This window comes from Amblyomma americanum, chromosome 4 (assembly GCF_052857255.1).
Source record: "Amblyomma americanum isolate KBUSLIRL-KWMA chromosome 4, ASM5285725v1, whole genome shotgun sequence".
Taxonomy (NCBI): domain Eukaryota; kingdom Metazoa; phylum Arthropoda; class Arachnida; order Ixodida; family Ixodidae; genus Amblyomma; species Amblyomma americanum.
Window position 1 is genome coordinate 83,222,491 of NC_135500.1, and position 60,948 is coordinate 83,283,438.

The following is a 60,948-nucleotide window of genomic DNA, read 5'->3' on the forward strand; positions in this document are numbered from 1 at the left end:
ATGTGTTCATTGGCGGTACTTCAACTCGATGCACACATCCTAGGCTTACGGCGGAGCGCCTACGCGCCCACCGCCGCGCCGCGACGGGCGTCGAAAAAAGGCATCCACCTCCATGCTCCCGTGCTGGCGCGTTCCCCCTCTCGAGCCGACCGAAGGAATCTCAAGCGTGAAGAAAGGGAATTTGGGGGGCGCTGAAAGGACAACTTAAACCGCGAAGAAAAGTCTCGGGAACCTCAGAGAGCTTCGAGCCATGAAGAAAAGAGTCCCCGAGAGCCCCGCGGTCCTGCTATTGTTGTAAACCGAACCCCGCTTCCGACGCGCAGGCGCGGATATTTGACGTGTACAAATATCTGCGCACTGCTCGCGCCTGCGCGCGCGTAGCGCTTTGCGCATGCGCAGACAGAATCCAGCGTACGCCCGTGCGCGTAGGCGCTCCGCCGGTACGCGTAGGATGTGTCCATCTAGTTGGGGCTGTAGCGTTGACAGCGTACTGGACTCCGATTGTTTTGAGGAAAGGAAGGCGCATAACTGGATCCCTGGGGCAGTGGACGCCTCAATCGCGCTTTGAGGTACGTAGCGGTGGGAAGAGAGAGCTGTGGGCTGCACGCATTAGCGCTGACAACGTTGTGTCAGACACGCGCCACTGCTGAAATAGGCCACAGCGTTCATTGGGTGACCACCCTCTCGCGATCAACCATTAATTTAACCGAGACCTGGCAGGGTGGGCGCGTTGCCTATCCAGTGTGCGGAACGCACTCAACATTACAGGGTCCACGCCACGTCTACTTGTCCGATACACCACAGCTTTCGCTATCTGACCAGGTTCAGCAGTAGTTGAACCGCAGCTAATTCTTCATTGCATCCTTCTCCAGCTCATACCCCTGTCACACGGGCACTTGTAAGGCCTTAGAAATTAAGGTCCTTTGCCCCAAAGGCGCGTGACGCGCATCTACACGGCAAAGCGTCGAGACCTTTGCGATAAAGGTCCGTAGCAATAAAGGCGGCCGTCAGCGGCCTTAAAGTTGCTTAAAGGAGCAACGCAGACGGCAGCGCCAGTTAGCGAGCTTAAAGAATAAAAAATTGACACAATTTTTAGTTTTGAAACCGTAAAAAAATATCTAATTTATCTTATTTAATGGTTAATGTTGCGTTACAGTGCACTTAACCGTAGAGGAGGCTATGACTACAGACATCCACACTGCTAAGAAAGGACTTGAACGCTTTTCAGCAGCCGCATCGACACACACGTGCTTGCGCATCTCGCTTTGCTGTTTTTTCTTCGTTTGCTCTTTGTTGTGTGCGTGTTTTGAGTTTGCTGCTTGCTGAGTTTGTAGTTTTCCTTGTGTGCACAAAGACACAAGCAACAAAGCACGCCTCTCGAACACAACGAGGAGCCGAACGGAAAAGTGCGTCTACCGTGGTCGGACCGAGAACGATGAAAATAAAAAAAAGAAACTTTGTTTCAAAATATCCGTTTCTCACCGTCAGAACGCTCGTTTATTATCGTGATAGCTACTTTTTCCAACATAAACGAAAGCACTCTTAGCTGAAGTGCTACCGTCTGCTTCAATTTCATAATGTTACTAGCGCCGCTTCACACACAGCGGTGACTTTTGGCATTCACGGAGGCCGCGTTCTAGCTCCTTTGGATTTGCCGTGTAGCAGCATCGCTACTCCTTTTGGCCACATTAACTACGCTGAGCAGGGACCCCGGAACGTTTTTGAGGGGGGGGGGGGGCAAGTATTGTTGTCCTTGAATGCTGTGTTCGTTATTTATTTTTAATATTTGTCAATTCTTATTTGTTTATATTATTCTTATTATTTTTGTTAGCGTAATTGTAATGACAGTAATTATAATGTTTTAACTCATTTTAGACGTATTAAATTTCACTGCTTTGCGACTTCACTTATTCTGCACTGGTGCACGTACACTTTAAAAATGGGTGGAAATTTCAGAAGCTCTGAGAACCTGCGCACATCGCTCAAATAACAAAACAGGTTCGAAAGCTGCGAAAAATCATTTTTTAATATTTCTGCATTCACTCCCGCAGTGAAGCAAGTGTGAGGTGATATTGTGACGAAGAAGACGACGAACTGTGCAGTGGCGCGGGCAGGAGCGATGGAAAATTGGGACTGGAATAGGCTGCGATTTTTTTTTTTCCGTCAATAGTGCCTCTGAGATACGTCTTGTCTACCCCGTTTTGTATTCCGCGTGGCAGAGTCGAAGTAAGGCTCATTTTGCCGGCATGCAAGATGTAATAAGCTTGCACCGAGACTCGCTTCATTTTTGCGACGCTCGCTGCAGCTCGGCAGTTCCCTCGTTGGCGTTGCCCCGCCACCCCTCCCTCCACGCGGATACGCATCTTGCTGTGACTTTTTAAGATGGCGTCTGCACCGGCTGTCGACATTCGGTGAATGCTCTGAACGCTGTACTTTCGACTCCAACGCGACTATCTTCCCGCCGGCGGTCGCCGGTAGCGCACGCCGCCTCGGGAGTCGATAGCCGTGTAATCGGCTGGCACAGGTATGTTCCAAGCTTAAAAGTCGCATCAAGAGACTATATCAACGCGTATTCGCGTATCAGATCGTGCAACGCCAAGCATGCCGAGCCACGCGCGCTACCGGCGACCGTAGCTTGCGCATAGTTGCGTTGGAGCTGGAAGCAGAGTGGACAGGGCGCTTTCCAGGCTCATTTGCATGCCAGAGGTCTCGAACAGTTCTTCCAAACATGCGGTGCCATCACCAGGAGAGACCAGCCGTGCGTTGACCTGGTATTGGAGATGTTTCTTTTTAATGCACCAAAAAGAATTTACATGCATGCATCTGCAGTGGCATGTCACTGCTGTACAGCGGGAAGTACCAATTTTTTAAACAAGTGATGCAGTACGTGTCCTGCCATTGAGATCAGCTTTTTTTTTTTGCGAACTGCATTGTGCCTTTTTATTTTGCAGGTGCCTCAGGTTTGGAGAGCTAGACTACACCAATGTGCCAGAGCTTACAATCTTGCAATCCACCTCTACATGCAGTCAAAGTTTCGGTGATGTTCCAGTATGCGTTGCTGCTCTCATTGTGTATTAAATTGTGTATACATGAAACTGCTGCCTATTCTCTCCATTCCTAATGGAACTTCTGAGCTCTGGAGAGAGAAGGAGTTAAGATTGCTCTCCGTACCCTCCAGAAATATGAACCAGTAGACACAATGAGACCCATACACGGATAAGGCCTACAAAACAATTAGGAAACCAGTAGCCTCTCAAATAATTGAAACCTAGCTATTCGTGTGCCAGAGTACTGGTCTTATAGGCCTGTTGGTATATACCAATACACTATTTGGCCTGTAAAACTAATATTCCAGCAAGCCTGTAAGACAGGTACTACACTGACACACCCATAGCTGTCAATAATCTGATCAATAATCTGATAGGCTATTGGTTTCCTGTTTTTTTTTTTGTTAGGGCAATGTCGTATTTGGCCAAGAGTCCAACAGATGGCGGCACCGCCCCATTGCTGTGCTTAACTACACAGTTCGCGGAGCGCGCGAACATGAATAAAGTCAGTCGTTCACCGGACTCTGTGTTGGCTGTTCGTTCTCTGGCGCTCGCCCGCAACGCGCGGGGCTCGGACATCACAATGGCGACGAGGAACACGTGTTGAACTGTTTGAAGCGTTCCTGTACTTCGGAAATGCCAGCCGTCGGCAAGCTAGAGCCGTTCGACACGCAGACGAACTGGGACGAGTACCGAGAGAGAGCTGTTCAGTACTTTATTGCCAACGATGTGCCGGATGACAAGAAACGAGCTGTCTTGCTCACGTGTTGTGGCCCGGCCACATACACCTTGCTGCGGAATCTGCTGGCGCCCGTGAAGCCGTGCGAGGCAAGTTTGACTACCATTTTTGATGTCCTCGGGAGGCATTTCTCGCCACAGCCGTCGGAAGTTGTTGCCTCATTCAAGTTCAACTCCAGAACACGACAGGCGGGTGAAGCGGCTGCTGACTACTTCGCAGCCCTGAACAAGCTGGCCGATGAATGCGGGTTTGGCACCTTTCGTGAGAGAATGCTGCGCGACCGTATAGTGGCGGGAATTAACGATGAATCGATGCAGAGACGACTGTTGGAGCTGCCGGACTTGACGCTTGACATGGCGAAGAAAACGGTTATCGCGATGGAAGCGGCAAACAAGGATTCGCAAGTGCTTTCAACGGCGCCCGCGCCCTTTGTCGCGCCGACCAACGCTGTGTCACGTGACTCTACGAAGCCGAGGCGAGAAGAAACGGCCATTTTGTGCTTTCGCTGTGGTGGCGGGCATCTGGCGACGCAGTGCCGACATCTAAACAGTGTCTGCCACAACTGTGGGATTAAGGGCCATCTCTCTCGTGTGTGCAAGGGGAGAAAAAGTGCGACAAACACCAGGAGAGCGAAAGATGTAGCAAATACCAGGAAAGCGGCGCCGCCGTCTGTGAACAAATCTGTGCATGTCGTGAACGATGCCAGGTGTGATGAAGCCAATGAGCGACCGGATGCGCTTCAGGTATACGAATTGTGGAGTCTGCAAGGCACTGCAGGAGTTACTCAGCCATACCGCGTGGAAGTCGCGGTGAACGGAACTTCGCTGCTAATGGAAGTTGATACGGGAGCAAGTGTATCCGTCGTATCTGGGGACACATTTCACCGAAAGTTTCCGTCGGCACGTCTGAAGCCTTCAACTGTTGTGTTGAAGAGCTACTCAGGTGAACTGTCTCCTGTACTAGGAAGTTTGCCTGTGACTGTTCAGCTGGGGAACGGAAGTGCGAGGAGGTGTTGTACGTTGTTTCTGGTGATTGCCCGTCCCTCATGGGGCGCGGTTGGATGAAGGGTCTTGGTTTGGAATTATGCAATGCGAGAGAGCTCAATGCTGTGTCGTCGCTTGAGGATGTACTGGCTGCGTACTCCACTGTTTTTGATGGCAAACTTGGAACTCTCAAGGGCGTGGCTGCCAAGATCACCATTCAAGACAATGCCAAGCCAAGGTTTTTCAAGCCTCGATCTGTACCGTTCGCGATGATCGATCGTGTTAACGAGGAGCTGCTCCGTATGGAACGCGCTGGAGTGCTGCAACCGGTAAGATCATCAGAATGGGCTGCACCCATTGTGCCTATTCTCGAGCGCAACGGACAGATTCGAATCTGTGGTGACTTCAAGGTCACGGTGAATCCTGTGACTGTGCCGGAGAACTATCCGATACCGCGTGTTGAGGATCTATTCGCCAGACTGAGTGGGGGTGAGAAGTTCTCCAAGCTCGACCTCAAGGATGCCTACTTGCAAGTGGAGCTGGACGAGGCGTCCTCGAAACTGCTGACCGTCAACACGCCAAGGGGGCTGTACCAATACAGACGCCTGCCTTTCGGCGTAACCTCAGCACCGTCGATTTTCCAGAGGGAGATGGACAACTTGATGCGCGGTCTACCACACGTGGTCGTGTACTTCGATGACATCCTGGTGACTGGGCGCAATGATAAGGATCACCTTCAGAACTTGTGCCGAGTACTGCATCGCTTGAAGGAAGCCGGTCTGAAGCTGAAGCTTGACAAGTGCACATTCATGGGTCCAAAAGTGGAATACCTGGGCCACGTTGTCACGTCGGCTGGTTTCCATCCTAACCCTGAAAAGACTGAGGCTGTGCTGAAGGCCCCCAAGCCTAGCGATGTGAAGTCACTGCAAAGTTATTTGGGACTGGTAAATTTCTACCGGCGATTCCTGCCAAATCTGTCTGCTGTTCTTCATCCACTGAATCAATTACTTGGAGCCAAGACACCGTGGATGTGGGGTGCTGACCAGGAACGCGCGTTTAGGGAAAGCAAGGAGTTGCTGGTGTCTGCTGCGGTTTTGGCACACTACGACCCTAGGAAAACATTGGTGTTGATTTGCGATGCATCACCGTATGGAGTGGGGGCTGTGCTGGCTCACCGTGAGGACACGGGCGCTGAGCGTCCGATCGCTTTTGCATCAAGAAGACTCACATCAGCTGAGCGCAACTATAGTCACTTGGATAAAGAGGCACTTGCCCTGGTGTTTGGAGTGACCAAGTTTCGGCAATATGTCTGGGGCAGAGAGTTTGAGGCGGTCACCGACCACAAGCCTTTGCTAGGCCTGCTCTCCGCTGACAAACCCGTGCCAGAGACGTGCTCTCCTCGAGTGCTGCGCTGGTCACTGATGCTGGCCGCTTATAACTACAAGCTTAAGTACAGACCCGGAGCCAGCATCGCCAGCGCTGACTGCTTGAGTCGGCTGCCGCTGCCTACTTCGGAACACACTGTTGAGCGGCTAGCTGAAGTATTCATGCTTGAGGCTGTTTACCCCAGGGTTTTGGTGGCGTCTGTTGTGGCGGAAGCCACTTCCAAAGACCCTGTGTTAGCAAAGGTTCGCGAGGCACTGTGGGCTGGAACAGAGCTGCGGGATCCTGTGCTAAAGCCATATGCCAATCGCACAACGCAAATGAGCGTCCAAGAAAATTGCATCCTGCTGGGTTCGCGAGTGGTTATTCCTAGTACACTGCAACCTCAAGTGCTGCGTCTACTCCATGAAGGCCACCCTGGAATTTCAAAAATGAAGGCAGTTGCTCGAAGCCATGTGTGGTGGTCGACCCTGGATGAAGACATTACGAATACGGTGCGTGGATGCCGTGTGTGTCAGGAGAACCAGAGAACTGCGCGGCCAGTAGCTATGACGCCATGGCCGTATCCCGAGAAGCCGTGGTCACGAATTCACATCGACTTTGCTGGACCTCTCAAGAATCGCTACTTGCTGATCGTGACGGATGCTTTTTCAAAATGGATAGAAGTTGTTCCTATGACCACACCATCAGCAGATGCCACGATTCCATGCCTACGGACTATGTTTGCTGCCCATGGTTTGCCAGACGTGATTGTGTCGGATAATGGGCCAGCATTCGTGAGTGCCTCGTTCAGGGAATTCCTTCAGCGCAATGGCATAAAGCATGTGCTGACGCCACCGTATCACCCGGCATCAAATGGTGCTGCGGAGCGTGCAGTGCAAACTATCAAGGCAAAGCTGAAGAAAGCAGTGGGTGGAAGCTTCGACTGTCAGCTAGCCCGCGTCCTGCTGAACTACAGGTCAACGCCGCACGAGACTACTGGGTGCTCCCCGGCTGAGTTGATGATGGGGCGCAAGCTGAAGACAGCTTTGACCCTACTGCGGCCTGACATGAGGTCCACAGTTCTTACAAGGCAGCTAAAGCAGAAAGTTGCGCACGAGCAGCATGCCCATCGGACGCCGCTTGTGCAGCCAGGGGATTCTGTATATGCACGAAACTTTCGAGATGGTCCACCCTGGTTTCCTGCAATGGTGACTGCTACATCGGGCGACCACATCGCCGATGTCACATTGCCTGATGGTCGGTCCTGGAGGCGACATCAAGAACATCTGCGACACGATTTCTCCGCAACCGAAGTGTCTCCGCCGGCTGCAGCAAAACATCAAGTCGGTACACGTGATGTGAGTGCAGATGACCAACAGACCTCTGCCATGCAATCACACCTGAATGCCGGCAGCGAGGACGGATCTGTACAGCACGAGGCTCCACCAAGGGATAATTCAGCACTGGGTGTGCCGGTTGATCCAGAGCTTCCCAAGTGTGAGCCGCAAACACCACCGTTGCGAAGAAGCTCAAGAGCAAGACGGCCCAATGTACGCTATTCGCCGTGAGGCCTGTTCACGTTACCTTCTTTGTGTGGGTGGGGAGGGGTGTCGTATTTGGCCAAGAGTCCAACAGATGGCGGCACCGCCCCATTGCTGTGCTTAACTGCACAGTTCGCGGAGCGCGCGAACATGAATAAAGTCAGTCGTTCACCGGACTCTGTGTTGGCTGTTCGTTCTCTGGCGCTCGCCCGCAACGCGCGGGGCTCGGACATCACAGGCAATGGTTGAGTGAGTTGATGTACTCTCTTCGGAAGGTGTTTCAGAGCCCCTTTAAGTTGTATCTAGACACGCAGATGAGGATATGCTTCTTTAAAGTCATATCTTGAATAATCCATCAGCAACGTCATTGAAGTGTCAGATACAGCAGTCTCAAACAGAATGGCTTTCAAGAATGGAACAAAGGCGTTACCAAAATTTTAAGTTCTCTTCGAAAGGTTGTATATAGCTTTCGCTAAATATGCCTTCGGTATGTCGTTATTTCTTCGTTTCCCTATTTGGCATTAAAGAAATGAAAATCTACGTTAACGTCACAGCCGAACATTCCGCGTGTTTAACTGCCACGCTCGCGCTGTGCTTTGGATGCCGTCGTTTTCGTCAACCTCCATTCGTGCGAACACGCCGCTATCGCATATTGTCCTCTTAAACCGAACCTAAACATAAGCGAAAACCGGAGTGCGAGCGCAGCTAATTCGCATTTGGCCTAACCACGCTTAATCGTCCGTCATTTTTTTCATTTTTCAAGTTCAGTGCACTAGGCTTCTATCAACCTTTCTTACGCACCTCTACCATGCCCGTGAGCACCTGCAGCTGATCGCATGTATACATGACGCTGTCCCTATTTTGAAGTGTTCGCACAGCGGGCGTACCGAGTCACAAAGCGTTCAGGCGCCGAGAAGAAAAGCGCCAAGGCAGGCCAAGGTGAGGCTGAGGAAAAAAGAGCAGAAGACAATGCTGAAAAACAAAAATGGAACCAAAACACTGTCACGTTCGTGGGTAGAGTTCTTGGATCATACTAGTTGAGGAGGAGGATAAACTTTATTTTCCTCGACAAAAAACCACTAGTCAAACCCCGACCAAGGGTGTGACATTCCCGTAGAGCCAATGGGGACGATTTTGAAATGCGACGGTGGCGGTGCCTGGGAGTTGGCGGTAAAAACATAAATTGCTCAAAACTTTGCTCGCTATGCTTGCGCCGGTCGCTGTCGTCTGCTGCCACTGCGCTGCAGCGTTGCCCGCGGCGGCACTGGCGGCGCAGACGCGTTGTGTCATTGACTCCAGCCGCGTTTGCTGCCAGATACCAGGATCGCTGCAATCGTTCCGACCGTGGCGACACTTATGGCGCGGACGCGCAACTTGCAACATGCCACAGCACTGCCCCGACTAATCCCAACGACCATTTCGAAATGAGTAACAGATGGTCGCGCCATCTAAAATCGAAAAAAAGAAGCTTTTGCTGCAGCTCGTGCGTTTATCGATCACCGCGGAGGCTTCGAAGCAGAGTCTCGAATTTTGTACTCACCAAAAGCGTCGCGACCATCTGCTAACATTCGAAATTTCGCCTATTCGGAGATTTAAATAAACGGCCTTTCTGAAAAGTATCGCAACTGGCGTAGCTTCGGCTTTCGTGCAGTTGGCTTGTTCAGCGAGAGGAGGCGCTAGCTTGTTGTAGTGACGTCAAGGTACAATTGTCACGTGACTGGTCCAGTCTACCTGCACAAGAAAGCTTCATTGCTTCATCGCAGTGGCGTGCATTTGTTTACGTTCCGTGCGGAGCCCGCTGTCATCAGCGTTACTGGGAAATCCATCTCAACTGTACATAAAATCAAAGAAGTTCACTTTTGGTAAGTAAAGAAGAGCCGTTGAGCGCAGCTACGGATCTGGTGGATGCATGTGAGAACTATGCAGGTTGATTTACGATCGAGCAGATATGTTCGATCAAACGGCCGTCACTTGTGCTGGGCGCGATTGACACTGAGCAGTTATTTTAAGCGATCTGTATTAGGCACTTTCGGAGTAGTGTCGGAAAAGGCGACATATCGCAGAGGCGTGACGTCTTGCGCGTCGAGCGGCCGGTCTTCCCTATCCCTGCGGAGTGCTAAATTTCCTATGAAATTGCTGGTCCATTGGCGTCCCGAAACTCGAGAACCTCTAGAATTTTGCCATTTTTCTTGCTCAGCGCATCGTTTACCGATATGATGGTACTCTTCGTTCGAGTAATGACGAAGAGAATTGTGACAAATGCATATTACACAAAACGAAACCTCGAGTAGGCTTCTCAACATAGCAATATCGACCGCAACATGGCGGCTCCAGCAAATATTACAGCAAGAATTCAATATTGGTAGAGTGAGCTCTTGTGATGGGGTATCGTGTACGCTCTTGCCTAATGTAATCACGAAAACAACAGCATGCTTACCAAAAAAGTAAAGCACGAATTCCGCACGTAACTGCCGTTTTAGAGTTATGCGATAGGCAATGGGAAGAAGCTGTGTGGGGTAGCAACCTTAACGTGCGCATGCGTCCACCTGTTGAGCAGCCGTCTAATTAATATAGCCGAACATGGTGCTAACCTCAACTATTGCACTTCACGCACAGATGTATAGATTTAATTTTTTACTTGATTTGAGCGTAACCTCAGCGGTCCGAACGAGCCACAGCCGTGGTGGAAATAAGGTTGGAAAGAAGGGAAGCGCCACTGTCAGCAAGCTTCCCTGCATCGGAGGCAACCCTAAACGATGCAATATATAGGGAGGGCTCTAGAACGCACGTGACTTCCAAGCGCACGCGTAGCGCCTGTTCAACGCGCCTTCTTCGTGTGAGTGGTGTCCAGTGTCACCAATAGTTCAAAATATAAACAACTTGGAGAGTACAGAGATATTTATTTAAAAGAAAGTATTTTGGGAAATTACCCACGACCAAAAAAGCTTATTTGGCATCATCCACTGGTAGCGTATGTAGCACAGATTCAGGAGGATATTAAAATGACACTGTACAATATTGTAAAACTATATCCATTTACCTACCATACAGCACTGTTTTGCATATACATTTGAAACCTGATCAAATGAAACGCGATTTCACGGAGTTCCCGATCTAACGAACAAATTTTGATTCCCCGGCAAGCACCCATAGGGTACATGTAATGATCTCATCAACCCGAAACAACGAAACAATCCTGACCACCGGGCCCGATCTTAGAAAATTTTTTCAGGGAGAATTGAGTGAAAGAGTAATGAAAATGGTGATTTCTTACTTATTTTGAACACAGCATGTTGCAGCTTGTTGGTAGCATGCCAGCAATAACATCTATGCGTCCTAAGTCACGGCCCTAGATTTGTTTTGAAGGGACTGGACGCTGCTCCGCTGCATGGAACAATTAATAGACTCGGCAGTCGGCGGCTCTTCCAACCTTGGCTTTGAATCCATTTTGCCAGATAGTGCTTTCACGTACAAGCGATACAAGCAACTGGGGCCGCCTTCGTGGAGTTTTCATGCACGCATGCACGGGTTAGCGGCAAATACGATGCAGCGGTAGCTTTAGGGTGCCGCTAAGCTACAATTTTAGATTTCGAAGGATCGAAAAATACTATTCTTGATTTTACAAATTTCCCGATTTAATAAAATTGTTCACGGCTGACATTCACTTCATTAAACTGGGTTTTTTACTGTATGTTGAGAAGTTTGTCTTAATTGCAACACACTGACGTTTGTTTCATACAAAACCGATAAGTGCTACATGTTGAGTGCAGACAGGCTGGTATACATTGTCAGAAATCATGCTAGTCTTTTCAAATGACACAGCACTCAGTATATACATGCTGAAAACGTGATACAATAAGATCAGTAAGATAAAATAACGAAAAGGGATTACCAGCAGTTACTTACTCCAAACCTTCGTTGTCACAAATTTGCTTCATCTGAAGGTCCCAATTGCGAAGTGTGCATTGCATATTGGATCGCTTGAAGAAGCGCTGGAGCAGCAAACATTGCCTGGCAAACTGAGAAAACTGGTGAAGCCACAAACGCCTGTATGGAATGGAACATTGATATTTTTCATATCCTCTTTTGGTCTTTCCCACTTTCACTTGAGAAAGTGTGATAGAGAAAAAAGTGCCCAAAATGTCATGCTGCTGTGCCATGCCAGCTTCGTTAGACTTTACTGCTTTTATTGCATGGTGTCAAAAGGGAGCACTGGAAGTGGCAAGAAACATTTGAACTCTGAAACCACCTGCTCATATATGTCAGCATGGCAGAGGCATCACTGAGGTCACCGGCCAGCTCCCGGTGTAGTGGCCAGTGGTGTCACCTCTCTCTATTCCCACCTCACGCCCCCTGCTTCAATGTAAAGCTTGCACTGTACCACGTGACAGCAAATTAAATAAAGCATAGTGTAATAAACCTTACTCATATATATATATATATATACACACATGCACATATGTTTTTGCAAGAAGAAGCAGAAATACCAGCCTGTAATATTTTTTTTATTAAAGAAGCACTAAGCAGGAAATAAACACGGCAAACGTTTTGTGACATGGATGATTGTTGGGATTGTCCTTTAGGTGCAAGAGTAATAGGGGTGGGAGGGAAAAGGTGGTGAGAAATACAGATGTCTGAGGCTGGAAAATTGTGTTTTGAACGAAAACATCTTCGACTGACGTCCGTCTGGTTGGGTTCTTGAGATAGTTGAGAGAAAACTGATGCCAACCAATATTTTTAACTTTACCCAATGTTTCAGTACCAACTCGGTCCCTTCTTCAAGGGTGACTAAACTGTGCTAGCAGCAGCGGGTTCCTGCCTTCGCTCTACCTTTGTTAGCACGTGGCGCAGTCCACTAACTTATGCGGAGGGGAGCGTTCCTGGAGTCCTATTCATCGCCTTCTTTGTGAGCCGGATGTGCCATGACTCCACATGTCGCCTCTTGAACAGGCTTGGTTCCACGGCCAAGATGCTCACCTCCTGGAAGGCTATCCGGTGGTCAGCGCGTTCGCAGTGTTCGGCTAGGGGGTTGGATTCTGAATTCATTTGCCGGATGTCATTTTTGTGTTGCCTTATTCTTTGGTGGAGGTTTTTTGTTTCGCTGATGTATAAAGCTGGGCACTTTGAGTATGGGATTTTTGTAGATGACACCCGGTTGTTTTTCTCTGGGGACGCAGTCTTTCGGTCGTGGTAAGATGCGGCTTATGGTCGAAACAGGTTTGTGAGCCATGTGGATTTCATGTTTTCCGAGAATGCGCGCAAGTGCCTCGCTGGTGATAGCAAATGAAATAAAGCATAGCGTAATAAACCTGTACTCATATATATATATGCAGACATGCACATATATTTTTGCAAGAAGAAGCAGAAATACCAACCTGTAATATTTTTTTTATTAAAGAAGCACTAAACAGGAAATTAACACGGCAAACGTTTTGTGACATGGATGATTGTTTGCATTTTCCCTTAGGTGCAACATTAATAGAAGTGGGAGGGAAAAGGTGGAACCAGCGAGGCACTCGCACGCATTCTCAGAAAACATGGAATTCACGTGGCTCACAAACCTGTTTCGACAATCAGCCACTTCTTACCACGACCGAAAGACCGCGTCTTCAGAGAAAAACAACTGGGTGTCGTCTACAAAATCCCGTGCTCAAAGTGCCCAGCTTTATACATCGGCGAAACAAAAACCTCCACCAAAAAATAAGGCAACACAAAAATGACATCCGGCTAATGAATTCAGAATCCAACCCCCTCGCCGAACACTGCGAGCGCGCTGACCACCGGATAGCCTTCGAGGAGGTGAGCGTCTTGGCCGTGGAACCAAACCTGTTCAAGAGGCGACATGTGGAGTCATGGCACATCCGGCTCACAAAGAAGGCGATGAATAGGACTCAAGGAACGCTCCCCTCCGCAAACGTTAGTGGACTGCGCCACATGCTAACAAAGGGAGAGCGAAGGCAGCAACCCGATGCTGCTGCTGGCACACTTTAGTCACCCCTGAAAAAGGGACTGAGTTGGTCCTGAAACGTTGGGTAAAGTTAAAAATATTGGTTGGCGTAAGTTTTCTCTCAACTATGGAAAAATGTGTATATCAAGAAGTATGTGTTAGAGTGCCCTGCTTGCAAATTGTGTGAAAGAGAGGGGCAAGTATCTTCCCGTGGCCCCCTAACATTTCAAACATAAGAACTCGAGGGACAGGCATCACCACAGTCTTCCGCTTCCTGCCACATTGCAGCTGCACCCCTTCTCAGCATTGCACCCAGTGTGGCGTGCACACGCTGGAATTTCCTCTGCCACATCATTTTTTTTTAGTGTCGCACTAAGACGAACGTGATGGCTGAAGCTCACTGAGCAGGATGACGAAGTGAAAAATGGTGGAAATGGGTAACGCACCCTGCATGAAAGAGGTGGGCTCAAGCGCCCTTTTGCGACATCAGGAAAGGCACTGTACCACTAGATGTTTGGTACAAACACCTGTCAGATGGTGTCACAACTCTCCCTGAACCCTCGTAAATATGCCATTGCATTAAGTTAAAGACAATGCAGCGAGCCATGAAAAGAAAAATGATAGGTGTAACGTAAAGAGATAGGAAGAGAGCAGCGTGGATCAGGGAACAAACATGGGTTAACGACATCCTACTCAAATGGGCTTGGGCACAGCTGCGAAGGCAAGATAACTGATGGCCATTAAGGGCAATGGACTAGATTATAAGAGAAGGCAAGCGTAGCAGGGGCCTGGTAGGAAAGTTAAGTGGGTGGGTGAGGTTAAGAACTTTGCAAATTTCTTGCCTCCAACTGTGTGTAACCTCTTGGTATAGCCTTGAATACTAATATCAAGTTTTCATATCATGCTGCCTATGGCAAACAGAAAGGATATATCTTTTGGCACAGCACCGTGTATCAGATCATAGATAACTTTTTTTTTTGTAAATGCACTACTATCATTGTATTTTGCTTGCTTGCATATTGGTGACATAGAGAATGCTCTTAAAATGTTTGTTGCGTAGTGTCTTCATTGTGTTTAATACACTTAAGACCAAGTCACACAGTGCTGATTGCTGTTTTCACTCTGACTGCTTACCATTGCACCACGATATTGCCCCTAGCTGTTTCATGAATTATGTATAAAATGATTCCCCTGTAAATCTATTGCTCCCCAGCTACAATTCCTCGAGACTTGCTATGAATATTATTACTTTTGTCTGCGTGTGTCACTCTGATTGAATGAAAATGATGGTCTTATTTGCTGCTATGAAGTTGAACACTTCACTCAACCAATAAGACAACCGTCCTTGAATTCATTTAGATATGCAGTTCCATCTAAATTGCTTGAGCCTCCATTCATTTCCCATATGCAGCAGGCTCTTTTTGTTATGAAGTCATCTGAAACAAGAGGACTTCACTACACATGATATACTGATAAAAGTGGACAGGCTCTAAAGCATCCTTGCCATTACGCCGAATGCACCACAATATGTGCTCTGTACAAGCGCATAAAATACATAGTGACAAGGACCCCAGAGCAGCGGGGCAATCGCCATCAACATTTCTGCAGAGAGGGTGGCTCTCTCCCTCCACCCTCCCCCCATCTCCAACTGTTTGTGCTCAGATCAGAATACTAGGCGTGAGCTACTAGGCTCCGTCACCAGTTGTCAAGCATTCTGCTTCAGTAGCCTAAACCAATCATGTCCTGACAGAAGTTGCTGATTGTCTGACTCCTGTTCTGAGCATGAATGGCAGAATTTAAACAGACTACTTGTAAAATTTTCAGTCAGCCAATCATTCCTTGTTTGTACATCTTTATAAAGCTGCCCATTTTAATTTGTTTTATATGCATTAATAAATGCACTTTTAATATAAATAAGCAAGAACTATATAAGCTACTATGCCAATGAAACACAGAATAAAGAAATAAATAAATTGCATGTCTCCCCCCCCTACACAAAAAACAGTCCCAGAGCCTTTACACTGTGAAGCGAATACATGCTTGTCATCAACGCTGTGAAGGCACTATAGTCCTACATATTTAGAGAAGCTCCCCAAGGTGGGGGAGACTTTGGTCAGGGGAGCAATTACCCTTTAGCCTTCACCTGCGCACAGACGTGACCACAAAAGAAAAGTAGGCAGCTTTCTCAGAATCTTTGCAGTTGAAGAAAAATTCATCCTTGTCCGGGGCTATGCTCAGGTAGACGTGAAGCATGAATGCTCCCTTAAGCGGAACCCTTTTTGTTAGCCTCCATGTTTCTGCCCCATAGGTCGATGCAGCTGTTATATACTTTTGCTCTTGAGGGATATTGGTAAACTGCCATTCATGAGCAGAGAGGACCAGCCATATGCACTCCACCCGATTCTTATTCTTAAAGTTATTTCACTCGCGTGGTCCGGATCAGCGTTCACTACCTTCCCTAAGTAGATGTGTTCCCTTGTTACTTCTAGCGCTTCACTACCAATACTAAACTGCTGTTCCCTTTCGAGACTGTTGAACATTACTTTGGTTTCCTGCATATTATTTTTAGACCTACCGTTCTGCTCTGCCTGTCTAACTCATTGATCATTCTTTGCAGTTCATCCCCTGTGTGACTTAGCAAGGCAATGTTCATCAGCAAATCACAGATTACTTAGATGTTCTCCTTAACTCTTATTCCCAACTGCTTCCCATCCAGGTCTCTGAATACCTCCTGTAAATAGGAAGTGAATAGCATTGGAGAGGTCGTACCTCCCTGCCTGACACATATAATGCAGTGCTGTAAACACCAGTGCAAGGGCCTTTCTTTTCTTTATCACATGAAAATGCACTTTTTAGATTAGATTTTGTGACCACACGTGTATAGAAAGATCACCATATTTGTGCCATACCAAAAAATGCAATAGTTGAGAACTAGGCGCGTCGCTCATCAGCAGCCTGGCTGCATGGAAATAGTGCCTTAAAAACTAGCACATGGCTCATGTTAACTCAGTGAATCAATAAATCGCTGAATTTATTTTTTGTAGTTCACTGCTGTAAGTAACTGGGTTCACAGATCATTGAAAAAGACGTCACTGACATTTGTGGTATGTGGGACACATTGCTCAGACAAAACAACTCGGGGCTGGTGATGGCATGACACTGCTGTAATCTCAACTTAAGTGCCTGCTTTTTGTCTGAGGTTGAGGAAAATTTGGTCAAAAATTAGAGCTAAATATTTAAGCTTTAAGGCTTATCAAGAACAGTGTCTGATTGCACTACTGTTTGCTTTCCAGCATATCATGGCGCCAGGACAAAACGTGCTGCGGTCGCACGCTGCCAACTTGAAGAATCTGTGTCCCCAGTTGCCAAGGGCATCTAAACTTGTGCATATGCTTTGTCCAACTATTGCCAGCACCAGTGACTGCAGTGCGGTGTTCTCTACATTTTGCTCAGGCACTGACAGTGGTTGTTCAGATGCGTGCCAGATATTCAAGCACCTACCTCTCTGCAACAGGCTTCTCCGCTTCATCAACCTGGAGCTCGTGGAAGCCAGCCCATGCAGTCTAGCCATCGTCTGTCATGAGTTCCCCGTTGTTTTGGCGAGCAAGAGCAAGAATTTCATTCGTGCAGCCATATTGTTCCACTGGCTCCTCTCGAAGCACCAGTGCATTGAATCAGTAACCATAGAATGCAATACATTTGAGCAATACCCTCAGCTCTTCTCTGATGCCATGCGACGGAGCACGTCCCTCAAAACAGTCCGGTTGGCCACTAACAACGAAGATCTCTGCACGAAAAGTGACCTTGTTGCGGCCATTTGTGAAACCAGTCAGCTGGAGGAACTGGAATGTGATGTTAAACTGGTGGACAATAGCAGGAAGCTTGAGGCTAGCTTTGCAAACTTTGTGAGGAACTCAATTTCACTCAGCAAGCTGGCGCTGGCTCACAGTGACCTGTTCGGCAGCGCCAAAATGGTGATCCAGTCCTTGGAGGATAATCTCAGCATCGCAAAGCTGGACATCACGACTGCCTACCTGCAGCCAGACAGCGGGTCCACTTTCTCCAAGTTTCTCGCGAACAACTCTGTGCTGAGAGAGCTGACAGTGTCAGGTAGACCCAGCGAAGAGTCACATGACATGAGGATACTGTGCAAGGGCCTGGCCAGAAACCGTACGCTTCGCAAGCTTGTTTTGAAGCAGTACACATTCAACCTGGCTGATGCAACCACGTTCTCTGACCTGCTTGCTGTGAACACAGCGCTCCAGGAGATTGATTTGCTGACTTGTAAATGGACATTCCTTTCACATGTCTGCAATGACGAGCAGCCTGCGAGCGAGACAGCAAACAGTACCGAGGCCAAGAAGTGGGGTCAGTGGTGGCGTGTGGAACCGTTTGCTAGAGCTCTTAGAAAAAGTTCTTCCATTAGGAGGCTTCAGCTCGGGCAGAACCACTTCAATGATGATGAACTGAGCAGACTCTTCACAGCAGCGAAGGAAAACCACTCACTTCGTGAGCTCTGTTTCTGCCACATTGAAATGGACCTTTGCAGTTTTCTAAGATGTTGTTTTGATGCTGGCATCATGGATAAAATTACTGTGTTCAACAGCCTTTCCAAGCCGATATGCTTTGCTCAAACTTTGAAATTATTCAAATATTTGCTGCCTATCAGGCAGCATTGGTTTCACACGTGTAGCTCTGTGCACCTGCGAGATGTCTGTGAAACACTGATATCATACGACACTATCACTGCAGTTGGCTTCGACCTCGATTTGACCAAGCAGGAGGACATAGACATAGAGTGCACTAAAGCTCTCGCAGGGTACTTGGCGACAACAGACAGTCTCAAAGACCTCAAGCTGTCCATTAAAGGCCAGAACGCATGCACTCGCGGCATTATTGAAGGCCTCTCAAGGAATAAATCTCTCGAGCAGCTCGCCATGGAAAGTTGGAGCCCTCATAACAATGACATGAGCATCTTCTGCAAATGGCTTCAGCAGAGCCGCACACTGCATGGCCTTTTCTGCACCTTTATCTTCACTGAAACAGCTGGTTTGTTCTTGTTGGAGCTAGCAAAGCGTCTACATGAAAACTACACGCTGACTGTGCTTGATGGTGATCAATTTGATGAGGACCAAGACCGGTGGCAGGCCATCAAGAGTCTGCTCCGGCGAAACACTTCGCTCATAAACCGTGCTGCACATTTCGTTCTTGGCTCAACGATGAAGCGTTGTGCCGTTGCATTTGAGCTTGTCTCATGGCACCCACTTGTTTTGACCAGGGTGCGGGAGCTGGCACCGGTGAGTGGAGAGTTGGCGAGGTTGAAGCTTGAGAAGAGCAAGAGACGTTTGCTGACGGACTTCTGGCAGTTGGCGGGCATTGTGAAAGAGCACCTCTGCTGCCATGAGAGTGCTGACGGCAGTATCCAAATAGACGAACTGGGAATCGATGCCTGGATGGCCATCCGGAAGTTCCTAAGTGTGGGTGATGTTCTCGACAGTGAACCAGAAACACAAAGAAAGGCACGCAAGAGAACTGTTTGTGAGTAGTGCGCTTTGTGAGGTCTTGTTTTACCATGTAGCTGCGATGACTGAACTGCCTTTCTTTCTCTCCAGAAAATGTTTGTGTCATACGATCATGACAGAGCAATGCAGTGACAGCAAACTGTGCGAGTTAAAAGTGACGTGTTGCATACATGTACTGGTTGGCTTGAGGCATGAGAAGAAAGCTTTGAAATCCCAGTTTACTGGTCTCGAGCTGAGCCCGTGGGGTTTTGCTGTGCTGTTCTGTTGGTGCCAGCAGTGAGTTTCAAACGTATATCTTTGAAGAGATTGGTGCCTGTGTGGATTCATTCATTGCCAAATAGAAGACAGCTTGTAGTGTGACTTAAGTATTTTTTGATGGGAACAGCTTTAGCCGTATCAATGATGACAGTGTGGCTGCCATGTCAAAGGCCCACATGATGTCCTGTTTTATATGTGAAGTATTGTCTTTTCATGCCATATGTACATTATCTAGTCTCTTGTTCTTAATTGTGTTTGTTTTTTTTTTCAAACGTGCAATTGCTACCAGAGCTCTTTAATTTTGCCACTTGCGAAACTTCCCATAGGGTTCATGTATCACAAAAAGTGTGTTTCAAGATGGCGAAGAGTGTGTTTTTACGAATTGCACCATTTACCCACCACGGTGGCTGAGTGTTTAAGGCGCTCGGCTACTGATCCGGAGTTCCCGGGTTTGAACCAGATCACGGTGGCCGCGTTTCAATGGAGGCGAAACGCAAAAAGGTGCCTGTGTGCTGTGCGATGTCAGTGCACATTAAAGGTTCCCAGGTGGTTGAAGTTATTCCGGAGACCTCCACTAGGCCACCTCTTTCTTCTTTCACTCCCTCCTTTATCCCTTCCCTTAGGCGCGGTTCAGGTGTCCACCAAGATATGTGAGACAGTTGCTGTGTCATTTCCTGTCCTCAAAACCATTTTTCTTTTTTTTTCAACACCTGTGGTCAATAACATAACTGTGTTCATGCTGCAAACTTCCAAATTGTTGATAAATGCTCAGCGGCTTGGCAACTAAATCAAGGAAGCAGATATATCAACAAAAATCTATAGACATAATAGTCCGACAGATAAGTAAAGAGGTAAAAGAATAAAAAAAAGGAATGCTTTTCAGAAGATAATGGTGACTTTTGGTGGTAGCTTTTATTTGTCACTGCCAGATAGTGCCACCATCCATAAGCACCTAAAATGTGGCGACTGCGACTAGTCCCTTTTTGAAGTGGCGTTATCAAAGAGCTCCGATTTCTGTGGCCATTGAAGTGCATGCTGACTGTTGCCGCTTAGACATCAGAATGCAAACAGAGGCAAGTAATGTGGTGAACAGTATGAATGGACCTGCAGTGTGACCAGAGCAAGACATCACTGGATAACCCCTCATACTAGTTCTTTTATCTTTTTGCCAGTTTTTTTTTATGAATCGTCGCAAACGTTTACAAGCCTTTCAGCCGGTGCAACCAAGTGTGTAATGTGACCTTGAAAGTAACAGAACCAGCCTCCTCGACTTAGATACATACTGCCAGCAGAAAACAATGGGAGAGATAGTTCTACAAGTCTTAAGTGATTGAGCTCTGCTGCCACAGTGTTGAACCAGCCCAGTGTTGCAACTCAGCTTTCAATTTCCTCTTTTAAAATGTGCATGTTGTTGTACATAGCTCTGTACATGCATAATTCCCAGTAAGTCAACTGAGACCTTATGGCAGATATCGGGCATTTTTCCTCCTTGCTTGAACCAAATTTGCATTAAAAAGAAACTATGCTGAGCTAACAATGACTGAAATTTTCACAGTATATAATGCATCTTTAGAAAGAGTCATTTGTGATTATCTGTGAGCTCAATGCGAGTATAGCCAGGTGTCGAACGACACTCTGACCAAAATGACTCACAATGGCTTGAAATGTCTCTTGCACCTGTCCTGCTCATTTTAAAAAACATGAGCAGGCAATACTGTCTTGCCTTCTTGCCTTCAGGTTTGCTAGCTCACAAGCTGATGTCCTTGTTCTTCAGTCAGGTTTTGCTCATCCACTTATATTCTTATTACGCACAAAGCATGTGAATCTATTCAAAGCCTATAACTTTGCAATGTTAACTCTGTCCATAAGCTTCTGCACATCCCATAAAGGATTTCAGGCACAGTGCAAGCTCTGATGAAATGTTGTTGACAACATATTCAAGACAGTTTGGCATAGGAAGCGCAACTTTGAAAGCACTTGAAATGTAGCAGTGAAAGATGTCAATTTGGACCAAGCTTAGATGGTTTTTACCTTGTTGCATCGGAGCCATCACTGTATTCAGCAGAGACTGTGTCCTAAACGAATTTCAGCGATATATCGGCAACACAAAGGGCCGTGCTGTTGTAGGTAGTGAACAAATTCTCCAGGCCTGTTCTAAGTTAAAATTTAGTTTTTCTGAGATCAAGCAGTTTCTTTTCAAAATATTTGAAATAGGCGTTCACGTCTTAGACACTCAGTGGCTTGACCCAATCATAAGAAAGTAAAGATGCTAAAAATATGATGGGAGGAACTCAGACAGCTGCATGCTTGGCCAAGCCTAATTGCCTGCATGAAGAATGGCATGGTATGACAAGGGCAGTGTTCTATCGTATTTGCCAATGGTCTTACAAGAAGTATAGTGGCTAAATCTATGCTAGGGGGCTGTGAGGTAGGCTAGTTGGTTGAAGTGCATAGCTTTAACAGCACTAAGGCAACAGACGAACTGAAAAGAACAACTAAGACAATAGAGAGAGACAAAGAGATAAAAAGTAAGAGCGAAGGCAGGGATGTTAACCAGAAGGTTGTTCCGGTTGGCTACCCTGCACTGGGGGAGGGATGAGGGGATTGAACAGAGAGAGGGAGAAGCAGCGAGAAGCACAGTCACAATTTGTCACTCGAGCCGGTTGCTCTCAGGTAGGCGAACAGAAAAAGACAATGTACTGACTTCCAGCTTGGCTTTATTTTGGACATCATGCGCATAAGCTTCGTGAAGATGTACAAACAACAGCAAACAGACCCTGACAGGCACATGAAAAAATGAAAACGCAAAGCCAGTGCATGACACAGGGCTTCAACTTCACGTTGCCAATGTCTTCAAATATGCTTGCTCTTTCCCTTAATAGCATTATCTCATGAAAGTAAAGGAGCATACCATGAAAAAAGCAGTGAAAGCCAGCACAAGCCAGGAACTAAGTGATACCTGTGTCAGTGCACCTTTAATAATGCTATCTAAGAAAGATCAAGCATACTTGAAAGCATAGAAAATGTGCAGTTGAAACTCTGCAGTGATTTTGTGTTTTTGTTTTTCACGAGTGCACTAGAGCCTGTTAGTAGGGGTTAGCAAATAAGCACTTTTTCAAAACTTAATAGAATGCAAATAGGCTAGATTTGCTTCCAAATCAAATGTGAATAGTGTAGTTAAAAACTAAATCAAATATGGACCGAATAGTGAAATGGTCGAATCAAATATGAATCGAACATTTGCGTGATTATTTGCAGCTTCTGCAAATAATCATACAAAATCAATATTCATGCGAAACAGCAAAGCGCTAGTGGCAGCGCTAAAGCTGTAGCTGTCGAAAGACGTCACACCGATTTACACTAGTGGACGAACGACATGAAGTCAAACTATTGACTATAACTGTCATGTCGTACACTGAGGAAAACTACCTTTTGCTACTGATGACAGCGAACAAACTAGCACAGAACCTGTTGATCAGAAGGGCAATAGTTCGAGCCATGGCCTCCATAATCGGGCATAAAGGCAGGGTTTGCTAAGTGGCTCAGCAATCTCATGCCCCCCAATCTCCAAGGCCATATGCATGAGTGTCATGAACGCCGCCACATGATTGGACCCCGTTGCAGTGCAGAACCCTCCATCTAGTGCAGACCGATTGCAACAGCATGCTGTGCAATTTCAGAGTACGCCATATTTTTGAAACAGTCGTCGAAGAAAGCCTTGGAGTGTCCTATTCGAACTTTGTGTCACTTATTAGAAAACCAGAGAATCAATTCGATTTGTTTCGGGTAATTTTGAGCACAACTATTTGATCTGTTCAGTGAATGGAATAGAAGGGTATTCAATTTGCAGTTAAAAGATTTCAAATGTTTGCACACCCCTACTTGCTAGCTATTCCTTGCATATCTTCATGAAGTTTGTATGGGTGATGTTTAAATTAGAGTACAGTTGGCAGTCAGTGGCTTTTTTTTTCTGTTTGTCAATTTCACTGGCTCTAGTGCTGTGAACACTACGTAAGGCAATGCTCTGTGCTTTGTGTGCTAGCATCTTGGCATTTTTGCCTAACCTTTAGTGTAGTATTCACCTGTAGAAATACCTTAGTATTTGCTCTGTAAGAACCATTGAGAATGCATTAAATTGTATGGCACAAATCTGGTTTTCATGACAGTTCACAGTGTTACAGAAAAGACATTTGCCAAGTTTTTTCTCGCATAGCAGCAGTATACAGCAGGCTGTATTGTAATGAATGTTCACTTTTGTCAGTTATGGCATGCTTGGAAGAGAATGGAATATCTACAATATGGAATTACTACAGGACACAAAAATAATATGCACAGGGTATCCCCCAGAGCAGAGAATATATATATATATATATATATATATATATATATATATATATATATATATATATATATATATATATATATATATATATATATATATATATATATATATATATATATATATATATATATATATATATATATATATGTGTGTGTGTGTGTGTGTGTGTGTGTGTGTGTGTGTGTGTGTGTGTGTGTGCACCGGACGCGATATTCGGAGGTCGTGGGTTCGGATCCCATCGGCGGCATGGTTGTTTTTTCTGCTGCTTTATAAGTAATTTTCTTTAAACACCGATTAATTGCCACTACAAATTATAAAAAAAAACAGATTAGAAACATTCCCCTAATGTGCCTTGGTTTCGTTGACTGTTGGCTTCCTTAATATATATATATATATATATATATATTAAAGAAGCCAACAGTGACCAAAACCAAGGTACATAGGGGAATGTTTCTAATTTTTTTTTTTTGTAGTGCCAATCAGCTGGTTTTAAAGAAAATTACCAGCAGAAAAAAAAACCATGCGGCCGGTGGGATCCGAACCCATGACTCCGAACATTGCGTCCGGTGCTCTACCAACTGAGCTACGGCGACTGCTGTCCAATCTGCTGCTTTCGTGGGTATTTATGTTTTGAGTGTAAGTGAACCTTGAGATTGTTCACAATCAATATCTGTGTGTGCGTGTGCGTGCGTGCGTGTGTGTGTGTGTGTGTGTGTGTCAATTGCTCTGCCCTGTGCAATTTGGGCAGCTCAACAAGCATTCCTTGTTTGGGTGTGGCCCTGAACATCTTGGCACCCTACTAGGTGGAAAGAAGCTTGAATGTTGTTGCTAATGTTTGTGTGTGTGTTGTGAAAGAAAAGCGAGCTGTTCTCTGCACTTTAGGGTTCAGTGTCTGCAGCAAGTTCCATGAAACTAATGAAGCGTCCATTTGAAGTGGAGAGTGATTTCCAGTTTTCCGCACCTGATATATGTCACGCTTGTGGAAGCAAAGGATAAGAATACGCTTAGTGATTTCTAACTGTGGTGAAATAGACCCACATTGACTAATTTCTACCCACTTAATTGCGGGATATGAAGTAAACACCAGTAAAATAAAAAGAAAAATGCATTACACATTTTCATTTCGTATTTCCATAATTCAGCGCGAGAGATTTGTTTAACCCTGGCTTGCATTGACAAAGATGCATTAACAAAGCTTGTGAATCAGATGGGCACCAAAAGCGGGAGAATTACACAATAGAAAGTGCAGCGTGTTGAAAGATGTCACGTTAGTCAATGCAAATTATATATCCAGCCATGGACATCCAGCACTTCCATGTTTGGTTTCACTTTTAGTGCGAAAGAACTTCTAGCCATGCTCCCTGGGTTTCAGTGGTGTGTGTCTGTATGAAGCTTCTGAGTAGCAAGCATCTGAGCGAGGCTTACTGGGTCAGTGGACACTTCAATCACGCTGTATGTGGGCAGTGGTGTCTACCTACAAATTGAGGCAGTTGTGCGCCTTTCCTTTTCACAAAACCAGCCCAAGGAGGAGACTGTTGATTTTGAGGAAAGGAAAGGCGCCTAACTGGCTCCCTGTATCAGTGGGCACCTCACACCACACTTTGAGGTATGTGGCGGTGTTGTCTACCTACAAAAAACCGTGCTTTCGCACAATATTTTGTGCTTAGCAATGCTAAAATTCCAGCCATTTTTTTTAAATATTTGACCATGCAACTTACACTACATATTGTGTGGTGTACCAATGTGTGGTGGTATTCCTTGTTGCCGAAGAAAGACAGCACAGCATACACTAGAATGACTTCGAAAAGTTTGCTTGCTATGCATGTCACATATTCCCTTGGCATTATGCTGCAGATGTTTAACAGCACGCTGTTGCGGTACATTTTATGAGTTTTCAAAACCTATACCTTGGCCATAAGAGGCACCAGAGTGAGAACTTTCTGTCAATTTGTGATTCTTGAATATGCAGCAAAATTTGTGTGTAAGCATTTTTATGTTTTGTCTCCATCAAGAGTGTGGCTGTTGCAGCAAGAAATCAAACCTGTAATCTCTTAAGGAAGCTGAAACTAATTGGAATGACTGTTCAGTACTGCCCTGTGCTAGTCTGTTGTCATGTCCCTGCACTGCCCCTGCAAGCAGCAACCACACCTGGCAAAGACAGTGTTGTATTCCATGTTCAAAATAAAAAAGGAGCACTGCTAAAGAAGCAGATGTGCACAAAAGACAAAAGTAGCTGCAAGCACTGAATTTTGACTGCAAGAGAGGTTGTGATGAGAGCATGTAAGATACCTAACACACACACAAAATGAAACCATGTGAAAAATGGTGCACTCCACTGACCAGAACGATGCGCTGTACAAAGTCATCCCGGTATATTAAAACTGCTGTATCAATCTTCTGCTTGAGCACTTTTTTATTCATGTGTGGGTGTGAAGGGGGAGCATGTGTGTGTGTGAGCACAGATTGTTGGTGGATGCGTATATGTTATAGCCAAGTTAAAAAACTAACTGGAACACTCAAAAACACAATTCATACTGATTCAAATCAAATTGCTTCCAGTTGGCTTCTAAATAATGTTAAAAAAATAAGCCTTCAGGTATTGAGCCATAATTCGTAATGCATAGCTCACGAGCGTAGGATAGCTTGCAATACAATTGGTTTCTGGGCATCATCTCTTAAATACTGTTCAAATTTATGTTTGGGGTGAAATGCCATTAGAGGTTGCAGAAAGTTAGAAAAGGCCTGATATCATTAAACAGTTTACTGAGGTTGCTTTCCCAGAACAGGCAAGAAATTGCTGCTAACAAGCTTAAATTCACCTGTTCAGATTAAGAAACTACTGCAGCTAATGGCGACATTTCCAGAAAGGCAGGTTTTCTGGAAAGGAATGCATACAGCATGATTTTTCATAATTATTACTTTGGCTGCGAAAACTGGGAAAGGTTGTTTTCACATTTTAAAAAATGGGCTTTTGTTATGGCCAGCCAAAATATAAACATTCCTTTAAAGAAATCCTAATTCGGTTCTGGTTACAGTGTTCACCACTTGTCAAGTTAGAAATGCACATGGCTTCACAAATCAAGCAAACTGCATGTGTGGAATCGCACTTTTTACTCACTTTGGTCACAGGTTTATTCCTCATGGATCCCAAGGTTGGGGAACTTTGTTTACGTGTGCATGTTCACATATAGGCCGCATTGTATAGTTGTATTTATGCAAAGCATGCTGCAGCTTAACGTGCACCAGGATTTTTTAATTGCGATGATTGTCAAGAAATAGAGCCAAATGAATGAGTGAGTAATCTTTACTAAAATGGGGCTGGCACGAAATGAATGTTGTTTTATGTGATGTGTAACAGCATCTAGGACTTTTGAAACATGCTTAATAAACTAATCGGGCAACATTCTTTAGCAAATTTTTTTTGGCTTTTGCTTACAGTGCTCATGTGTCAGTAAGAAAATTGTGTCTCAACTAGAAACATGATCTTCACTGACACCTTTAATATGCCACAGCTTTCATAGAAAAAAAAAATAAAAGCCCGCCAACTGCAGAACAAATTCTAAATGAAATGGCACATATGCCTGCCATTAGCATTCACCTGCTGGCACAGATCATGAAACAAACACCAGTGGGCAGCTCTAGCTCTGGCGTAGTCAAATATATTTCAGGGTGTGCTATATGCCGCCAGTAAAAAATAAAAAGAGAGCCCAAACAATATATTAGTCATTATTCTGGTTTAATAAAGCCAAAAGATTGTTTCGTTCATTGTAATACCTACATAAAAATATAAGTGGACGACTCCAAGGACTCGGTTCATAAAGAACATTAATTTTCACACAAAAAACACTCCTACGAAAAATCGTGGCTATTTGCAATATTTTCACATATATTATACAACAACACAAAAGCTTCTGCTCTACAACAAAGCCAGCAACTGCGAACGAATGGCATTTGTCTAAACTTATACCCCATGCATGTGAACCTGTGCCTGGCTGCAGAGGTGCTTTAAAAAAATAAAGGCCACATTTTATTTTCACATTTGAAGACAATGCAAAAGATGAAAAAGTAGGCTGACGTGAAAAGGCATGTTTAATTTGGTGAACTGTGCCTACAATTAAAAGGCTATGCGCTGTGTGATGGTGAAGAAGAGGGATTCCTTTCTGCAATAACTTCCACTTCCTATTACAGAGCCGGGACAACATACATTAATGTTTTCGAGAATAAGCTGACACTCTTCTTATTTTCGTTTGTAAATTTTAATATATCGATGCGGTGTGTAAATAGCATGGGTAAAAAAAAGGCCGAAATGAGCTAGTGGGGACAGGGGGATGCGGCTCTCAGAAAATTTCGTGGGGTGTTCTGTCACCGAAACAGCTCCCCTGGATATGTCCCTGAGCTCTAGCCCAGCCCGTGCCACAGAGAGTGCAATCCCAGTACACATGGGCATACCGGATGTGTAGTAGCATTTGAAAAATTTCTGTGGCTTTCTTGTTTGCAAAAAAAAATAGAAGGGGGTAGCCCAACAGACGCAAAGCTGTCATTGCCCTCTCCAAGTTCATGGTGTTGGTATACAACTGCTTTGCCTTAACTCTGTTGCTTTTGCAATCAATTGCGCCCAATTTGAAACCTTGAGGAAGGTTTAACTGCCACTTTTTCATCTTGGGGGAGGGAAAAAATGTCTCGGAGCTTTCTTGCTATGGTTCATTTCTTTTGTTTCATGTCTTGTGACATAGATGAATACCAGGAAAAAATCAAGGGTGAAGGTTGGAATCCCACTCTTGATGTAGATGGTCTATTTATTGTACCCTCATCTAATAGATATGTTCTCTTATTGGTCCTCATCAGTTCTCGCTTGTTACTGCTAGCTCTTCTGGTTTCAAACTAATCAGACAAGAATTGGCCAGTCATGCCACAGGTTAATGGTTTATGGTTTATGGGGGTTTAATGTCCCAAAGCGACTCAGGCTATGAGGGACGCCCTAGTGGAGGGCTCTGGATAATTTCGAACACCTGGGGTTCCTTAACGTGCACTGACATCGCACAGTACATAGGCCTCTAGAATTTCACCTCCACTGAAATCCGAATGCAGCAGCCGGGATGAAATCCGCGTCTTTCGGGTCAGCAGCTGAGTGCCATAACCACCGAGCCTCCGCCGCGGCCTGTGCTGCAGGTCTTACCAGTAAAAGAAAGCTAGGGCATATAGCCACATTGGCTGCTCTTCTCACATTCAGTTTCTATTGAGTGTGCTCATAAGAGCTGTGTGAACCCCTGCGGTGTTGGAGAACCCACTTGATGAACCCGGCAGGTGTCATGTACAATAATCAGCAAAGATGACAGGTTGTGTTCATTGCAGGACAGAGGTCTCTAATCCAAAGAGTAGAATCTCAGTTATATGATCATGGTTACTACAAATTCGTAATAGCCCCTGGCCAGAGTGCATTGTGTACAGTGTGCCTGATTTGGGTGTTCCGAGCACCCTTTCACACTGCTGCGGATTATATGGACATCTGAGCTATGACCGCACCTTCGAGCACTAAGCAGGCTGTTCACATTGCCTACGTCACGATCAGCTGTTGCAAGATATAGTACCGCGAGCAATAAATGGTGGCATGTGGCCGTAATTAAATCCCATGGGCCGCAAACAGGTCTGCGTGAATGTATTTCCTGAGCTTCTGCATATGGATTTTGTTGGTTTTGGATGACATGAATTTCTGATGATAAGAATATTTTTGTGATCTCATGAGGATCATATCATCTAGATTCTGCTGTAACTCTCTCCTATGCCAGCCACAGCCACCCTACTTCAGCTAAACGGCTTGAATTCATCTCTGTACCAATGCCCTCATCTGCTGTTAGGCCATCAGTAATTATTTGCCCTGCATGTGTTTTTCCCTGCCTGTTCCTGTACACTAAAGTTCATTGCCTCCTCCTAATTTTAGGTAAAACATCGCTAACTTTCATTTTTTTCTCTAATCCTTGTAATTTTCTTTCCACGTCATACTGCTACGCCCACTGTCTTTTTTCCCCACAACAATATGCAACAGTTTCATACGTTTCCAAATTCCTGTGAGCTTGTTTCTGCAGCTCCCCTTAAGCTATTTAGTAATTTACAGGTGATGGCGACAGAAAGGCAAATTTGAAAATTTATATATATAAAAAACACATGTCAAAGGTTTATTTACTTAATCCCAAATTAACAATTTGCGATTGCGTGCAGAGGAATAAACATGCAGAGGCAAAAATGGGTGCTGTGTCAACACTACGTCGAAAGAGCACGCACTGACCCTGAGAATGTGTGAGGTTTGCATCTGGCCACTCTGTGCGACAAATTCGGCTGCCCATAATACTTAAAAAAAATGATGCACCTGTGAAAATCACCTGAAACAAGAAATACTGTTTCCAGTTGAAAAACCACTTGCTTCTTATTTCATTTTTTATTCCAGCCAGTAGTGGTGTCACAGGAAAGCACGAGGGTTAATTACTGGTAATGGGGTCTAATGTCCCAAACTGGCTCAGGCTATGAGGGACGCTGTACTGGAGGGCTGCAGATAATTTCGACCACCTGGGGTTCTTTAACGTGCACTGTCATCGCACAGTACACGGGCCTGTAGAATTTCTTCTTTATCAAGATGCAACCGCCGAAACCGGGATCGAACCTGTTTTTTTCGGCTGGGCATCATAACCACTGAGCCACCGTGGCGACTAAAGAGGGATGATTATTGCTTACGTGTGGCGAAGTGCTCTACGTTTCGTCATATTAGGTTATAGTTGGGTTGTACAGCTGATGTGAACAGGTCTTGTATGTGATTATTGACCTGTGGGTCTAAAGATTAGTATGCAGAAAACCACGGTAATGTTCAGCAGTCTCCAAAAGGAGCAGCAGTTTACAATTGGCAGCAAGGTGCTGGAAGTAGTAAGAGAATACATCTACTTAGGGCAGCTAAGTAGTGACCACAGACCCCGATCACGAGAGTGAATTAACTAGAAGAATAAGAATTGGGTGGAAAGTATTTGGCATGTTCTCTCAGATCATGAATGGCAGTTTATCAATATCCCTCAAGAGAAAAGTAAACAAGAGCTATATCTTAACAGCCAAGTACTCACCTACGGGGCAGAAACGTAAAGGCTAACGAAAAGGGTTCAGCTTAAGTTAAGGACAACGCAATGAGCCATGGAAAGAAAAATGATAGGTGTAACGTTAAGAGACCGGAAGCGGGCATAGTGGGTAAGGAACAAACGTGGGTTAATGACATCCTAGTCGAAATCAAGAGGAAGGAATGAGCTTGGGCAGGGCATGCAATGTGAAGGCAAGATAACCGATGGCCCATAAGGGTAGCAGACTGAATTCCAAGAGAAGGGAAGCGTAGCAGGGGCAGCAGAAAGTTAGGTGGGCGGATGAGATTCAGAAGTTTAGGAGGGTAGGGTGGCACAGCTGGCAAAGGACAGGGTTAATTGGAGTGGCATGGGAGAGGCCTTTGCCCTGAAGTAGGTGTAGTCAGTCTGATGATCATTATTGCACACGCAGAAACCACAGGGCATGTAGAAACACAAAAGGCGTGTGGCAGCAAATAATAAAACGTTTATTATTTTCAAAGGCAGCAATATACATGCCAAATAAGTAAAGAAATAAAATGCATAAAAATTATTCTCATGCAGTCAGGAAGAAACAAGATTTCTTTCTAAACCAGCCAAATAAATGGGACGCTCACACATGCATTGTGGCAAGTCTCTTACATTAGCCATGTACACTTATGTCTGTACTTATCAGTAATACAACAATCCTTCTAAATCTAAACTAAATCTAAACAATCCTTCACATGTGCACCCACACCAACTTTAATGCAAACAACGTTGCTATCCCGTGCTTGCTTACTAACTTTCAGTGTTCATGCTTGTGATAGCACATGGTCCTGTTTGCCTGGAACAAAAGAATATTACAAAGAACTCTGCATTAGCACTGAACAAACTGCATTTCTTTAGCAACTGTTTTTTACCTAGACCTTCTCATTAGCTTTTTTGCACAGATTTGCCATTGGTTCGGGTCTGTGAACAAGTGGTCATAAAGAGTAATCATCAGACTTGTATGGATGTTACAATATATATAAAAGCCTGTTCATGCACACACTCTCTTTGAACACAATCACTGCCTGGAATAAAAAAGATTTAGCTGTGATATTGTCAACTGTCTTCTATTTGTTCTCTCCTTTGCATTGTTTCTGCATATACACTCAAGGATCAACCCACTAGACAAGTGCAAACTCATTGAGATTCCTGAAATGAGATAGATGCTAGTATTGGCTCGCAGATGCATGCATTGTAATGTGCCCTAGTCAACTACCTAAATTATGAACAGGCACTTCGAAGATTTTTATTATACTGAATACATGTATTTATGACACAGCTTCATAGCATGCACCCTCTAAAATATTTCTCGGAATTTATAGGAAGTGTGGTAGCACTTTCAATCACAGTGGTGCACTGTTAATTCAAGTAATAGTTACAACTTAGAAGGGTGAGGGTTCGGGCTAGTGGGTAGTCAACATGAGGATCAGCGCCAAATAAAGTTCATTCAGTGGAAGTCTAGCGCTTGTGCTGTGTCCCCTCAATTGTGTGCGCTATGGATTCTCATGTTAGTTACAAATATGCAGCACTAGCCTAGGTGTCTCTTCTATTCATTGCTTCCTGCTAATAGAAACAATAAATCACTAATGTTGCTGTCAGCCTGAAAATGAATGTGCTCTAACAGAGCAAATCAAGTTTCTTTGGCAAATGCCTCAGTGCATATTATGATCGTATTAAGGGAAGCAACAGAAGTATGGAGATCACGTGTGTTCGGTTACCAGTGGTGGCATGTGGTTGTTTTAATAATTGGTTTTTTTAATAGTTGTTTTTTTCTGGGGGGGGGGGGGGGGAAGGAAATGGCGCAGTATCTGTCTCATATATCGTTGGACACCTGAACCGCGCCGTAAGGGAAGGGATAAAGGAGGGAGTGAAAGAAGAAACGAAGAGATAGATGCCGTAGTGGAGGGCTCCGGAATAATTTCGACCACCTGGGGATCTTTAACGTGCACTGACATCGCACAGCACACGGGCGCCTTACTTTAGAATTAAGTATCTTTCAGCCAAAAAATGATTACACTTCTAACTGCCCATTGATCAAAACCCCAAATTAATAAACACTTCACAATTCACCTATTGTTTCCATGGTTTTTGTGACTGTTGGCCTCCTTAAGGGGGTAGGTACGTGGCTTTGAAATCACGAAAATCTAGAAAAAAATTTAACTTCAGAAAACAGCATATTAACTTCAGAAAACAGCATATTTTGTATCGATAATACCTTTCTAATTAAGCTTCTCTTTTTTTTCCCCCACAAACAGCCTAGAAGTGACTTTAAGAAATGTTTTTTGTGACCGTAGAAGCAAGAAATTAACTGGCTGAGATCTCCGTGAAAGCGCCAGTTTTTCAAAATTGTTATCTTTTTTTTGCTGAATGCCCTGCTTGCAGCAAGCCTAGCATGGCAATGGCTTCATGGATATTTATATGGTTTGCTGCATTGTGTTAGTTGATCAATTTTTTGTGCAGTGACATTCCTATATTCCTGAATTACTTTCTCATTTTTCACTCTGTCACTTATTTGACATAATGTTATTGTGTACATTATGCAAGCATGTTCTGTGTAAAAAAAAACTCAGGGTGATAAAAATGCTTGGAGAGTGGCACCGCATGAATCAATGTTCATGCAGCATATGTGGCTAAAATTAAAGAGCGACTTTAGGCTCCCGTGTCGTTGTAAACATAAGTTTCTTACTATTAACAGCAAGAAACTCTATGGTTGTAAAGCCAGGCTTTCCGCAAGCTTAGCATAGCAATATGAAAGTCAAAATTTATAATCCTAAAACTTCTGAAGATATATGAGTAAAAGTTCGTAATTATTTATTTAGTGCACTTCCTTATTCAATGAGCGAAATTTCACCGCTCTACACACAGAAACACACACACACACACAAATAATAAAAATTCACTTCCGAAACCCGCGTCCTCCGTTAATATGAATGTCATAAAAAATCCCATTTCGCGTCACATTCGAAACAGGACCACGCCGTCGAAATGTCTTCTGACACTGAGCTGTGCCTCGAAGCGAACACAGCTGTTCGAATGCCCGCGCAACTGTGACGAGCCTCGTCGTTCTAGGGAGCGACAGAGGCAACAGATGTTGTATTTTGTAAAAATAAAACTAACAATACAATAAAATAAACATTTAAATTATTTCGCTATTAAAAACAAACACTTTCAATAAACAAGATCTTGTTGATTTTTTAATAACATGACAGGTAACATGCTTGAGTAACTCGGACAGCTTGAGCAGGCCTCTGTGTAAACTGTCACAAATGCACTAAGTCACCTGACTGCGGCCTGCTTTCGGCAAGGAGCGCGACGCTGGTCTTGTGACTGATTCTAGTCAATTTTTCTTGGCGCCGCTCTGTGTCCCTGCGCTAATCCGAGCATGACCAGCCAAAGCCAAGGGGTCCAGCAGCTCCTCGCCGCTGAGAAGAAGGCCTCCGAGAGGGTCGCCGAAGCCCGAAAACGTAGGTCCGACCCCGACGCTCGGAGAGGACACTCACGTGAGGAGTTCGTCCGTCGGTTTGGTTTCTCACCTGCGGACAGCTCTGGCGCCCACGGCTTACTTTTTGTATTGCTCCACTCTGCCGTTCGTCACTGCGAAACCTTAACGTGCACACTGCAGCGCATTTTGCCGCCGTGAGCCCTGGCGGTAGGCAGCGACCGTCACCATCGTTCGTGGGATGTCGATATGTAACGATGTTGCCGAAGAAAATCTCAACCCCTTCCGTAGTTTAGTCGTGCAAAACGTAGCACTGTCTGCATTCGTGTATTCGCAGCACTCCAGCGGAATTCAGTGAACCATTTCGATGCTTTCGCACTTTTTTTTCTTTTTTTGGTGGGCGTTCCCAGTCAGCAGCGGGAGAGAAAAAAAAAAATTCTGCCGCTTCCTCGATATCTTCTCGAGCAGTTCAGGAGCTGTACGAAATGGCCGGATTTACGCCGTGCTTAATTTTGGTGACTATGAATGACAGTGTGTTCTTACTACGGCGGTTTCGCCCATCTCTAGCCCCCAGGAGTAAATGAACTCCGAAGCGCTTTCTTGAGCAGCTCTGAAATGAGCAGGCCTGGCGGGTAGTAGACTGCGATTCTAGCGCAGAGCGAGCCTATTGGCCCTAACTGTGGGCGATCATAGTTCCCAGGGAGAGAGGGTACCGGAGAGGAGGGCAGCCAGACGTTCATTTTCGGATAGGGTGGCACCGTTTCAGTGTTACAAGACTATCGCGAGGAAAAAGTACCATGTTAAGAATAAAAGTGTGGGTTGTTGTTAGTTGTGACGTCAAATTGATTTTTTTTTTTTTGCAGAGAACTTTCCAGTGGAATGTACACTTTTTAGTGATTTTCTTGTGCAGAAATTTAGGTTGTCGTTTTGTGCCCGAAACTTGCAAGGCGTTCTCCTCTGCCTCTGAGTGTAAGTTTCTAGACACTTGTGACAGAGTTTTAAGTAAGGTGGTGCTTCTGCTTGGCCACGCTATCATTTGTACTAATTGTGGCGCAAAAAAGAGTTGGTGTGGTTACGGAACTTTAACTCACTATGCAGTGGGTTTCACAGTGTTGCGAGAGCCCCACCAGTGTTTCTTTCCTCAGAACCTGCTCCTGTGTACTTTGAACAAAAAACTCTTATGATATGTGACAGTTAACTTTGAACTATTACTTTAACTTTCTCATTCTACAAAATGGAGATAAATGGCAGTGAATGGGGCAATAAAGTGAACATAAAAGTTTCATGTAGTAAAGCCAATTACAGGAGAGTTGAAGTTATGCAGGGGTAAAGAATGCTTCAATGAAGGTGAATTTAAAGTCACCATTGTAAACGGCACATGCACCTAACACACATTTGCTTGCAGAATGAACAAATATGTGTAAATTGCTAGAGCTGTCAGAGTAAATCACATTTTGTTTTCATAACGGTATGTGCTGTGAGGAAAAGAAGTTTTATCAAGAAAACATCCTTTGACCCCAGATTACTCTGTGGAGAGCATCCATTGCACATTTTGTGCATCTTTCATGAGATTTGCTGCAGTAGCTCAGCGGCTATGGCATTTGGCTAATGAGCTCAACGTTGCAGAATTGAATCCTGGCCACTGCAGGTGCATTTTGATAGAGGTAAAATGCTAACAAGCCTGTGTGTCGGTGCATGCTAACGTACTCCAGGTGGTCAAAATTAATCCAGAGTCTTCAACTGTGGCATTTCTCACTCCACGCCCTACTTCAGGACATTAACCCCAACATATTCCTTTAGGTTCTTTAAATGGCCAAGTAAATTAAACTAGTATGTTATTTTAAAAACCTTTACATCCTTCAGAAGAAAAAAACAGACCTATTTAACCTTGTGTTTGGTGCACGGTAGCCCTAGCTCCTTGTGTGGCATAAAACCCAGCATAGTTTCCTTGTGTGGCGTAAAACCGAACAACTTTTTTCTCCGTGCCCGTACATCTTTTGCTTCTTTTTCTTACAAGTTTTGTGTTCATGTTGTTGGTCGTTGACAGGATTCATTGCGCCCACTGAATTTTGGATACTTTGCAGGTAAGGCCAAACGACTGAAGCAAGCCAAGGATGAGGCTGAGGTGGAGATCGGCAAGTTCAAGGCCGAAAAGGAACGCCAGTTCAAGGAATACGAGGCCAGGGTATGTTTCAAACGTGTGCTTACCTGGGTGGCATACCAAGTTGATCCTTTTCGAAGCTGTGTGGTGTGCACACAAGTTTCAAATTAATGGTAGCAGCCTCGAAAGAAAAATGTGGGACTGTAAACACTTTTCATCAGTTCCACTTGAGGGCATTTGAGTACTGTGTGTACATGTCAAAATTGAGAAACATCAGGTGAAATACAGGCAGGGATAAGGATACACTGATTCAGAACTTTGTGTTCTGTGTAGTTCCTCAGCACTGTATGCATTCCAGGTAATGTTTCCTAATTTTAACGTGTACCAACTTACTTTGTTCCGATCGGTGCTTCAGCTGGGTGTACATATGTAAAAGATACAAAAAGGACAAAATTTTCCCATAAGCTTTTAAAGACCAAAGCAGTGACGCTCCATTAAACAACAGATGCACTCATGCAGTTATCGTCAGTGAGAACATGGCTACTGTTTGCAAATTGTGGCTGCCATGGTGGCTCAGTGGTTATGGTGCTCGGCTGCTGACCCGAAAGGTGTGGGTTCAATCCCGGCTGCGCCGGTCGAATTTCGATGGAGGCGAAATTCCAGAGGCCCGTGTACTGTGCGATGTCAGTGCACATTGAAGAACCCCAGGTGTTCGAAATTTCCGGAGCCCTTTACTATGGCGTCCCTCATAGCCTCAGTCGCTTTGGGAAGTTAAACCCCCATAAACCGTAAACCTGTTTGCAAATTGTAGCCTATTCAGCACATTGGGAGAGGTTGCTGTGCTTCTTTTAAGGATCTAATCAGTTGGACATGTTGACTCAAATGCAATGCACATACAATTTTAATTGATTGTGGTAACAAATTATTCTCAAAATTTCTTGCCATTGATTGCCAAATGGCACACCAGGCACTGCATTATACGAAAATGATGAATTAAAAAAAATTAAAATTTGAAAGAAAAAGTTTGCCCTACTTGTGTGGCAAGTTGCATGCATTTCCTACTGAAGTTTGTGCTAATTTTTCCTTTCAAATATCCCCGAGGTGTTGTGCTGGCTTTGGACACTGAATACACTGATTTTCAAAATAACCTAGGTGTGGTTACCATTACTATTTTCACAGTACTATCATGTTTTGCTTTAGCACACACAAAAGGATCTCCTGTTGAAGAAATCCCTAAACACTTGTTTTGTTTAAGTCTCCTGTCTGTCCATGTTTGCTGCACTGTTGTGAATCATGAGTATATATGAACTCTCCTAACTTTCTTAACCCCTAAACCATCCCTCATAATTCTGACTTTGTTTTAGGGGTTGATTGTTGTCAGTGCGCTAAATGTTTAAAGGGCCTGTCCACTCTTGCAAAGCAGGCAGTACAGTGCTGAGTGCATGCCTTGCGTTCATATGTACGGTCCATTTTTTGGTTGTGTATATTTAAGATTTTGGAGAAGCAAAAACATGCATAATGTTATTTGAGAATTGAGTGGAAATCAAGTTTCATTGGAAACTTGGCCTTCATTCTGGTTTCTTTTCTTGGGGGGGAGGGGGGGGGGCTTATTTTTGTGATATAAGAAAAATAACTGAGCTTTCTGTTTGCCATGAGGCATGAAATTCTTGGATTACAGAAAGATGCAATAAAAGTTTGGTTACAGCAAAAGAGGGTTTATTAAGCCATGTTCTTCATAAACTGATATGTAACACTCGGAGAACGCTGCAAGAGTTAACCAGAAAAGTGGCTCAGTTACCTTGGATGTTCTTTATTTTATTTTTCTTAAAATTTATGCTCACATATTACACATAGTAATTGTTCGCATGCACCTGAACTATGAAAACTGTTTTTGAGCATTGCAGCTCCCTGTTCACGCATGCACAACAGCTTAAAGGGACCCAGAAAGGGGGTCTCAATAAGGCTGCGATATGTTTGGGATGTTAAAAGACGACGGTTCATAATTATCCCCCAGCAAGAATTGTTTCAATGCGTTTTGTGGAAGCTGGGTTATATGCAGACAAAATTTGAACTTCCGCGTCTTCGCGCCTTTCCCTCTCCTCTCGCACGCCAAAACAGCAACGCTCCTCAGCCGGCCTCGCTCACTCGGCCCCTTCCCTACCTACGCCAGCTGCGGCACGCGTGGAGTGGCTGCAGCCGCGGTAGCGCGTGATGTCTGAAAGAATTTGGCGCTGTGAACCAATGATAACCCTCGGCTTCTGACGTCCTTTGCAAGACGTGACGTCGTCTGCCAGGTTTTCGTGTGAAAGCCTGGCACCGCGCGTCGCCGCGAGAGCGGGAGTTTTTAAAAATGTATTGTAAATTTCCCGTTCGCTTTTGAGGTCTCGTACGCGGCATGGATGCTCGGTGGCCTGTTCTTTACATAGTGCAAGCATTTTAAAGTCAAGCTGAAACACCCCTTTTTGCGGCCCTTTAAAGGCAGCAATTAGGAACTTCATTTGATGCAACTTGTGTCCTGCACCTTCACCTGGAAGGTCTGAAAGGTGTTCAGGAGGCGAATAACAATTGTTGGATCACCAGGAGTTAACTAGAGGCCTTGCTTAAATGGTTCTAGAATTGCTGCCATTTTCTTCGTAGCCTAGTCCTGCTGTTTCCAGTGGCAATACAAATTTAAAGCAATAGAAATTTATAAACAGAGGTTTGCAGGTAAATACCGGTTTAGCATGGTATTTCTAAAGCTCACACGAGCTGCAAGAATACAGAGCAACAGGTTTTACTTGAATACGAAGGGCCTTACTCGTACTAAGCACTTAGTTGGTAGACCACCTCATAAGCGTGCTTTCAGCCTGTATTCGCATCATTCATGACTGAAGGGGCCACTACAGGAAACCCAGTATGGCTGCCATTGAGATGATTGATCAGCCTGTGGTATGCTGGCTACCTATTTGGATCCGTGTGTTTGCAATGCCTAGGATGTTAAAAACCCATCTTAAAGGGCAACTCTGGCATTTTTTTCTAGGTTTTTACTGCAACTTTCACAGTATGTTCTCTGCAATTTTTGGGTCCTTTGTGCCAAATTTTGCAGTGAGGTGATGTCTTCTTGCAGTGCAAATGAATTTTAAAATTTTCCATTTCACTGCCTCAGTCTGGGAGATTTCTGCAGGCAACCTTGAGTGTTCGACGTCACTGGACACAAGGCCGTTGATATTCTCTCTGCATTTGCTGAAGGACGAAATTCAGAGCTTGCTTTCTCTCTTGGGTTTCGAAACCCAATTTGGATTTGTTTCCTGGTTTTACTCTCTAAAAAGACTTTTTTTTTTTTGATGACTCTATTTATTGCCTTAGGGCATAAAAGGAGTTGGGAGGGTAGAAAGAAAAAAAAATGGTGGGTGTTAAATGAATGAAAGGAGGTGGGCCAATTTAATGAAGGTAAGGAGGGAGCGATGATGTGGCCCATCTATCCAAGCAATATATTAGGATGGGTTGTTCGGTGGGAGTCCCGCTGCTGCCTGGTGGTGAACAGCGCCGGGCAAACCCACAACAAGCGGTGACTATCAGCTTCAGTATTTCGCGAGTTGCAGACAGGACTTCCTGGGCGGGGATGTAAGTGGCGAAAGCGAGGCTACGTCCGAGTGACTGCAGGAGTGAGGGCCACCCTGACCAAGATCCTCTGAAGCACAACCATCTTTGCACAAGAAAGACCGCGGGGGAGGGTTATCGCTCATGGGGGAACGAAAGGACGTGTGCTGTGCCGGAGGTGTTCCTTTCTTGTGAGAAGGAGGATAGCATCATCCATACTGAGGAATTGATGCATTGATGTGAGTAGGGTTGCCAGGTGCGTTGCAGAATATGCAGAGCTTTGTGAACTCAGCAGGCCACGTGGGACCCACAATTTGAATGGCTTGCGGGATGCAAGCTGCCGGACTATGTATATTCTGGCAGATTTCTGGGCTGCGAGTGACTCATCCGAATAGACGTGTGGCTTGAATGGCGTTGGTGCACATCACGATGCGGGCAGTAGGAAGTAAGGTAACGGCAGCTACAGAGTGAAGTGTGTCTTGGATCGCAACCAGCTCAGCACAGAAAGAAGGAGGTTTCGCAAATTGAAACCTGGCCGCCTTATTAAGGGCAGGCTTGCAGGGACAGTAAACTGTAGTTGTTTTTCACAGCCCTGGTTGCTGGCATCTGCTTATATAATGGTTGAGCCGCTGGGTAAGTGGATATCTTCTTCCGCAATTCGCTTGCGAAGGGACAATGCCGCATGAGATGAAGTTGGTCGATGTAGATCAGTAGGTTTGTTGTTGCTTAGCTGCACAAAGTCCCATGGAGGGAGAACTGAGGGTGGCTGCAAAAGCATGGTGTGTGATGAGGCATAAGTCTGGAGTGCTCACAGTGAGTGCAAAACGGTGGCCTTAAGGCTGTGAGTATCACGGCGCTGCTGCACCAGCTCATCTGTGTGTTAAGCCGAGCCTTCTCTTGAAGTGCCATGATCTGTGTGATGCGGGGAAGGCAAGTGATGGTTCACATAGGCTCTCGATTGATGGCTTCCAGAAGATCCCACTGAGCCCTGTTTAAAGGTGCACTAAAGAGGAATCTGAACTCGTCTTTTTACCGTGGGAACTCTTATCTACACGTTCCGGGCATTCTTAGAAACTTCGAATTTTTGTCCTATGTGGCTGATTGCCCTAATTAGATTGGATTAAACGTCCCGGCTCCTGCCTTATTTTTTAACTCAACGCGGTAGGTAGGAGCAGTCAACCAACGCGTCAGCCAGTCCCGTTGTGGCTTGCCGCTCTGCCATAGGCGGAGTGATACGTAAATCAGAGTCCATGTGTATTTTTATTTCTGCCCGCTTTCGGTCTCTTAACGTTACACCTATCATTTTTCTTTCCATGGCTCGCTGCGTTGTCCTTAACTTAAGCTGAACTCTTTTCGTTAGCCTCCACGTTTCTGCCTCGTAGGTGAATACCGGTAAGATACAGCTGTTGTACACTTTTCTTTTGAGGGAAATTGGTAAATTGCCATTCTTGATCTGGGAGAACCTGCCGTATGCGCTCCACCCCATTTCTATCCTTCTAGTTATTTCCTTCTCATGATGCTGATCAGCTGTCACTACCCGCCCTAAGGAGACGTTACCACTTCCAGGCCCTCGCTGCCACTTGTAAACTGTTGTTCCCTTGCTAGGCTGTTGAACATTACCTTGGTTTTCTGCATGTTAATTTTTAGACCCATCGATCTGCTCTGCCTGTCTAACTCATTGATCATGATTTGCAGTTCACCTCCTGAGTGACTCAGCAAGGCAATGTCATCAGCAAATCGCAGATTATTTAGGTATTCTCCATTTATTCTTATTCCCAACTGTTCCCAATTCAGGCCTCGAAATACCTCCTGTAAACATGCGGTGAACAGCATTGGCGAGATCGTGTCTCCTTGCCTGACGCCCTTCCTTGTTGGAATTTTATTGCTGACTTTATGGAGGACTATAGTAGCTGTACAGTTGCTATATATATCTTCCAGTATTTGGACATAAGGCTCTTCTACCCCCTGATTACGCAATGCCTGTATGACTGCTGAGGTTTCCACTGAGTCGAATGCTTTCTCGAAATCAATGAAAGCTATATATAGAGGTTGATTATATTCTGCGCATTTCTCTATCACCTGATTGATAGTGTGAATATGATCTATTGTGGAATATCCTTTACAAAAGCCTGCCTGGTCATTTGGTTGATTAAAGTCTAACGTTGCCCTCACTCTATTAGCGATTACCTTAGTAAATACTTTGTAGGCAACGGATAGTAAGCTGATCGGCCTGTAATTTTTCAAGTCCTTGGCGTCTCCCTTCTTATGAATTAAGATAATGTTTGCATTCTTCCAAGCTTCTGGTACAGTCGAGGTCATAAGGCATTGCGTATACAGGGTGGCTAGTTTTTCTAGCACGATCTCCTCTCCGTCGTTCAACAGATCTGCTGTTACTTGATCATTCCCAGCTGCTTTTCCTGTTTCCATTGCTCCTAAGGCTTTCTTTACTTCCTCTTTCGTTACTGGCGGAATGATGCATTGCTCTGCGTTAATGTCTCTCTCATTAACGCTATGATTACATTGGCTACTGTACAGATTTGTATAGAGCTCTTCGGCTACTTTAACTATCTTATCCATATTGCTAATGACATAGCCCTCCTTGTCTCTTAAGGGGGGACAGGGGTCTTAGAATGGCCAAATAGGGCCAAAAAATCTGCTTTGAGAAAAACGCATTTTCGAAATGTTTTGTACCTTCAAGCACCTGCCCTCAGAAAAATTAACGCTGAATTCAATCGGGAAATACGGCAAAATCGACTTTCAAGACATCACGGGAGCCACGAAATGCCCCGAAACGGGCGAAATTTGTTTGAACTTCCCGTGCGTGCCGCGGGCGAAGCAGCCGGCCGATTGGCACCATCTTGGGCTTGTTTTGTAGCTTGTTTCTTTGTGCGCATTTTGCTGCACTTCAAAATAGCGTCGGTCAATGAGAACGGCCGCAGTAGCCAGTTTTCTGAAGGCCTTTTCTTGACCACTAATTGGCTGGAGGGCGCACACACGAGGCGAGCCTCTCGTCCGAGGCCTACCATTGGCCGACGCAACGGGTGCACCATTTTGTTCGTTCTTTTTTTTTTCCCCCACCATCGTGGTTACTACTTCGCACATTTGACCGCGTGTCTTTTTGCGTAGCGCTCGCTTAGCAGTTTCTCAATCCTTTTTGCGGATTCTTTTTTCCTACGTTGCATACTGATCATTACAAAGTAACTGATGTCGGGAGACGGTATGTTGGAAGAAGACAACGCATAGTACATACTGGAGAAAGCGTCGTCTGCCCAATGCGAAGCACAGTTCGACGTCGGGACGTTCGACCGTGCCGTATCATTGTTTGCAGCCACGAGCGTCGCCTGCCTCTTCGTATGCCCTACATTCAACCATGCCGGATGAGGATTGTTCGAAGTTACAGCGAGCGTCGCCTGCTTCGTCGCCTGTGCGATGTTCGATCGTGCTGGATGAAGATTATTTGGAGCCTCGGCTAGCGTCGTCCTCTCCAACGCCTGATCAATAATTTACTTTAGAATCCAGGCCCGGTCGCAGTACGTTTTGTCGACACGACACTGAGTTTTACACGGCGGAGAAGATCGCTGCGCGCACAGAACACGCAGACATGATCAAGCCCGGCATGGGTGCAAAGTCTGCAGCACAGCCTCAGTCACACTGCAGATTGCAACATCCTTCGTCGCAGCCTTGAAAAGGACCAGTGAAGGCTGAAGAAGAAAACAACAGACTTTAGCAGACAAAAAGGTCTCTCTAGGAGGCACTGTAGAGACAGGTCCCCAGACTACAGCCCTGGACAGGTGTAAATCACCAACATGAACCACTCCAGACTACAGCCCGGGACAGGGGCAAATCACCATCTTCATGGACAAGAACTGTTTAGTTACTAAGCTTTTGTAGCCCTTATGCAAATAACTGCAAGGCACTAATAAAGTATTGCCACTGTCTTGGCTAGCTTTCAAGTTCACAAATTTTGCTGAATTCCTAATGGCTTATGCCATCTTGTCCTTGGGTTACCTGTGATAGCTTTAGTTTTAGCTGGCATATTTAGAATCCGAAGGCAGTTTTGGAAATTAGAAATGTTATTTTTGGTGGGAAATATAACAGTGATGCTAATGACCATTCATCTTAAAACATATAGTCAAACTTCAAATGCATTTTTCTCAGTTTCATATTTTTGGTTGATCCCCTCAGCCTTACGCAGGATTTTGATAACTTCATTTTGTCTCACAAGAATAACCTTGGTACCATTTTCTTCAGAAAGAAATAAGGTACCCTATGACATTCTTACTTTTTTTTGTTGAGGCCACATATAAATCGGTCTGCAATTAGCTTAATGAGTTGGAGTGTCATATACTGTGACCTTTTACTCTATGGGTATGGGAACTGTTTGGCTGTCAATTCATGCATTTAAATGCAACAAAACTCCATGAGAAAGTCCATTAAAACTACATAAGAAATTCCCTAATTATGCTCTAGAATTTGTAACATCAGTTTTGATCTAATACCATCAGCTCAATTATGGTTACAGTTTCGGAATCAGAACAGAAAAACACATCTGTGTGCAGAATTTCATGAGATTCTAGCCATAAGTAAAAAAGTTAAAGACCCTCGTCCCCCTTAACGCATACATCCGGTTTTTACCTATGCCTAGTTTCCTCTTCACCGCTTTTAGGCTACCTCCGTTCTTTGGAGCATGCTCGGTTCTCTTCATATTAAACTTCCTTATGTCGGCTACCTTGCACTTATTTATTAACTTTGATAGCTCTGTCAGTTCTAGTCTGCCGGTAGGGTTAGACGCTCTCATGCATTGACGTTTCGTAATCAAATCTTTCATCACCTGAGATAGCTTTCCGGTATCCTGTCGAGCTGTCCTACCGCCTACTTCTACTGCGCACTCCGTAATGATGGCTGTCAGATTATCGTTCATTGTATGAACATCAGTATCGTCTTCCACAATTAAAGCCGAATATCTGTTTTGTAGCGATATCCTGAATTCCTGTACTTTCTCTCTTACTGCTAACTCGTTAATGGACTTCCTTTTCACTAGCTTCTTCCGTTCCCTCTTCAAGTCTAAGCCAATTCGAGACCTTACCATTCTGTGGTCGCTACATCGCACCTTTCTGAGAACCTCCACATCCTGCACAATACCAGGGTGAGTGCATAGTATGAAGTCAGTTTAATTTTTAGTCTCACCATTGGGGTCAGTTTAATTTTTAGTCTCACCATTGGGGCTCTTCCAGGTCCGCTTCCTGTTCTCTTGTTTGCGGAAGAAGGTATTCATGATCCGTAAATTATTTCTATCTGCGAATTCTACTAATAACTCTCCCGTGCTGTTTCTAGAACCTATCCCATAGTTGCCTACCGCGTTTTCGCCAGCCTGCTTCTTGCCCACCTTCGCGTTGAAGTCGCCCATCAGTACAGTGTAGTGTGATTTTACTTTATTCATTGCCGATTCCATGTCTTCATAGAAACTTTCAATGGTCTGGTCATCATGGCTGGATTGGTGATGCGTAAGGGCAACAGTGGTACTTCCGCATAACCCAGGTCTTCATGTTTTTGAGCGAAGGCAACGACGTTCCGAAAGCTGATTACAGCCCCATGAAGGCGCAGGAAGTCTAGCCCAAGATGAGGTCTTTGCAGCAGTCAGAGAGAATAACGAAACTGCCAACGAACACTGAGTTTCCTATTCCTATCCGGGCAGTGCACCTCCCAGTCGGTGCCAGTAGCTGACCCCCAGCACTTCTTATTACTGGCCCAGTCCATTCGGTTTTTACTTTGCGCAGCGTGTCATCCAGTTTTTGGCTAATAATTGAAAAATCCGTCCCGGTATCCACCAGAGCATGTATCTCCAGCCCATCAAATCAAACGGCGAGGTCAGCGCTAATAATGTCTGGGTTGCTCGTGTCTTTCGGCATTTGCGGCGGAAGTGCGGTAAGGTCGGCGCTGTCAGTTTCGTCATTGGGGCTGCTCTTCTCGTGCGGTATTTTCGGCGGTAATGTAGGCGGTATTTTCGGTAGTAGTGCGGCAGTGTCAATGTGAACAGCGGCGTCAGAATCATGGGTTGCGGTCGGTAGTTGTAGCGGTAGCGAGGGCTTTGAAACTTTGACTGGTTGCGACCTCCCTCAGCTTCTTCCTCTTCCAGCCTTGTGCTCGTAGACCCATTCGTCATCATTGGCATCTTCTTGCATGCGGCAATATCTAAGGCTTACTGTAGGGCCGCCGCTCGAGACAAGTCATGGTGAGTGCTCCACACCGTGATGTCATCAGTGTACAGCAAAAACTTAACGTCAGGGACATCATATGGACCTCCTTCACCCCGCGACGTCACGAAGATGCGGTGGTGCTGATGTTAGCAGCGACTTTCGCATGGTAGGCAAAACAGGTTCCGCTTGCCCGTGCCTACCGCTGCTGCCGCAGCTACCGGCGGCTGCTTCAAGCCTGTGCACTGCAGAAGCAGCATGTATTGACCAGCTGCGTCACTGCTGGATCCGCGTAGTAGCATAAAAAATATTAAATTAGCCTCGATATGTTTCTCGCGCATAAATTCCGCATTCGAAAACTGGCTAACAGGCATTGGGCCACGGTAGTAAAGCGCGAAGTCTGGGAGTCGATAGGCACTGCCACTCAATGCACTTAATAGCATGCAAGTTACTGCGTTCATTCACTTGAACTTCAGGATAGTAGGCTGATAATTGCTCAAGGAAAAAAAAGACATATGCAGCTGCACACGTACTTATCACCTTGAGCCGGAGTGCACGGGGCGCCGACAGGTTCACTCGCCCCCAAGGAATGCGTTTTTTTGTTAATAGCACACCATGTTTTAATGGCGCGTTTTATGACATTTAATATTTACTTGAAACTGTTTCTTGATATGACGACATAATTATTTCATTCGAGTAGAAAGAAGTCTGGTAAGTTGTGCCAAACTTGCGCGGTCGCGTTGGTGTGCTTAGAATAGCGTACCTTAAGTGTGCTAAACGCCATATGCTTTTTCATTGCATCATGCATGTGTCATGTTTCATGAGGTAGTACATGATCGCGAAGCTTATTTGGAAAGAAGCAGCCGCAGGCGTGCTACTAATAGACACGTGGCGAGATTGACGCGGCAATGAAAAGTGTTTTCGTTATTCATGCATGCGATATGTAACTAAACTTGGTGCAAATATGAAATTCCTACGCTAGTTTCAGTAATTACTTTTATTTATAGCTATACCTGCTGCAGTTCTGGGTAATTATAATTAACACTGTCGTCAAGTCCCCCCAAGGTCTGAAAATAATTGAGTAGATAGTGCGCAGTTTTTTTATTCCAGCATGTACATAAAGCCCTGTTCTGTACGATGACGCGATTAGTTCTTTTTCTATATGATCAGTACTTATGCATGCATAGTTACATGAAAAACGTTTCTTACAAGAAATAACTAACACAGTACTGCACGTGTAGGGAAAAAAATTAAAGATTTTTTACGCTCCTCAACGTCCCAGGAATAGTTTGCGACAAATGGAATCATTTGATTTTCATGCGAATTACGAAGGTGAGTGATCCAGTCGCAGAAAATGTGAGAGGTCACAAAACGAACCTTGAAGTTAATTCCCTCGTTTATGGCATCTTCGCTTTCGCTTTGGTCAAAGAAATGTGGCACTGAAATCAAATTACCTCACAATTTTTGACGACCACACTTCTTAAAAGCGCAATTTATAAATTTGTACTCAATATTTTGCTATAATTTTTCGTCACGAAACTAGACTTCAGGGCTAGGAAAGAAAATAATTCTAGAAATCAAAAATTTTCACCAAATCGACTAGCTTAACAAGAGGACAAGTCGGCCTGGCTGGTGCGTGGTCATGCGGCTAAAAACAGCGCTAAGCGAGACAGGAGATCAGGGACACGACGCTGTCCCCACTTTTCGCACATCGCGACACGTACGTATGTCAGCAGACGATGAGCGCATGTCTGCTCCGACGAAACAAGGCCAGCACTTCCCCTCACTATTGTCCCGAAGTAAAATCATTCCGGCTAGTGCAGAGTGTCAAAACTTGTTTTATTCCATGCCTAGCGCATAAATAAACGGCAGGAACGCTTTCTACATGTTTACTACTAACCATATATACAATACAGTGGCAAACTATTTCTCTTTATAGGCCGCACGTGGCCAACGCGAGCTCGTGTACTTCAACAAATTACTAAGTTGGAAGCATCGACCATTGCTATGATTTGCAGAAACTGGAAACGCGCCTGCAAGCCTTGAAAACCCGCGCTCAACATCTATCCGCGACGCCACTCCCCGACCTTTTGCCTACCACGAGCTCGCTAGCGACTGCAGCGCCACCTTGTTTGTTTACAAACATGCAGGAGGTCTATAAGTGCCATGCAAGGGGAATGAAGGCAATATTAAGCAGCGTTGGTGACAGTTCAGAGCTCTCGGGCACACCACAAACAGGGACAAATGATCCTATGGAGTCACCACTGAACATGTGGCAAATCTTCTGCCTTCAAGGAAGGATTTTATAAAATTGCATACTCAAAGAGGGAAATGCAGCATGTCAATAGAGTCCAAAATGGCAGCATGGCTTATGTTATCATAAGCCTTTTTGATATCCGTAGTGAGGACGGTATGTATATTGTGGCTATGGGTTGATGACAGAACTTGTGACGCCAAGACAGCCAAACCATCTTCAGTGCCAATCAACGGACGGAAAGCCAATTTAGGCGGGGTGGTAGAAATCATGGTGCTCCAACCACCATGGTGGCCGTGTGGCTTGCACAGTGTTGGTGTTAGGGAAATAGGCCGGAAGTTGCCAAGGTCTTTTGGTGGCTTCTCTGGTTTTGGAAATGGGATCAGAGTGGCCAATTTCCAGGTCGCAGGTACAGAGCCATCTAGCCGTACTTTGTTAATGGTGTTGAGAAGTTGGAGGAGGACAACGCAACTCAGGTTCTTGTATACCTCATATAGAATGGCATCTGGATCAGGCGATGCCTTCCATTTAGCCTCATTTATTGCTGCAAGCAACTCAAGCATAGAAAAAGGACTCGCAATACCCTCAGCGTTAGCTGAGGTTGGCAGTTTATCGGCGTGTACTGGAATCCGTGCATAGTTAGAAGCGTCTCCTCCTCTCTTCTCGTTTTTTTCTTACATATTTCATAGGCGGCAAGGGTTAACTTTGTGTGGCGTAACTACCCTGAGTTGCCCATATTTGGTTATAGCAGTGGTGTACAGCAGGCGTGGGCAGGGCTTGTTTTCAAGTTCCTGTCCCGTCCCCTTGTTGGGCTCCATGGTGGGTGGCTGGCACCATGGCCGAAGAACACACTTTTTTATGGCTGCCTCTCTCCTTTCAAATGATCAGAGGGCGGACCGATGTCACCTCTCAGTTTTTCAGCAAAAAGAAAACTACCTTCCAAAAGTACCACATCGTTCATAGCGAACAAAAAGAAAAGAAAGCCAGACTTATATCCCCGTTTCTAGTATCCAAAGTTCTCGCAGAATCCCTGGGCCCTAAGTATAAAGTGACAAAACTAGCTAGTGGTGACCTTTTGCTCGAACTGATCGATATCATTCAGATTTCAAAGTTGGCAAGCATCGAAACTTTTGGTGATATCCTTGTCTCCGTGACTCCACATAGACCTCTAAACACAGCGCGCGGTGTCATTTCTGACAATGACTTCTTGCAACTAACCAAAGAAGAAATGCTCAGAGGATTGTCAGATCAGAATGTGACTAATGTACACAGAATCAAAATCCGTAAAGAAGACAAGGAAATTCTGACAAAGCACCTGGTTCTGACCTTCGCCTCCTGCACCTTGCCGGAGTCAGTCGAGGTAGGATATGCAAAAATCTCCGTCCGTCCGTATATACCTAACCCTCGACACTGCTTTAAATGCCAGAGGATTGGCCATGGCTCCCAAAGCTGCCGCGGCCGTGATACCTGCGCCAAATGTGCCTCCAATGATCATCAAACGACTGCGATGCTGCGCCGCGCTGCGCAAACTGCGAAGGCGACCACGCCGCTTATTCAAGGTCGTGCCTTGCATGGAAAAAAGAAAATGAAATAATTACCATAACGACCAAAGAAAATATAACATTTAAAGAGGCAAGACAGCGTTACGCAATGACTTGGGGCACATTCCCTTTCACTGCACGTACAAACTTCGCCGATGTGGTGTGTGGGCGCGGCATACCACAGCGGCCTTCGGCACCTGCCCAGCTCATGCCTAGTGAGGCTGAGGCAGGGCCATCCATGCCCCTGGCATATGCAGCGAAAGCTGCTATGCCACCCCCTAAAAAAGGCCCGCCGGCCACCAAGTCGGCAGCCCGCAAGGCTTCTCCCGTTTGGGAGAAGCCCACAACCTCCCTGCCCGCGGGCTCCCCGCGGAACTCCCAACGCCTCCAGCAAGGCGATGGACACAAGTCAGAGCTCACCTCTACCGCTGCGGAGGCGGAACTCTCTTGATCGCAAAAAAAGAAAAAACCTTAATAACAGGCCCTCAGCAAGGAGGGACATAAGGTCTCAATACAATCCCCCCCCCCCAAATAATCATAGCGTTCGTTATCCACTTTAACTGCCGTGGAATTCTAAATGACTATAGTGATGCAACAGATATCCTAAATTCTCTATCTCCTGTAGCACTGTGTCTGCAGGAGACCAACTTGGGACCTTCTCATAAAAATATTTTTTAAAAGTATAAAGTCTTTCACCGTGACTGTGAGCAAGCAAACAGGCTCTCTAGAGGCGTTGCTGTTGTAGTTCAGAGCGGCGTTGCAATCTATGAAATAAAGCTCCAGGCGAATTATGAAGCCGTTGCAGTTACCGTCCTAAGCTTTAAAACAATTACCTTATGCTCTATATATCTTCCACCACATCTCACTGTTACACTACAAGGTCTAGAGGAGCTTTTTAGGCAGCTACCAGAGCCATATCTGGTAGTCGGGTATTTTAATGCGCACTCCTCGTTTTGGGGGAGTGAACAGACAGACACTAGAGGTCGGATTTTAGAAGATTTTATTCTGTGCAACATCTGCTTGCTCAATACAGGCAAAACCACATATTGCTCTTCATCCTCAGGTAAGATGAGTTGCATAGACTTGTCTTTCAGCTCTCCATCCGTTTTTACCAATTTTAAGTGGGATATTCTTGATAACCAGTACGGAATCACGGTAACAGGCCCTCAACAAGGAGGGATCTGAGGTTCTGAATACATCCCCTTAAAAATTTGTAATGGCATTTCTTGTCCACTGGAACTGCCGTGGAATTTTAAATAACTATGGTGATGCTACAAATCTTACATTCTCTGTCTCCTGTGGCACTGTGCCTTCAGGAGACCAATTTGGGACCCTTACACAAAAATATTTTTAAAAAGTATAAAGTCTTTCGCCATGACCGTGAGTAGGCGAATAGGCTCCCTAAAGGCATTGCTGTTGTAGTTCAAAGCGGTGTTGCAACGCATGAAATCAAGCTCAAGACGAATTTTAAGCCGTTGTAGTCACTGTCATTAGCTTTAAAACAATTACCATATGCACAGTGTATCTTCAACCATGTCTCACAGTAACACTCCATGACCTAGAAGCACTTTTTAATCAGTTACCAGAGCCATTTCTCGTAGTTGGAGATTTTAATGAGCACTCCCCATTTTGGGGGAGCGAACAGACGGATACTAGAGGCCGGGTTTTAGATTTTATTCTGTGCAACAACGTCTGCTTGCTTAATACAGGCAAACCCACATATTGCTCTTCATCCTCGGGTAAGATGAGTTACATAGACTTGTCTTTTAGCTCTCCATCCATTTTTACAGATTTTAAGTGGAATGTTCTTGATAACCCGTACGGAAGTGATCACTTTCCAGTGGTAACTAACTTTGCATCACCACCACCAATAATCCCAACAAAACCACGCCGTTGGAAGCTGCACTTAGTGGACTGGCCACTATTTCAAGAAAAGGCCTGTCTGGAGAAAATATTTTCTGATAATCTTAGCATTGACGAACTAAATGAATTTTTTACATGCATCATTGCAGCTGCACGTCTAGCCATTCCTCAATCGTCAGGAGTTGTACGACAAAATAATAAGCTCTGGTACACACAAGAGTGCAGAGAAGCAAAAAAGAAACAAAACAAAGCCTGGGGAACTTTTCGAAGGTACACCACACACGACAGCTTCATAAATTTTAAAAAGGCGAGAGCAAAAGCACGGTACATACGTCGCAATGCTGAGAAACTTCATGGAAAAACTATGTGTCATCCATAAATAGTTCAATTACATCGAAACAAATGTGGGAGCAAGTCCACAAACTTAATGGCAGCTTTACTCCTTTCACAATACCTTTACTAATAGCTCCGGACACACAAACAAGCATTAGCGAACAGGCCGACAAACTAGGGGAACACTTCGCCACAGTTTCTAGCTCCTCACAGTGCACACAATTATTTTTAAAGTACAAGAACACAACTTAAAAACAACAACTGCCGACCAGTGGCAGTGCAATTGAACATTACAATAAATTAATTGCACTACAAGAAATCCGTACATTACTTTCGGCCGACAAATAGACAGCACCAGGCCCAGATGAAATCCATTATGAAATGCTTGCACACCTCTCCGAAGATGCTGCAGAAGCTCTTCTGAAATTCTTCAATAAAATATGGCAGTCTGGAAAAATGCCAGAGGCGTGGAAAAACGCCGTTGATGTGCCATTCCTGAAATCTGGAAAACGGCCAACTTCGGCTGGTACTTACACGCCAATAGCACTTACGAGTTGTCTTGCTAAAATTTTTGAAAGTGTGCTAAATATTAGGTTAATGTTCATCCTTGAATCGCGCAATTTTCTTGATATCCACCAATGTGGATTTAAAAAAGCATGCTGTACAAACGAGTATATCGTCAGTCTTGAAAACACAGTCCGTGAAGCATTCATACACAAACAGCATTGTCTGGCAGAATTTTTTTACTTGGAAAAAGCTTATGATACCACCTGGAGGTTTGGAATTCTTCGTGACCTCACAGATCTAGGTATCCGTGGCAGGATGCTAAACTGTCTAAAAGACTTCCTCCCTGACCGTTACTTTCGTGTACGTCTAGATTGCACGCTTTCGAAAAAATTCATCCAAGAAAATGGCGTACTGCAGGGGTGTATTCTAAGTACCACACTCTTTATTGTAAAAATAAACTCAATATCGCGAATACAGTCGAGTCCACTTATAACAATGTTCAAGTGCCACGAAAATTCCATTGTTATAACCGATAATTGTTATAAACGGGTTGCACAAAAAAAAGCATAACAACTGCAAAGAGGGGTCACGGACGGCAAGTGACATGCGAGCTCCGCCGAGGCATCGTTTTGGTGGCACCGAAAGGGGCATTGTAAAAAATACGAGTAGGTTGTTGCGGCTGCCTCTGAGCTTGAAAAATCCCTTAGTGCCCGAAAACAAAGAAAACATAAAAACTTGAAAGCATTTCAATAGGGCAAAATAACTTGCACTTCTCACTTCTTTGCTGAAACAAACACTTTATCGGTGAGTTTCAACTGCTTCGTGGCAATCTTGCTGACATCGTTCCGGAGGGCATCCAAATGTTGGACATGTCCGAGTGAAAGGTTTTTTTGCAAAAATGAAGTCCCGCATTGACTTGATCATTCTTGAGGCCTCCTGATGAGAGACAGCTTGTACAGGCTCCGGTTCATCTTCGTCATCACTGCTGTCATAGTCTTCCGCGCCGGTGACTGCTGCAACAATCGCCTCGTCAGTCAATTCTTCGTTTGTGGTGACTGCATCGTCGGCGTGCAAGAGTACTTCAAGCCCGTCTGCTTCGCCGTCATCACCGCACACAGTAGACCAAAGTTCTGTAATCGCTTCATCGGCAGGAGCTTCGCGACACTCCGCGTCACTGATATCCCCGGCGAAGCCCGCTTTTCGGAAGCAATTCATGACGGTGGAGGAGCTGACTTCTGCCCATGCCCCAAAAATGAATTGAACAGCCATCAGGAGCGAAATCTTAGTCTGGAGCGGGTCGGCATTCACGCACAGCGATGTCCAGGTTAAGAGCAAGCCTGCTCAACACACGCCGGCGATACAATGCCTTGAAGCACGCAATCACGCCTGCATCCATGGGCTGCAAGCCTGCAGTCGTGTTCGGCGGCAGGAAGAAAATTTTCACATGCGACAGCTTCTGGGCAGTCTGGTGTGCAGTAGAGTTATCAAGGACCAACGCCATCTTCCTGCCTTCATGCTGCATCTGCTGATCGAACTCGCACAGCCACTCGTGGAAAAGTTCACGCGTCATCCACGCTTTCCTATTATGACGGTAACGAACTGGAATCCGCGTGGCACCACGGAAACAGAGGGGATTCCTAGATTTTCCAATTACGAAGGCGGGGCACTTGCCGCTGCCATCCATATTCGCACAGAGGAAAACGGTCACCAGCAATTTGCTCTGCTTGCCGCCCTTACAGGGATCGCCTTTGAGTGCATGCGTCTTCGACGGAAGCATTTGGAAGAATAGCCCGGTCTCGTCACCATTGTACAAGTCCCAGTCTGCATATGCTTCGCGGATGTACGGCAGTGTCTCTTCCAACCACTTCAGTCTAGCGTCGACATCGAGCGACCCTGCCTCGCCCATGACTGCCTTGTAGATGATTCCGTGCCTCTCCTTGAAGCGCTGAATCCAGCCACCACCAGGCTGGAAATCGGTGTTTTGAAGGAGATACACAAAGTGCTTCGCCTTCTCCGCTAAAATCGGGCCACTAATTGGCAAGTTCATAGCACGTGCGCTAAGGAACCACTGATACAGTGCCTCCTCCACGTCTTTGTAGGCACCATGCCGAATCCTCTTCCAGCCGTCCTCCATAGCATGGCCAGCACTAGCATGGCATTCGTTTTCAGTCATCTTGAGCGCGTTGCGGATAATGGTTGAAACCGTCGGCTGTGACAGGCCGTACTTGCGTACTAAGTTGCACTTTTTCACCACCTCGGTGCTCCCTCAAAATGTTCCGCTTCATTTCCAAAGATATTGCCGCTCGCTTTCTCTTCTGCGGCAGTTGATCCGGTAGAGCCACGCTGGCTGCGCTTCCTGAAGGAGATTCATCCATTGTTGAACTCTGGGGAGGAATCCGATGGGCTTGCAGAACTAGCAGGACCGAGGCCGGTGGTGGCAGATGATAAAAACCACGCTGGCAACGCACGTGCTTTGACGCTGTACGCTGCCCTCGGAACATGTGCAGCTCGTGAAGCAGGAGCCAAAGAAAGTGGGAAAGATGGGGCAGCCCACGCTGAAATGCCGTGACACGTTTTCAACGGGCGGCGCACCGTCAGAATGGACTGCTCCCTGCGTGGATACAAAAGCAACAAAAGGAAGCGCCTCCCTACCCTCTCCACCTCTGCCCAGAGGAAACTGCCCGTCTTTTCTCCTCCTCCGAGTCATACAAGCTTCTCCTGCTCACCCCATGCGCCTCGCCTCGTATGCGTCGTCACGTGATCTTTTCGCAGCCGCTGTGGCCCCTGTGCAGGCGGCTCCGCATACGTGCGCGCATTTTTTGCGCCGTAAGTGTAGTTTGGCTGGCGTGGTAGCTGCGTTTGCGAGTTTTTTTCTTTGAGGGTTGGCTCCAAATGACTACATTTAATTGTTATAACCGACAATCTAGTATGATAGCATTGTTATAAGTGGTTTATTTTACCATAGAACACTGCAAAGGTGACGGTGCCGCAGCTGTCCATTGCTATATCCGATATATTGTTAAAAGCAGTATTGTTATAAGTGGGTTTGACTGTAATTCCAAAGACCATCATATATTCGGTATATGTTGGCGACCTACAAATTTCATGCACATCTTCCAGCTTATCAACATGCGAAAGACAGATACAACTTACAATGAACAAACTAGTGACTTGGGCAGACCAAAACGGATTTAAGTTCTCTCCACAAAAAACAGTTGCTGTCCTTTTCTCACTGAAAATAGGCGTGCAGATTGGTCCCACCCTGCACTTGAATGAAAGTGTTCTACAAGTAAAACAAGAGCATAAATTCCTAGGCATAACTTCTGACCGAAAGCTCACATTCTTACCCCACATAAACACCCTCAAAAAGAAAGCTTCTCGATCCCTAAATATGCTGAAGGTACTCTCACGGAAACACTGGGGGTCCGACAGGTTATGCCTTTTACAGATCTACCGCTCTGTAGTACGGTCTACTTTGGACTATGGATGCATTGTGTATGGGTCTGCAAGACCATCATACCTCAAAAAACTGGATCCCATACATAACCTGGGTCTTCGTATATCAACTAGTGCATACAGAACATCCCCCATAAATAGTCTATATGCAGGAACAAACGAACCATCTCTTGAAAACAGAAGAGCAATACTTACCTGTGCATATGTCCTAAATGTAAGATCCTTACCAAAACACCTTTGTTACCCCATAGTTACCAAGTGCACATCTAGAAGACTGTTCAATAATAAACCACAATCGATCAAACCTTTGTTACTACACTTTGAAGATGCATGTCATGAATTCGGAATACTAGATGCTCTACCAAAAATTTCCCGTGGCACGATTCATTGCCACCATGATACTGTCTTCCATCTGCTTGAGACTTCACACTAACACAGTTTCGTAAAAAACAAACACCACATGAACTTCTACTACAAGAATACTTGGCTTTGAAAGAGAAATATTCAAACTACATTGAGTTTTACACAGATGGCTCTAGAACAGCGATACATGTTGGAAGTGCCGTAGTGCAGGGGAAATGGGAAAAAATAGTAAGATTGCCAAGTTATGTATCAATCTTTACTGCCGAATGCTATGCAGTGTGTATGGCTGTGGACAAAGTAGTACATGAGAACATCGAAAACAGTATAATATACACAGATTCCCTCAGCCTTTTCACAGCGCTGCAGTCAAGAAGTGCAGTTGAACCCTTAGTAGGCCACATCATACACAGCATAGAAAAAGTCACAACACAAGGACATATGATAAGGTTCTGCTGGGTCCCAAGCCGCGTCGGCATAGAGGTTAACGAGAGAGCATACTCAGCAGCAGTAAAAGCTCAAAATGGTGGAATCAAAAATGTGAACATACCTTTTAAAGACTGCATGAATTTCATACATAACAAATTAAAGAATGCAGAAAGAGTGGGATAATGAACTAACAACAAACTACACTTCATAAAGCCCACCTTGGGGGAATGGAAGTCATGCAGACACCAGGAACGTTTCACTGAAGTAATCTTATGTCGCCTTCGCATAGGACACACACACTTGACACACACAACTACTTACAAAAGAAGCCAAACCCGTTTGTGAAAGGTGTGGCGACAAGCTCACACTAAACCATACCTTATTTACATGTTCAAACCTAGAAAAGCTAAGAAAGAAGTATTTTAGTCAATTTTATAATCAATGCGTTCCATTTCACCCAGCATTCTCTTGAGTGATAATGCAATTGTTGACATTTCTTATGTTTTTAACTTTTTACAAGAGGTTGGTTGTCTTAATGAACTGTGAATGCCTCACTTTTCTTTAATACACCTCAGCCACTTTCTCATTCCTGAGAAGAATGCTGAGGTGTGTATTTCATTGGTTGGGGGCCTTGACTTCCTTCCTCTACGAAGGATGGCCGCTGAGGTTACCTGACCTTTTTTAAAGCTTTTGCCATTGGCCGTTTCGAAAAATTCTGCTTTTTACCTTTACTAGATGGTGTGAAATAACATTTTAGGTCCTTTACACTACCGCTTCATTTCTGTCATATAAAATCCGGCACAAGACAATTTTCTATACCTTGCGTTTGGCGCATGATGGCTTTAGCCGTCTATGTGCCATAAAACCCAACACAACACACAACACAACGCAAAGTTAGAAGCGGTAGCTAAGGGAGGTAACGCATTATATTTAGGAAAAAACTGCCATACCACCACAACAATGCCTTGGGTAATTTTACAGCAACTGCAACCACCTCCTGGTATGAGTTGCACCAGGCTTCCGGAGAGAGGCATACATGAGGGAAACGTGTCAACATACACTGCCGCCTTTCCTGGAGGGGAAGCAATGTGCACATAATAGTTGTTCCACTGAACCACTGAAGCCCGTAATTTCTGGCAAAGCATTGATCTCCTGCAGTAGCAGGAGCTCTCCCACTTTAGTGGAGAGTCCTCTACAGTTCCACTGGAGCACACCAAAAAGGCCGGTATGTGTCGTCCATTAGCAGTCCAAGGGTTACAAGAGAACAGCTGTCAGGTTGGATAACTGGTTCACCTTGAAGCAGAGCAGAGATGCTGTAGAGTTATCTGCCAAGGCAGCAGATACTCTGGGAGGAGCATTGAACGAATCCGGTGGGTGGGACACAGTCGGTGGCGATTCGACATTTCCAGTGGCGGTGACAGATCCTGCTCCATGTCTATGGTGTGCAAGCAGCTCACAGTGTTGTCAGAGTTTGGAGACCCCTGCCAAACTTGGAGAGTATGGAGACCCCTGCACACTTTGGTCATCAACTGCTGCCATGTCATCGTTGGGGGGTTCCGGGATTCTGCGCTGTTTTGTAGCCTGCTGACGTCGGCAGTCCTTTCACATCTTATGACTATAAAGTCTGCTGAGTAGCAGTTTCATGTGTGTGCAGCACGCTCACTGGGGGCTAATGCCTCCGCTGAGAGCAAGAACTTCACATGCGGTTTTCTTAAACCATGTGTTTAAAGTTCATGAAACGAAGTGGCACGGTGCAATAATGCAGATAGCATTGCTACAAAGTGTTCGTCTGCATGCCTGCCCTTTGCACGGTAATGCAGGAATACATGTGCAGATAGCAGGTCTGATATAGTTTTGTGAAGCCATTTTCGCAAACGCACTGAGGCTGGCACTTGTTGAGAGCCACGAATTACGGTTGTAGCCACGATATTACGAAATCGGGGTTCATGGCAGATTGCCCCACTTGACCAAATTCATTGCCTTCTTTCAGTCATACTGCAAGCCACTGTGCTGTTTCAGCGTGAGCACATAGGTCAATGCTGCTAACATGTAAACACAGAAAGCCATAGCTGTAGTTTTGGGCTGCACTTGTCCTTCTTGCATGGCCGAACAGCAGCATTGGCACAGGGTTTCACTTGGTGTTATGGTTACTACGATGGGTGCAGGCCGTGAAGCACCGTGGGTTCGAGATTGGCATGAGCCGAAAGCCCCAATCAGCCGTCACTTCGTGTATACAGTGGGGCACTGCTGCAGTGCATGCAACGTCCACAGGAAGGAGAGCGGCAGTGCGGCACGCAGGAAGGAAACAGACCTCCAAGTTCACAAAGGAGATGTTTGTTCACCCAGTCCTGAATGCTCAGAGCATGCGTGCATGTTCCCATAACAGTCACTGAATGCTAAACGTATTGCGATGGCCGTGCAGCTAAATCGATCGTTTCAAACATAGTACTTACTCGTGCTTTTCGTACTTGCATCTTATTTTGTTCTATGCACCACAGCAATCCATATCTGATGCAGGTCCGCATTTTTAACGCCAGTTTGGAAACTATGCAGGCTGAACACTCTCGACAGTCACTCACATTGCACACAGGGCCCCACAACCTTGCTGCTAATTTTCCTCTGGCTCTTAATGTATGCGTAGACAAAGCAGGGGTGTCTAGATGACTTCTTGTGCATCCAGGAGGATGACACACACATGTTTAAGCACTCTGAGGGGTTACAAAGCTCGCTTGTTGTGCATGGTGCAAAGGAACTTGTAGCGTTTTGGCAGCCCGACAGAAGATGGTGCCTGATACCAGAGTTTCAGAGTATATGCGAGCCGGTTCCGGTGCGAGAGTATCGTATTCTGGTCTATAGCCTCAGAGGTCACAGACCTCTTCTTGTCATGTTGTATGTGTACGAAAGTTCTTGTAAAGCGTTAAATTTGTCTATTTTATGCCTGTTCTGTCCAGAATCAATTGATAACTTGTGCTGTCTAATTTTATTTCACTGTTTGCGTAACTTTACTAATTGTCACTTTCATTATGGCATTCCTAACACACCGCCCTTTCTTCCATGTTGTCAGATTATTTTACGGCAGAATGGCTGCTAGCTGCCCTCTAATTGTTAGATGCTAGTGCCTCTCATAGTGGCTGTATGTGTCCATGTATGAAACCATTAGAAAGGTTTTATGACTAGTAACAGGTGCCGGAGGACCCTGGTTTGAATTTTCCATTTTATATTTGAGAATTTACAACTTAGTGTTATCTGCTTGTTACTTGAAAGCAACATTGTAGAAGTGCATTAAAGCACATGCCTCTCTCTGAAATTGTATGTGCCAATATGCGGCTTGACATCAGAGGCACTTTCCTTCTGTGCAGCACATGGGCTCCAAGGAGGACATTGCAGCCAAGATAGAGGCGGAGACCCGTCAGAAGATGAACGAGATGAACCAGCTTGTGGCACAGCACAAGAAGGCAGTCATTGAGAAACTGCTTAGCCTGGTATACGACATCGATCCACAGGTGCACCGCAACTTCCGGCCTGCCCAGTGAGCTCAGACACTGCCTACTGCTGAAGAGAGGACGCAAGCATTCTGCCACATTCCTCCATGCGCCCTCCCCCCCATTTGGGTATATTGCTTCTGTCTGTGTGTGTAGTGAGTAAAAACTGTTTTCCCCAATTATGCTGGCCTGTTGTTGCGTACACAATGTCTCTTACAGCTTTGTCTGTAACATACAACCACACCCAGTGTTCACTTTAATGTTCCCTGTGTGGGTAACTGTTATAATTGTACACCAGCGGCATTGCAGTATGTCCATTGACACAGAATCTGAAATTTTACTTGTACAAAATGATATTCTGGAGGGTTACTATGAGCCAAGTACACCCACCGAAGTCTGGCCCGCTGCGGTGCCACACTGCTGTGTGCAACAGAAAAATTGTGAAGCCACAAACTGACCCACACATTACAGATGACAGTGCATCTCCCCTCTCAGTTCTGCAGTGCTCTGCAAGCTTTTGACAGCAGGCTGATTGCCCACTCACG

At 45.3% G+C, this 60,948-nt stretch overlaps 2 protein-coding genes across 3 annotated transcripts; both read left to right on the top strand.

Annotated features, from left to right (window-relative positions):
* Positions 1 to 9,408: 9,408 nt before the first annotated feature.
* On the top strand, positions 9,409 to 19,970 carry LOC144128095 (uncharacterized). The gene is made up of 2 exons (XM_077661176.1): positions 9,409 to 9,537; positions 16,916 to 19,970. Exon 2 carries the CDS (start codon positions 16,922 to 16,924, stop codon positions 19,166 to 19,168), a length of 2,247 nt encoding a protein of 748 aa, XP_077517302.1. The 5' UTR covers positions 9,409 to 9,537; positions 16,916 to 16,921; the 3' UTR covers positions 19,169 to 19,970.
* A 14,135-nt stretch (positions 19,971 to 34,105) lies between these two features.
* Positions 34,106 to 60,585, top strand: Vha13 (V-type proton ATPase subunit Vha13). 2 transcript variants are annotated; one of them, XM_077661179.1, is made up of 3 exons: positions 34,106 to 34,329; positions 36,389 to 36,489; positions 60,281 to 60,585. In XM_077661179.1, the coding sequence occupies exons 1-3, from the start codon at positions 34,248 to 34,250 to the stop codon at positions 60,452 to 60,454; spliced, it is 357 nt and encodes a 118-aa protein (XP_077517305.1). In that variant the 5' UTR covers positions 34,106 to 34,247; the 3' UTR covers positions 60,455 to 60,585. The 2 variants fall into 2 exon arrangements, with proteins under 2 accessions (XP_077517305.1, XP_077517303.1); XM_077661177.1 differs by lacking the exon at positions 34,106 to 34,329 and adding an exon at positions 35,087 to 35,273.
* The last annotated feature ends 363 nt before the right edge of the window (positions 60,586 to 60,948 follow it).

Excerpts from the sequence above, each read along its gene's own strand:
- Vha13 (XM_077661177.1), top strand. The coding sequence starts at position 35,102 with ATGTTAAGAATAAAAGTGTGGGTTGTTGTTAGTTGTGACGTCAAATTG. Across the intron at positions 35,274-36,388 it reads GTTCTCCTCTGCCTCTGAGT|GTAAGGCCAAACGACTGAAG; the intron begins GTAAGTTTCTAG and ends GATACTTTGCAG. Across the intron at positions 36,490-60,280 it reads TCAAGGAATACGAGGCCAGG|CACATGGGCTCCAAGGAGGA; the intron begins GTATGTTTCAAA and ends CCTTCTGTGCAG.
- LOC144128095 (XM_077661176.1), top strand. The coding sequence starts at position 16,922 with ATGGCGCCAGGACAAAACGTGCTGCGGTCGCACGCTGCCAACTTGAAG.